The sequence below is a fragment of the Schistosoma mansoni genome, chromosome W (genome assembly GCF_000237925.1).
Source record: "Schistosoma mansoni strain Puerto Rico chromosome W, complete genome".
Lineage (NCBI taxonomy): Eukaryota > Metazoa > Platyhelminthes > Trematoda > Strigeidida > Schistosomatidae > Schistosoma > Schistosoma mansoni.
Window position 1 is genome coordinate 23,718,275 of NC_031502.1, and position 52,700 is coordinate 23,770,974.

The 52,700-nt window shown below is 36.3% G+C and overlaps 1 protein-coding gene and 1 pseudogene across 1 annotated transcript, besides 1 other annotated feature; both read left to right on the forward strand.

Moving 5' to 3' along the window:
• Positions 1-3,514, forward strand: part of Smp_128430 — a 38,198-nt pseudogene extending 34,684 nt beyond the window's left edge.
• Positions 1-3,514: part of a sequence feature that runs on past the window's edge.
• Positions 3,515-17,044: 13,530 nt separating this feature from the next.
• Smp_128440 (putative run and fyve domain containing protein) lies at positions 17,045-44,910 on the forward strand (the record flags this gene model as incomplete). Its single annotated transcript, XM_018789039.1, is given in 12 exon segments — positions 17,045-17,536; positions 24,783-25,046; positions 26,643-26,716; positions 29,592-29,666; positions 31,377-31,545; positions 33,267-33,413; positions 33,446-33,592; positions 38,875-38,972; positions 40,851-40,857; positions 40,862-41,067; positions 43,250-43,471; positions 44,886-44,910. Coding segments are annotated over 12 exon segments (1,926 nt in total).
• Positions 44,911-52,700: the final 7,790 nt, after the last annotated feature.

A 52,700-nucleotide genomic window follows, 5' to 3' on the forward strand; every position in this document is an offset into this window, starting at 1 on the left:
GACTGTTTGAAGTAATCTTATTTATACTTGATTGAAATAAACCCAACAAGCCCCTATTTCAGTGTAAAATGCCAATCAAACTAAGAAATAATAATCCATATTATTTTAGCTAAACAAGGTGATGTAACTCAGAAACTTAGTTTATCGTCTCCTAGTATTTGAAATGATGAGTAATGGAATTGAGTATCAATGTGAACATTAATGGGATTCAAGACCATCCAATCCATAGGTTCAAAGAAAACAAAATGGAATATCTTGGACTCTACTGTCAGATTGCAAACACTCATGGAATTGTCGAATCTTTTATGTAAGAAAATATTCAATAATATATTGTTCTAATGTATGATTGATGTCATTCGAGTTCAACTGACGGCCAACTGGTTTCTATCCAGATAGAACCCCTACCAAATATAATATTTTGTTACTTTTTTTAAGTTACTTATAAAATAGCAGTAGTATAGTACAATTTCAAGTAATTATTGCATTCCTATTATCATATTACTTCTTACATATAATCATAACATTAAAATGAATTATTAGGAATTCAAAATAAACTGTATTATTAACCAGCCACTTTATCACTTAGATTAATTTGTTATTTTATTACTTTACTGTTGAAAATTGGTGCACTTTTATTGCATGATAATTTTCTGGCCAGCGTTTTTTAGCTAGTTAGATTTCTAGAGGATGGGGTCGCTAACCCCATACTCAACCCTTCTCCTTTACCCGGGCTTTTGACCGGCAGTAGCCCCTGGAGGAGCTACAGGCGGAGTTACGCCGGGAAATGGAGACAGACATGAGAAAAATAAATAAAAATTGGATAGAACTAGAAAGGAAGGCCCAGGACAGAGTGGTTTGACTCTCTATGTTAAACTGCTAAAAAACCTGTAATATCAATCAGTTTTGTTTATAATAAAAAGTACGGTCAAAAATAAATTGAAAAAACAAAACAAAATAAAATACACAAAGTGAAACTAATGTTTTGCAGTTTCTATTTTCTAAATCGTTCATCGTAAACATTATTACTTTCATATTACAGAAACATGAGAGTAAAGGTGGTTATAAGTTACAATTATAAGTGTGAAATATTTCAAATCTACACATTTTGTAAGCAAAGATGGATAGTGGCTAGCAGTGGAATCCACGACGCGCGTTTCGTTCTATTTGGGACTTGTCAGCTGGATGTACCAGCATCTCAGAGTTGATGTTCACTCTGGGACTCGAATCCAGTACTTTTCGTTTCAAACGCCATCGCATTATTCAATCAGCTGGGTTCGAGTCCCAGAGGTGCAGGTTTTTGCAAGATTTTCAAAAACAACATGGAGAACACCAACTCGGTCACACTTGATGGTGAAACTTTGGAAGATGAGGAATCTTTCACGTAGCTGGGAAGCATCATCGATGAACAAGGAGGATCTGATGCAGATGTAAAGGTGAGGATGAGCAAAGCAAGGACAGCATTTATACAATTGAAGAACATATAGAACTTAAAACAACTCTCAATTAACTTCAAAGTAAGAATCTTCAATACGAACGTCAAGACAATCAGTTCTACTGTACGGAGCTGAAATGTGGAGAACTTCTGCAACCATCATCAAGAAGGTACACGTATTTATAAATAGTTGTCTTCGAAAAATAATCAACATTCGCTGACCGGATATTATCAGCAATAGCGTTTTATGGGAGAAGACAAACCATCTTCCAGCTGAAGAGGAAATTAGGGAAAGACGTTGGAAGTGGATAGGACATACATTAAGAAAATCACCAAACTGCATCACTATGCAAGGGCTAACTTGGAATCCTGAAGGGAAGCGAAAAAAAGGAAGGCCAAATAAAACATTACGCTGTTAAATAGAAGCAGATATGAAAAGGATGAATGTTAACTGGAAAGAACTGGAAAGGATTGCTCAGGACAGGGTTGAATGGACAATGGTTGTGGGTGGCCTATGCTCCTCGACGAGGGGTAACAGGCGTAGGTAAGTATGTAATTGCACATTTTGAATTGATTATAAATTGACGGGTACACCTAACGTATTTTTTAACAGAAAGTACAAGTTTGTTATTAGTATCGTGTAACGAATTTCATTTGATGTGATTGAGTTTATAATGCAAGATATAATAAGCGATCAGTTATTTATGGCTGTGTGAGATGCCACAGTAAACTAAATATATTTTGAAGGTTTGTTTGTATGATAACAAAAAATTCCCGTAACCTTCCATATTGGAATCGTATTAGGCTTCAAAATTAATGACATAAATAGATACAGATTATCCATTAGTATGAGCAAAGTTTGTAGCCAAATTGAACGTTTAACACCGAAATAACTTGATGTGGAATGATAAAAGCTAACAAATAATTTTAGATTATCATTATTATTATTTAAACACAAACATTGGTACAAGGAGCCACCAAATACGTATGTACCACATAAATCATTCGATCTGTTTGATGTGTGGGATACAGACTGGGTGCCTAAAACGAAACAGGTGATTTTCTTAGGAGACCATACCCGAAGCCTTTGACTTCGCAGATATGATCTACAAGGCAGTGAAGTGACGTTAGGAGATGCAATCCCATGGTAAAGGTTGATCAGCAATGGGTTCGTACTCCATTTTTCCTTTTGGATCCTGGAGCCCGTGTGCACCATTGGTCTGGAATCAGGGCTTGCCAACTCCCCTATGTAGACCCTCCGTGTCCACCAACCCAAAAAAACTTGAATACCTACAGCTCAACGGACTAACTATCATTTCATTACAGTGATAGAACTCTATAAACACGGTAAAACAAGAAAATGTCGACAAAAACTGAAATATTAACAGCTGGAGTAAAATTCTTTAGATTATTAAATAATCCAATAGAATATAGGTTATCACTTTATGAAAACAATCAGCTAATCTCTATAAATACAAGATTTTGACCAATATCTAAATTGATTGGAAAAATTTAAAATGAACTTACCGCTGAATAAGTTTTCTTGACTAAACATTATCACTTGTTATTAGCTTACAAATAATGACAAGATCATCAATTCTAGGAAATAATAATTCTATCGGTTGATGTTATCACAGGTCTTTTAACACACACAATAATTTAAAAACTACTAGTCATTGATAAGATTAGGTAGTTTGAAAATGATTATTGTTAAAACAGAACCTAACTCACTTTATTTTTTATTCTATTTGTAGTGTACTGTTTAAATGAATAACAGTGACCTTCAGAAATTTAAACGCCAACCAATAATCTGAATTTATCTCCGCCTTGTAAATAACAAGTTTCATTACAAATAATAAATAACTTTTAGTAGTATGTGCAATAACCAATTTTTCTCTGATTTTCATGCTAATTCTTTAAAAGTATGTATTGCTTACATTTTTAATTTTAATTAACTTTATAAAGTAAAGGATAAATGGGAACCGTTAGAGGCTAAATTAAACATTAAAAAAAAAACATTTAAATAAAGCCACCACAAAAGGTTCCGCATCTGAACTGACGTTTTATGACATGAAATTGTAACTTACTTTAATATTTTGAAAGGATGAGAATTTTGTTGAATAAAGTTTTTGTCATCACATTCAATACATATTTATTATATGAAGAGTATGTTTACTTCTGCTACTGAGATATTCTACGCTGAATAAATAAATTATAAGATTGTGACTGAGTTTGTATTTTCTATAGCACGTAGAGAGGTTGCATGAGTTGGATTAGAAACAAGCCATGTTACAAGAGCATTAATGAATAATCCTAAAAACTTTAATTTTATCGGTTCTTGTAGCTTCATTAACTTTCAAATTCCGTAAATTACTGAGATTATTTGAGTGTAAAATCGGTGCAGATTCGCCACAATTAACTCCTGTTTAAGTTGCATAAACGAATTTTTTGTTATCCTTTATTTATTGATTTGTTCACTGAATATTTGAAACGTGAAAAATATGTAGCTCTTGTATAGTTGATTCTATATTTCAAAGTCTTCAAAGTCGTTTGGACGAATATATTTAAATTACTTTTTTTTCTTTTAAATATTGTGTGGCGACGATTTTCTTAATCTGAATGTGTGTATCGTTTGGATCTTACCAAAATTATTTAACTGCATCTGAAAACCTGAAAGTTGAGGTTGTTTCTTTTTCTGTCAGTAAATATTTTGAATAAAAGTCATTTAGTTTGTTTTGTTATCTGTATTTTCTAATTTCTCTTTTTATTTAATATCAGACTGAGTAGAAAATTCTACAAAACGATATTAGAGTACAACCAGACAGTGAACAGTATTGAGAAACATAAACTCCTTACTTTATACGACAACTATCCTGAGTTATTGGATTATAAAAAATATGTATTTCCAAAATCTGAACAGTCTTTTCACCATTTACCAAATTATTTACAAATAACACCTCAATGTACACGTTAAAAAGCATAAGTTGTTACTAACTATTATGTTACATCACTTTTTGTAGCTTTAATATCAAATGAACTTCCATCAGATACAACATACAAAGTTATGTTTACCAAAATCTGACCAAATTTGCAGACTTCAGTGCTTCAATAAACTAAACCTGAGCACTAATATCAATGGAAACAGTAATAAAGTAGTATCACCAAGCGCCAAGCAACGGTTGCAACATTAGAATTAGGATTGTGAATGTATATCCAAAGACGCGATTGGTAAGTTGTTTTGAAAGAACACTTGTTACAAATACACTGATAGCATGAAATAATTTGTACAAAGAAAATTCGTGATCAGAAGTGAGAGCAGTTTGGAGTCATAGACATTGTAAGCACTGAGTTATCTTTAGGAAGTGGATTAAGCGCGTAAGGGGCCTTGAAAAAAAGTAAACCTGTAACGTCATGAATACTTTAAAATGATTGATTAGGCAAGAGATAAAAAAAAGCTTAAAATCAGTATTCTTAGTAAATGGGACATCATGTTTGCGAATAAATGTGGAAACGAGAAGCAATTCCATTCTCGCTAAATATTACCTATAATTATCTATAAAAAACCCGAAGCAAAACAAAACAATATGCTTTGGTAAGTCTATCGTCATATATCAATTTACATGTGCCGTAACGTACATATTCAACTTAATTTCATATCAGTGAATCAAATTACTCACAAAAGAAAAAAGTGTGAAAAATGGTATTCTCAAGTGAAAGTGCGACAAAAAAGTGAATTTTGAAACGATGAGCGAAAAACGTCGTGATGGAATACATTCTAAAGAGAGACCGTCAAATGACAACTTGAAGAAAGAAGCATTTTGATTAATCAGATATAAAGATTTCTAAACATCAAATGAGGAGTTTATGTTGAGCAAATGTGTCGAACTTCTGAATTTGTTAACAACTTGGTATTCTTATTACTCCAACCATGTAATCCATCACATCTATCTCGAACATAATGATCATAGTGTAGTGAACAAGAACATGAGAGAGGACAGTGGAATGTACTGAGGCGCAAAATACAGAATATCTCAGTAAAATATGAAAATCATACAGTAAATAGTTAATTGGCAAACTATCAATCAATCGCCTTAATCTTGACTGTTCCTTCTGCTAATATCAGTCCATCGTCATCGATTATTATTGTTCATACATTTTCATACCAAATGCGTTTCGTTATCGGTCTTCTACTGAAATATATTCAATGCCCGACCACCGTTATATACTACTTATGTGAATGTAAGTAACCCACATCACAGTAGAGGTATAGAAACAGAGGGAAAAACGGACAAATTTCATATTCAAAGATTTTGATTGCCATCTATAATACTCAACTTTATCAACATGCTCTTTTCTTCTGGTCGTATTTCGACGATTTCCTTTTATTAAATTGCAACGTTCTCATTGTATATTGTTTTTTGTTCACAAGATTTTCTTCCGTTCATGCCGTTCGTTTATTAGAATATGTCTTGTATTTAGCATCTTGTTCACTTTGTGCATGTGAATTCTGCAACAGAAAGCCTGTTTTCTCCGGAGGATTTCCTTTCGAGCTCTCATGTATAGGTTGTATAATTTTTTCATCTAGCATCTATTTCAGCGCTTTACTCTTGTGTCCATGGAAGGCAAATGAATAATTGATATGAAGTCTCCAATGAAAAACCATACTCACGTAATAATGAAACGGATAATTGAAGAGAAGGGATAGATATTTCACTCATATAGAACAGGAAAAAAATTATGTTTTTTTACACCTTCCTTCACTCACTGTTTCATAAACTCACCTGTTTTCCTTGCTCCCTTATTAATGGATTCTTATGTTAAGCGAACTCATCGATAACGTAAAGTAAGGTAGTGTAACGGCATGAGTCTTCAACATGGAAAGTTTAATGAGTTTACCTGTGAACAATATCTATTTAATTAAAACCACTATGATTTCATTAAGGCAATGAGGTATAATCATTGTCAAAAGTATTTTTAAATCAAAGTCAAAGGATTGAAACAATAATGGCAAATATTTTACACAAATAGATTGTTACAGAGTCTTAGATTCTTATAAATCTTCTTGTACAGAAGTTTGTAGAGTGAATTTATAATGAAAATATTTTCTCTCTGATACTGAGTTACAAATATTCTCCCAAGACGACTCAGTAAATTAGGCTGCAATAATAGATCTAAAGAATGAATTATTTTGTATCGTGAGGAAATAGATTATGGTTAGTATAAGCCTTAGCTTTCACAATGCATCAAGTCCTCTCTTAGTTCGTAAAATTTTGCAGTCCAAGTTGAAATCAACCTTTAAGATTATGAAGTGTTGGATCACTTAGGTTAGATTACAATCAAATTTTATTTTTAGTAGGAACGCTAAATAAAATAAATTTTCAGCATTCTAGAAACAAACACAAAATTTGTTAGATAAAATAGGTTGTTTATTGTTAATGAATTTGTCTTATACAGCTCAGAAGTCGGTGTAACATAGATGTCTGGATTGCGCTTTGCTCTGGAACAAGGAGTATCTGAGTCCTGAGTTGATCAGTGAATAAGGCTGACATAGTTTTTTGCTATTTACGATTAAGTTGAAATCGAGATTATAATTCGGTAGCGCCACGTCCTAAATTCCATTTTGAACTACCAAGGTCATATTTATTGTGTTCCTTACTGACACATCTTTGTGTCTGTACACATATACCCAACATTTCGTTTATATATCTAATAACGGGTTAAGAATTTTCCGAAAATTTCTCTAATTAGTTGTGCTTCAACTTCGACTAGCTAATTTGAGCACTTGAAATGACTTCTGTCTTCTAATATTACTAGGTCGTCAATGTCAAGTGGGTTGCAGAATTTATTGATCTGGAATGACATACCTGACTAGTTTGTAGCTGTAAATAATTCCCCAAAATCAATAGCTCATTAAGTGTTCGACATTGGATGCTGACCACTTTTGTTTAAGTGGACTTGTTTAACTGAAGGCTTTCGGTCATGCATCCGTACCAGATCACGTTTCAACTCGGCGTGGGACACAGCTCCTACGTTTCAATAGTCAGCTAAGAACGAACGCCTCTCGATATATTGGTAACGTATCAAATATATCTTTCCTACCTCTTCTCGTCTGACTTCTGATTTCTATTTGGCCAAAAGGGTTTCGATTATAGAAGGTGCTACTGGTAGCTAATTGTAAAGTTAGAATACCAGCCGTATCCTCAGTGGTGAGCCCGACGTGATCTGGTACACCAAGAAAATAAACTGTAAGTTTGTTTCTTTTCGGAATATTATTATTCATTGTTATTCTTTATTTGAACTTTATATATTGTAATATACTTTTTTTCGCGAGTTTTTCCGGACATATTTTAATTAGACATTTTTCGTTATCTATATTACTATGACGGAACACTCACTTAAGGTTTCAGAGTTAAAATATATTCCCCCAACTTCGATTCAGTTAACGCCATTTTGGCCCGACAATATCGAGTCCTGATTCTGCTACGCAGAAGCTGATTTTTGCATGCACGGAATCACGGACTCGCGCACACGATTCCTCGCGGTAGTTAAGGCGTTACTGAGCGAGTTTAATAGGCACGTAACACCTAGTATGTTCACTAGTGATGTTCCGGAACCTTACGAAACTCTCAAACGGTCGATTTTAAAACGCGGAGACCTAACTGATCGACAACGGTTAGACCAACTCCTTAACAATATCGACCTGCAACATGGTTCTGCGACAGACATGTTGCTAAAAATGAGAGAGGTTATCGGCCAACGAACTTTCGATGATGGCCTATTCCGACAACTTTTCTTGTCTAAACTTCCTCAACTCGTGCAAGCAGTTCTCGCCTCATTTCAAAACAACGCCGTAGACGAGCTGGCTGCATCTGCCGACCGCATCTTAGAAATCACAAAGTCTACTAAGGCCGAGGTCTTTTCAGTCAAAGAAAAACCTCAAACGACCCCGAATGACATCTCGGAATTATGTCATACACTGACACGCTATCTTCGATTTCGTCATGATCGTAGTCGGTCAAAGTTCCCACGTAGGAGCGTTTCACGTAAGCGGTCTGTCTCTCGATCACGAGAGACAGACAACCCCGACTGGTGCTAGTATCACAACCAGTATGGTAAATCCTCTAGAAATTGCAGGAAGCCTTGCAATCATCCGAAGTCTAAGGCGACTGACACGAATAAGATTTTGGGAAACTTTCAAGCCGGCACGCGTTAACGGCAACCGTAGCCGGCGAACACAGCCGTCTGTTATACGTCACGGATGTGACTATGAGAGTTCGCTACCTCATCGACACCGGCGCAGAAGTTAGAGTTCTTCCAGCAAATCCCGACGACAGACTTCGCGAGTCTGTTTTAAGTTTACAGGCGGCAAACGGAAAGCCGATCGCTACGTACGGTAAAAGGTAGGTCTACCTTAACGTGGGTTTACGCAAACCCATACACTGGATTTTCATTGTTGCAGACGTCTCTATGCCAATCATTGGTCTAGACCTGTTACAATACCACAACCTACCCATCGACACTCGCTCAAGAAAGTTAATAGACGGAAACACTAAGTTATCTGTTTGCGTAACTCCTTGTTCTGGTTGCAGGTTATCCGCAGTCACGATTAAGCACACCATAGACCCGTTGTATCAATCATTACTGGACAAATACTCAGGGATATACCAACCGCAATCGAAATTGCCTTGTGTAACCAGCGATGTTACACATCACATCTCGACTACAGGATCACCTGTATTCTCGAAAGCCCGCCGACTCGCTCCCGAAAAGCTTAGGTTGGCCAAAAACGAATTCGACCATATGATAGACTTAGGGATAATTCGACCATCAAATAGTCCATGGTCATCCCCATTGCACATGGTCCCTAAAAAGGACAGCAATGATTGGCGGCCAACTGGTGATTATCGGCGTCTGAATGCTAAAACCATTCCCGATCGTTACCCGTTGCCTCATAATCACGATTTGCCAGCTACCTTGAAAGGTACAACTGTCTTTTCGAAAATCGACTTAGTTAGGGCTTATAACCAAATACCGATGGCAACCGACGACATTTCTAAAACCGCCATCATCACTCCTTTCGGTCTCTACGAATTCTTACGAATGCCTTTCGGACCAAGAAATGCCCCTAAAACCTTCCAAAGGTTCATAGACGACGTCTTCCGAGGTCTGAACTTCGTACATGCGTATGTTGATGACTACCTCATAGCAAGTCCGGACAGAGAATCACATCTCAAACATCTGGACATTGTTTTCGATCGACTCCAAAGGCATGGCATTACTGTAAACATTCAGAAATGCCAAATCGGAACAAACTCTTCAGACTTCTTAGGACACACTATTGATGCTCAAGGCATCCGACCCCTTAGAAGCAAAGTGGCGGTCATTCTGGATTACCCAGAACCGTCCACTATCAAGCAGTTGCGAACTTTTAACAGCCTTGTAAGTTTCTACAGACGGTTCATACCTAAATGCCCATCTCTTATGAAACCGTTAACCGACCAACTTCGTGGAAATGCAAAGTCAGTTATTCTAGACGACACTGCTCGTAAAGCATTCTCCACAGTTAAGGAACATATCGCAAAGGCAACCCTGCTTGCGCATCAGGACACTCAAACACCCATTAGTATCGCCGTACACCCATCCGACTCAGCAATCGGAGGAGTCTTATAACAATGGGTTAACAACTCTTGGCAACCTTTAGGATTTTTCTCGAGACGGTTGCTAGACGCGGAATCTAGGTACAGCACGTTCGGTAGGGAACTCCTAGCTATGTATTGTGCTGTACGGCATTTCCAACATTCCATCAAAGGAAAAGAATTCACACTTTTTACCGATCACATACCTCTTCTCTTCTCTTTAATTTCATCTTCAGACAAGTACTCACCGCGAGAGTCTCGACAACTCGACTACATTTCGCAGTTTACTTCAGACATACAACATATTTCTGGAGCAAACAATGTAGTCGCAGACGCCTAGTCTCGAACAAGTTCCTTGAACAGTTTCCAGGGAATCGACTTTCTTAAACTCGCTCAGCTTCAAAAAGAAGACATTGATCCTCAGCACGAGTTATCATCGACAACTCTTAAACTAAGTATTAAGCAGATGGGGACAGGTAAGGAAACCTTACTTTGCGACACATCTACAGGTAGGGATCGTCCAATCGTTCCAAAACATTATCGACGCAACGTCTTCAATACGTTGTACAATCTTTCTCATCCAGGTGCTCGTGCAACAGTCAAACTTATAGCCGAACGGTTTTGCTGGCCTGGTATGAATAAAGACGTGAGGGGGTGGGCACGCTCCTGTGTAAGCTGTCAGAAATCTAAGGTCATAAGGCACAACAAATGTCCCTGAGGCTCTTTCAAAACCCCTGACGCTCGTTTCGACCACGTTCATCTAGATTTGGTAGGACCCTTACCCGATTCGAACGGATACTCATATCTCTTAACATGCGTACACCGTTTCACTCGATGGCCAGAAGCAGTACCTATTAAGGACATTACTGCTGAAACAGTGGCTCGCGCTTTCGTAGAACGATGGGTAGCAAATTTCGGCTGCCCTTCCACAATCACTACAGACCGCGGACTCCAGTTCGAATCTGGACTTTTCCGTTGTCTGACCTCACTATTAGGAATCACGCGCTTCCGAACGACAGCATACCACCCACAAGCAAACGGGTTGGTAGAACGTTTTCATCGGCAACTAAAAGCTTCATTATCAGCTGCAAACGTTTCACAGTGAACAGACGCTCTTCCAATCGTCTTGCTAGGTATCCGCAATGCAGTCAAGGCTGACATTGGATACACTGCATCTCAACTCGTTTATGAAACGACACTCCGACCCCCAGGAGAATTCGTGGATCCTTCAGCTTCTTCATTGAACATGTATCTAAACTCTTACACGAGTAGGCTTACAAACGCAATGCGTTCAGTTAAACCTGCTCACACTCGACCTCAATCAACTGATGTTTTCGTTCAACCTGACTTACGACATAGTACACACGTCTTCGTTCGTCGAGACTCACATCGACGACCTCTCGAATCAGCATACGAAGGACCCTTCAAAGTTCTTCAACGTGAACCTAAGTACTGTGTAGTCGATAAGAACAGCACGAACGATAGCATCAGTATCGATCGCCTAAAAGCAGCGTACTTAGAAGGAAACCCTAGCTACGTCGAACTTCCTTCGGTACAATCGAACGATATGGCTCCTACACTTGCAGTACCCCATAAGACAGCCGACACACACCTGGATACTTCGTCAACATCGGAAAATAAACTTAAAACAACGCATTCTGGAAGGAGAGTAAGATTTCCAGAACATCTAAACGACTATTGCACGTAGGACACAAACTTCATCTGGAATTCCCTTTTCATTGTTTATTATAAAAAATAATTTTTTTAATATGCTATTTTTTTATATATTAAAAAAAGACAAAACATTTTCATACTTATGAGCGTATTTATATTTTTTTTATATATATAAAAAAACCAAAAAAAAACATTTTTTTTTCCGATCGCTTTTACGCTGTTTACAAGTGTATTAGTTTATTTATTTTTTTCCCCGCTCATTTTGTGTCCTTACGCAAATACGTGTATTTTCGACATGCACTCAAACGTTCTATTTTTTCTCTTTTCCAGGACGGCTGGAAAAGAATGGCGAAGTTTTCCCAAGGAACTGAAATTTTCATTGTATTTTATTTCTTTATTGTTATGTTGTACCTCACGGTCCCTTAGTTTAAGGAAAGACGACCAGACGCTGCTAAACGAAGCAAGCTATCAGAAGAGTGTTTACCAACGACAAACTCGTTGGGTTTAAACTTCTGGCTGGTCACGTCTTAGGGTCATCACTACCTCACTAGGGGGGGGGGGTAGTGATCTGTAACTGTAAATAATTCCCCAAAATCAATAGCTCATTAAGTGTTCGACATTGGATGCTGACCACTTTTGTTTAAGTGGACTTGTTTAACTGAAGGCTTTCGGTCATGCATCCGTACCAGATCACGTTTCAACTCGGCGTGGGACACAGCTCCTACGTTTCAATAGTCAGCTAAGAACGAACGCCTCTCGATATATTGGTAACGTATCAAATATATCTTTCCTACCTCTTCTCGTCTGACTTCTGATTTCTATTTGGCCAAAAGGGTTTCGATTATAGAAGGTGCTACTGGTAGCTAATTGTAAAGTTAGAATACCAGCCGTATCCTCAAGTTAAAAACCAGTGTACATTGAAGTCAGATTGATAGTAAAACGACATTATAAAATGGGTGGGTTAGTGAGGAATAAATAAATGGATTGCTCTGTTATAGTTGTGTGAGGAAACGGTCTATCCGTGGTGAAGAGATTGCAGACATCATCTATATAATCCATCAAGAACAAGGTATCTATGGTTCTAAATACTTGCTATTACATAAACCACTGCATAAACTTCATCCCCTTAAAATTTTCACAGAAAACGCTGGTATTCTACTGCCAATATGGTTATTCATACCAACACAGTTTAATCAATTACAAGGACGAACAACTTCTGGTTAAAGATTCATAACAAGCATTAGAACATCAAACGCACCTCTTACACGTCTAAGTTTTGGATTACCAACAGCTGACAACAATTTATTTTCTAATAACAATATGTTACAAGAAGCACGTCATTTTCATGGCATGATCAAATTGTGAGTGGATGCAAGTAAAGTTCGAAGCTATTAATAACAGGAAGTAATACGGCAAAAGTATAATCGGTCAGTTAAAAACGCCATTTTTAATGTGTTATTTTCGAAGCCTCAGAACCCGAAAATCTACAAGTTTTAGGTCTTTTTCGCCAGCATCTAATCTAAGGTGTTGTTCTTTTTCGGATTCCCGTCATTTTACACGGTCCGCAAGCGGTAAGTCCTTACGGAGATAAACTCCTGAACCTTTCAATTAATGTCCATTTTGTGAAATTAGATTGCGTTCATTTGGAGATTTGAATACTGCTTTAAGCAATCCGAAATGATTTGGCTTCAAATTTGTCAGGCTACTTAGTCTATACACCTTTAGCAAGGTGACTTCGGAGATATTTTGAGGCATAACTTGATTGATTAGGTGTTTTATCAACACAATGTCATGCTCAAAACGAGCTTTCTGTTCAGAGCTTTCACTCTCTTTGATTCTATGAAAAATAACTGATCTGTCACTGTGATCAGTCTTCGGTGGGGGGCATGATTCGCTTTTACGTCGTTTTTCTGTGCTTACAACCTGTAGCCAATCGTCGATGTTGGTTGGAGTAGTGACCATAGTCGCGTCAGGCATACTATGTGATTCCGGAGGATTGCCGACGATTTGGGAGGTCGAGTCATGTCTTGCGCTGTGATTGCCCCGCACCAATCTGTGTATCGACAGATCGAGTTCTGTCCGACGTGCCTCGACCGCGTTTGCCAAGACACTTTTTCTCAGAATTGACCATTGAGATGGCCTCGGTTAACAAGCTATTTGCATCCAGACAGCACTGTCGACAGAGCTATACGCAACCATTCTTACTGAACCGTTTCAAAACCGCAGGCTTTAGATTTGTGCAGATTTCGTGGTACCAGCCTTTGCGCTCATCGCACTGCATGCCGCTGTCAACGGGATATCGACAGCCTGGACGCTGGCAATTGCTTTTATTGCATTTTCCAATCATTTGAGGTCCTTTAAAAAAAAGAAATAGACACAATAATACCCCGAGAGTTTCTACCAAAAATGTGGAAAACTGTGAATAGTTAGGACCAAAGTACTAACAGACACAGTAGAAAAACAAAGTACTTTAAAGTACCGACGATAAACTACTTTAGAAACCGAAAATGGTACTCTAATCGAATACTTTAACTGAAAGAAATTTAATCAAAGTATTAACAGTAGTCTTGATACGTTATTAACAATCAAAACAATAGAATTTACTCAGCGAGGAAAAATACCACTGTCCCTTTTAAATAGCGCGCCGAGATGCTACAGATGTTCAGAGATCGACAACGCTTTTGTTCGTAACACCTTTATAATTAAAGGATACTAATTCAGCCATATCATATTTCACAGATGAATAAGTTCAAAGATACATTTGGGAGGCTGCCGATACGCTGGGAAGCGTTTGATCTAAGCTGGGAAGCAGTTACAATAGATACTTAGCACGGAGAGCTCACTCGTGATCTGGTGCGGATACGTTACTGACTTCCTTCAGCTAGGGTGTATCCAGTGTAACTAATTAGATCAGCACCAAATATTGAAGAATTAAAGAACTATTTATTTTGAAAATTTGTTTCCTGTCACATTGGTGTGCAGTGTATATGGTAATTTACTGTAATCGGACATGGATATGCGCCAAAATACCTGCCTAAATTGAACTCCAACACAAAATGTAAAGGCACAACTGAGTAAACTGAAATGTAGACACATTTTCCATTCGCTACAAATAGCCAAATGCTGGAGTTCGCTACCGGCTGAGGTGGTCCAAGCAACTCAAGGGTTTTTCACAAGGAAACTTGACATACTTTTAAGGACTCATGATAGTGTTTTACTCAATCTATCCATATTTCTCTTTTGCTTGTCAAATATATTTAGAGCTTTTCCATCCGTATCGATAGTCCATTACTGTTAGACATGAAAGCTCGACAATGAAAAGCCAGTTCTAATACTTCCACAACCGTTGGAACCATTTGAAAGGTCATTTATTAAGTTTTTCAGAGGTAATTCGAAACGTCACTTTACTATCAATCATCGAAGGCCGGTGTCTGCGACAATTGATAATTGTATATGATTGTGTAAGTTGTTAGATAACTTCTACGCTACTGAATCTCATTTTCACTCAGCTCTACAGTTACTTAGTTATTACTCATATTCTGGTTGAAGTTATCAACGGGTCAGAATAACCAGTAGCTATACTACATGGCTTCAAATGGGTGGGCTCTCTTGAGACATTTCAGTAAATTAACTCGTGATTATTAATGTGCCTAAATTAAGTGAACGAATGAACTTATAAACCAAGTTTAGAAGGACATATAACTGAGTGAACACTTATTAATGTAAGCTGACACTATTAATTATCAGAAAAACCAATAAAAAGTAAAATCAGTTTTATTAAAACTATTGGTAAGTCATATATTTGCTCTATTAGGGTTGGTAAACGTTGAGTTGATAGAAATCAACCGACGTATTTAAGCAAAAGAATGTCTAGGATGATGCATGCAAGTGAATTATTCATAAGTTTGGTAATCTTTCATGAGAGGAAACTCTAGGATTAGCTTCTGTTTATGTTCAGGGTTCTATTCTGCCTGTACTATTCCTGATTGATAGTTGGCTCTGAGTCAGTGCTTCTTTATTACTGTTTGCTGTCTACCGTTTTAGTAAATCCACTGAATCCTATAAAATGAACGCACGTGCTTTGATTAGATTTACAATCCCATTATTCTCTGTTCTCTTACCACGCTATTGTCTCTCTGGTTGATGCACACAAATTTAACAGCGAAGCAGTTTAATGTCAGCACACCTTCAAGCCAAACCCAAACCTATCAACGACCAAATATTACACGACTTCCTAGCTCTTTGTGGTAAAGTTTCAATCTTCACAAAAAGTAGAAAATATAACAAGTGGTCCAATTTTAGGGGGTGGTTAACTGTATTAAGTGATCTGTACAGTTCAGTTACTCAGTACCCGAAATTTGAAAATTAGTTGGTTTTAGAATAGGGGACGAGGTGCTTACTAGGTCTGTGCATCTGTTAGATTGTGAGAATTACTTATTTTTGTTGGTGCTGCTAGTAACATTTCACCCGCGATTTTCGCTCGTTGAGTCAAAATATTGAGGGAATAACCGTTTCATAAGTAAGCCAGGCTACTGAAAGACTCGTAATGCAATATCCACAGGCTTCTTAAAGCCGGTTACCATTTGTCATTCTACGTTCGTCGCGTTCTAAACACCCCTTTTGTATTTTAAGATTTCCTCAGCACTCTAATTCGTGCACTCCAACTATCGGTTTTAGCTGTTGTAATAACTCAAAAAGGCTGATTCCCTATTGATGTTGAACAATATTAAATTTCATAAACCAGCCCGTTGAGAGTTTTGCAATTTTGTTTTAACTTTTAACATCTTTAAGACTTAAAATTACGCTAAAAGTTGTTTATCATCCATTCAAACTCGCTCTGAAACTTGATGGTTGACAAATTTGTCTGATTCACGAAAAAAAAAACTCAAGATTTTTTGAAGATTTTTGTTTGATGTTTTACTGACTACTTACTTTTGGTATAGGTAAATTATCCTATATACTTTGCAGAGTGAGCCATTTGGAACAAACTAAATAATAAAATGGTAATGTATTACGAAATAGATGTTTAAAAATAAATAACTGGTACGATTATGGAGCTTTTGAACTTAGTGATTATGATGACGCTCGGTGATCCGATTTTTTTTCCATCGTTTCACAAGAATCGATGATCTCATTTAAGCATAATATCGATAAATAATAAATACGTTTAGTAAATTTTTGCATCATAATGCAAATGAAGCCCTTCAAAATTCATGTTTTATATTTATTCATGAACGTTTTTGGTTATCATGATTAGATTTCAAGTGAACATTTACTTTTAGCTGTTTCAAAGTTTTAGAAAATGGAGACTGAGCGTTCAAACCTCTTGTCTATCGTCAAACTTGTTGTACGCGATCTAATTCGGCTTACATTCGATCAACAGCAGGTTTTTCTTGATGAAAACATCTGGGGTGAATCTAGAACTGTTCATGGTGAAGATGTTTCAAATATTGTCTGGCGGTTGCTTTCTGTTGTTGAACACTGTCTCTGTCATGGTTTACGTCGAGAATCCACAACGCCTGATTCTTTTAATGACTTCAATCAAAGAACTTCATCAAAAGAATTAATGAAGAGTGCGACAACTGTCATCCGAAGAGCATGTGACCATGCCGTTTCCACTGCAAATATTTTTATGAAAAACTCGTCACATCCAAATCCTTGGCCCGTTTTATTAGAAGCAGAAAAATTGTCAAAGACCACAGATTCTATAAGTAAAACTGTCGACACAATGACTGAAATACGGACTGGACTAGGTCGCTCTCGCGTTTGGTTAAGGCAGGCTTTAATGAGGAAGGTAGTTCCTGCGTTTTTTGGTGTTTTAAATGTAATAAGTTGTCAAATCGGATTTGCTTTATCCGAATTTATTTTATACAATAATCTTATTCTAAAAGAGTAAACAGCCAATCAGTCAGCTACAACGTAGGACCAGGCACACACGCATCGGTCCAAGTTGCCATACCTCGTTCGCACAAGATGAACACCGAATTCATAGCAGTAGTTAATTTAGTGGTGGTAATATATAAAAGATAGGTTGTATATAAGGATATAGTACAGGAAGAAAAAAAGATATGAAGCAATTTTAATCTCAAGGTTTAAGGGAAGATAAAGATTGTATACACCTACGTAATTGTGATCGATTCTGAGCCATGTCATCTAGAGTCTCCAACCATTGGTTACGATGGTTGCGCGGACCCCAACCAAGTGGTCTGCATCTACCAACATGGCTCAGACTAGAAGTTAATGACTTCAAGCTCTGATGCCACGTTTTGGTTTGGCCGCCCCTAACTTTCTTCCAACCATCCCCAATACTAGTCAGCATAGCGCGTCGTGGTAATCAGTGTTCAGACATACGTAACACGTGTCCCAACCATCTCAGTCGATGAAGATTCGTGACCTCATCAACTGATTTACCATCATTTCCTAATACCCTGTGTCTAACCTCACTATTACTTACCCGGTTATCCCAGCAGATGCGAGCAATATTTATAAGGCATTTGTTGGCAAAAACTAGTAACTTACGAGTATCTTCTACTCTCAATGGCCATGTTTCACAGCCGTAAAGTAAAACAAAACGGACTGCTGCGCAGTATCCTCGTTCCGTAGTTGATAGACGGATATCTCGTCTTCGTCATAGGTGACGTAAGTTGGCAAAAGCCGAACGAGCTTTTTGAATTTGTGCAGAGGTTTCGTCAGACACCAACCCATTAGGGCTGATCAGACTTCCAAGATAAGTGAAGTTGTCGACGCGTTCGACTACTTCGCTAGTGGTGATAAAAGACAAAGTAAGGAGAACTATATTAATATATCAAGTAGGAAGCATAAAAGAAGTGGAAAACGTATATACTTTAAACCAGATTTCATGACCAATCGAACTTTGTAAAATTACCTAACAGAAGCGCTAAGAATGGAGGATTTCACAAGTCTTCATAAGCGGTAAGCAAACTTATTGGCTGATATGCCGTAACTATTATTTTACAGTAATAAACGATGAATATAAAAAAAAGATCAGCTGCAGGTGAAACATAACGTAATGTCTAAAGTTTTCTACACATGAGAACTCGAATATGAGAAAAAAATAACCCGTGCGGCTTTTTTGCCAACCATTGCTGCTACCTTGACGTGGTGGTCGGGTTTGCCTATCGCGATGAACCAATCGAGCTATACTGGCTGGAACAACCGTTCCTCATGGCCCCCCGACCCTACCTGAAGTTCAAAAGGCTATAACTAATCTGAAACGAGGAAGAGCAACTGGTTCAGATGGATTAGCTCCAGATGTCTTTAAATATGGTGGTCCAATTTTAGCAATTAGGTTGACTAATATTTTGGCTAAAATCTGGGAGTTAGAAGTAATCCCATCTGACTGTTCATAATCACTTATTGTCCCAATATATAAGAAGGGGCCAAAATCATCCTGTGATAACCATAGAGGGATTATTTTGACTAACATAGCATCAGAAATACTAACCTCCATAATTATGGGGCGCCTAACTAAGACTCGTGAACTGCGAACACGAAGAAATCAGGCTGGCTTCAGACGTGGTCGTGGCTGCATCGACCACATATTCACCATTCGTCAAACTGTAGAACACAGGCATGCTTATTGGCGTCCGACAATGATAGTTTTTCTTGACTTAAAAGCAGCATTTGACTCTGTAGACCGAGAGGTTCTGTGGCAGTGTCTGTCATTGAAAGGTGTACCTCATAAGTACATAAACCTTGTGAGGGCTCTTTACTCGAACACTACCAGTCGAGTGAGTGCTTATGGTGAACTGTCATCTGCTTTTACAACCTCAAATGGTGTCCGACAAGGCTGTCCACTATCACCATTCTTATTTAACTTCATTATAGACCTATTGCTGGAAATTACATTCTCGACTGAATTTTCAGGAATTGACCTCGTACCAGGAGGTCCGCTAATCGACTTAGAATACTCAGATGACATAGTCCTGTTTGGTAAAGACGCTGACAAAATGTAGAGTCTTCTGTTAGAACTGAGTAATAATGCCGGGATGTTTGGGATGCGCTTCTCCTCATCTAAATGTAAATTGTTACTCCAGGACTGGCCTGCGTCAATATGTATGCGTATGTTTACTGATATTTATTCCTTTAAAACAAAATGGCAAAAATGAACTCGATGATAAATACATATCACATAAATAAGGAACTGATATTTTCTTAAAGTAAAGGAAGGTGTAGTATCGGTTGTTATGTTAAGCCCATATACTTTATTCTAGTTGCTGGCCAAGCCAATTCACCTGTACATTGAGTCATCTTTTGATCTTGTTAATCATTTGCTTATTAACCTTGAGTACTTTTTATATGAGCGTATATGTGTACACACTTCGTATCTTATTCATCATATGTCTGTCACTCATTTTTGCCTGACTATAAATGTTGACTAACGCTTGCTTAAATCGAGTTGGCTTCACAGCCAATCTCCAATACGCATTGTTTTCGCTTCGCTCTCGAGTTGGCTTCCCAGCCATCTCCAATACGCATCATCTTTCGCCTCGCTCTCTCGCTTGCCGCTCACTCGCTCGTTCATATTCGCTCAGGTGTTGTTAGCTTTCGAACCTGAGTTATTCGACAATAAACTGTAGTTGCTGCTATCCTTTGTCTTCTGATTTTACGCGCCGTTAAGATTAGAATTATATCGGTTATCGAAACGAACGATTAACGAATCGCGGCACTACAGAATTGGAGGCCTCGCCGAACGAGCACGACGCAATATAATTGGTTGCCTCGCCGTACGAGCACGACGCTACAGAATTGGATACCTCGCCGTACGAGCACGACGCTACAGAATTGGATACCTCGCCGAACGAGCACGACGCAACAGAATTGGATGCCTCGACGAACGAACACGGACCAGAATCGACAACCTCTGTGTACGAACTCACTACATAATTGGCGACCGCAACGAGCGAACACAAATCAAAAATGGAACCGCCAACGACATATTTCGTTATGATCCGAATAATCATCATATGCTCATTATTACAATAATGTCATATCTTCATCTAACGTGGGATTATTATTTTTGTTCGTATTAACGTTAAACTATGGCACTTACGCTGTCGAATCACTGATCAAACAAATTATAATGATATGGACATTACACGTTATGATATTCGAAACTCACTGGATTATTTTTATTATCCAATGACGTACAATTTTCCTGATTCAAGTGAGTTCGTTCCAATTTTTTTCATGTCATTTTCGGCCTAATATTACACTCTTTCATAGACATAAGTTTGGAGTCACACTCCCGATAGTAGGAACTTATGTTCTCGATGCAACTAATGTTCATTCATTTCATTGGTACGCAGCAACCGTCGTCCCCTACATTCTCAGCGACAACCTGAACCGAACTTCCGCAATTTTTATTTCACGATAATCCCTACTTTAATGTCTATACACAAATCAAATATTCAACGCCGCATTAACAGCCGATTATTAATGATTATGTTCATATTATCTATTCTGAATGCTGCATCATCCGTTACCCATAAACACTATTCGATTACTGCAATTAGTATTCTATTTCTATTGCATGGTATACAAGAACATAGAGTTTAGAGCTGGTCTCTCAAAGATACACTCTTGTTCGTCTCATTCAAGTCAGTCTCACTCACTGTCATCGATAATCATATGTATTGGTATTTTTATTACGCCTTAAAACGGTTTCGTAACAAACGAGGTTGAGCACATATCCCTCTAACTACACAAACCACGCTAGGCTTCATGACCAAAAAGGAATACGACTCCGCATATCTCGTTTCATCAGTCACTATCCTGTTCCTCTGGTCATTCTACTAATACATATTTAGCGATAACTCAACGCAAACGACAACGTACACTGACTTCGCATTTTATTATCATTATCAATAGCAGTACAGCAACGAATATCAACCGTTGATTCAGTCATCATCCTACGGCTGGATTATTTTTTATCCCACATGAAATCCAGGCATGTAAATTCGAATCTACTAATCGCTGATCGACGCTATTTACTTTACTGCGGCTTATCGGGACATATTTCGCTGTTCTTTATCCTCATATTCAGTCAGCACCACAGACCAATTACTGTTATACTCTATTTTCACGATATTTCGATTCGCGCATATGAACATGTTATTTTATCATTCGGACAGTCACTACATAAATGCATGTTAAAATTTTTTGTACGCTTACTAATTTACTCATAATCACATGCTAGCATTTCAATTTTTGTCCGCATCTTGACAATATTCATGTACATTTTTACATAAGTATGACACTTTCGTTTAATACGCTCACCCCACTTGACACTGTAATTTATCAGGTATTGCACCATTTTTTTCCCACATTTTGACGTTATCCACATACCGCTTCAGTGTTATTTTTCGAAAATAGACATTTTTTTTATAAATGTGCTATTTTCTACAAGGGGGCTATGTAGTATCGGTTGTTATGTTAAGCCCATATACTTTATTCTAGTTGCTGGCCAAGCCAATTCACCTGTACATTGAGTCATCTTTTGATCTTGTTAATCATTTGCTTATTAACCTTGAGTACTTTTTATATGAGCGTATATGTGTACACACTTCGTATCTTATTCATCATATGTCTGTCACTCATTTTTGCCTGACTATAAATGTTGACTAACGCTTGCTTAAATCGAGTTGGCTTCACAGCCAATCTCCAATACGCATTGTTTTCGCTTCGCTCTCGAGTTGGCTTCCCAGCCATCTCCAATACGCATCATCTTTCGCCTCGCTCTCTCGCTTGCCGCTCACTCGCTCGTTCATATTCGCTCAGGTGTTGTTAGCTTTCGAACCTGAGTTATTCGACAATAAACTGTAGTTGCTGCTATCCTTTGTCTTCTGATTTTACGCGCCGTTAAGATTAGAATTATATCGGTTATCGAAACGAACGATTAACGAATCGCGGCACTACAAAGGAACGAGAGTAAAGTTATTGACAAATTAAAGAATAATAATAAGTAAAGAATAGTATGTAATGGGAGATGCAGTTCAGTTAGATAACAGCCCAAAAGGATTTTTTCAGTTAAGAGGGTTCCTTTCATTTTTATTGGACAATGTAATAGAAAACGATAGCAGGATCTCCAGTGGCTCCTTTTATGAGCTGTGTCTGATAACGTCAGAAGTTGTTGAGTTGTACTGTCTCTGAGAGCCCAACTAGAGGTAGTCGTGATGGACCATCAGGTGATACTCCCATGAAGCTTTCTTTCGTTTGACAGTTCCATGTCATAAACTGACTACCTTTCCACTTTTTCCAACCAATCCCAACGTCAGAAAACAGATCAGGATGTGGAGGTTGTTGTGATTACGTTTGAGCCACCGTAGTCGGTGTCTCTAAGCAGTGACATCCCTGCTTCAATTCAGGTACGCGGGCAGTATCACAGCTATCACACAAATCAATGATATTTGTGTAGCGCATATGTATTTGGTGCCCTCTTGTACCAATGTTTATGTGTTCAAATAAATAAAAAAGCAGTGACACCAAGTCAGTCGTCGTCACTGTGCCCGAACACACACTGCCGAACTTCCTCACTACTAACATGGTGTTGCCACTAAATGTTAGCTGTCTTTCACAGACAATGAAAGCGATTTATTTTGGCTCATTTAATTGTTTTCTTGGTCTGATTCTCTCTTCACTTCTCTCCAAGAATTCGCTGCTTTGTTCTTATAATATATTATTATTTTGATACCAATTTTTCTCAGTATTTATTTGTTTAGATAAGTAAGCGAGTGTTGTATGGATAGTGTGAGCGAACATGAACATCTTTTTCGTTAGTAATCATCATCATGATTTCTTCTGGTCCGGGATACTACCTAGGTAACCAAGGTTAAGCAGATAGTCTTCTTAGGGTGACACTCGTCTAAATTTTAAGTTATAATTTACAAGTCAATAAGGGAATATAGTGGGGTGCAGTCCAATGGTAGCCATTTCAATGCAAATTTCCTCTTTTAGAATCCTAGACCAATATATGCCATTGGTTTAGAATTAGGGTTTTCCGGCTGACGTAGGTGTATCCTACGTATTTGCCAACCCGATTTAAGCGCTGAACATAGCAGTGTTGTGTTTAAAATGTGAATGTCTATGTTATTTTAGAGATCCCATTTATTCAGTTGAATATTTAATCATAATAGGATCATTTTACCAGTTTGGTTCATGAGAAATTACGTTCTTATTAAACAGTTGGATTTATTTAAAATGTGTTTACGATCCAAGTTATATTGCTCAAAATAAAAAAAACAGTAATTTTGTTTGCCCGGTTTTTTATTGATGCTCTGTTCTGTCAAGCTTCAGAGATACAAGCCTATTAGCAGTGATATATTCCCATGACTTCATTCGTTCCTTTCGAAGTATATTTCGTATATATTTATTTTACCATTACCATTGATACTATTATTTCCCGTTTCTAGCCTGAAACGGTAGCAGCTTGAATCAATTTACATTCATACCATATACTACTCTGGTTATGACTCATTGCCGAAAAAAAGATACTATTTTCACTAGTTAGTTTGTAAGATAAACCCTAGATTTCTAAATACGGTTGTCAATACGAAATGGCATCTAGTGCTTTTGTAGTTTCATCGTTCAGCTTGTTTTTGTATCCGATACTCAAGACCTCAGTATTGCCTTTGAAAAATCGTTTTTTCGGTGTATTCAGAGAATAGTTTAACCAGATGTGTTGCAGGGTTCCTGACTAATTTCGCAAAAGTTTATTTAGTTTTCCTTATTGGCAATCAATTTATATTGCCACAGGCTAGTATGTATGGTGAGGTAAGTGAAATATTAGACTCTTAAGTCCTCGATATCCTAATATTTTGACAGTGAAAAAGACCTCATAACTACAGACACAAATCCGAGTCCTCATTGACTACTCTTCACATCGTCGTTGTCAATCTGTAGATATTGCGGTAGTGAATTTTCCAGCTGGTAACTCCTCGATTTATCCTTTACAAAACCTAGGTTGCTTTTTATGTGGTTATTTAGTAATTTTATTGGGATTTCATTTTTATTTCTTGCAGCAACTAGGAGAGTTTTTCCAAGTTATAATAGATTCTATCAATTCTTCCAATTCAAATGGGAGTTTGGAAGGTTCTCCAAAAATCTGTGAAACCGACACAATAATTCCTGAAACAAAAAATCCCAGTACATTTACCACATTTTACCACTCCGGTGCTTTGCTTCTAAACAACGAAGGAGTTGTTGTAACCGGTTTATTAGCAACTTTGAATTCTATAGACTTCTGCTTCATACTGAAAGATAATCTGTCTTACATGGATAAACCGGTTTGTCTTTTAATGTTTAAAAAGTTTTTTTAATATCCATTCTATATATAAATTTAGAAGTAATAGCGGATATAGGAAAATTATGATTTTAGTCCTCATTATTCATGTGATTTTTCACTTTTCTAAAGGGTTCGTGTCCAGTTACTTGAGTCATCGGTATAAATGTGTTGAACTACACATTGTCAACATGTGTTGAACTACCTGTTGAATGGTTTTGAGTTTTTCTTGGTGTTCAGACTATCTTGTGCTTCGATTGTTCTGTTCAACAGTCTCTCACTTCTTTCCAGAAGGTTTTTATAAGTTTGAACTGTTCTGCACTAGCTAGTTGTCTGTACTTAATTGGTTTGTTGGATTAAGAATTTTATTTGATTTACTTCTACAAAGCCACGAGCAAAGGAGCGTGCAACTCCATTTGATAGTTTAATGGGATCATCGCTCTACTTAGAAAATGAAAAATAAGTTAATTTGTTAACGAATCATTTTGAAAACATCTGAGTCGGAAGACGGCAAAAGAAGAAGGCCGCAGCAATCCATTTTTCCGAACTGCTCTGTAGATCTCGCCAAAATGGACAATACAGTTGAAGAGTGCCACAGGAACTGTGGATAAATTACCGATGCCTCTCATCCTAGCATATGGAAATCCATCGATGTTACAAAAAACTAATAGCCTAACGTATTGGAAAAAAAAGCCCGTAGAAAATAAAGTACAAGTGAGTAGGATCATGCATTAAACTGTCTGTAGGGGATTATGAAAACAGACCGATACCGGACTGTTTACAGGGAGTAGCATACAATTTGAATTTGTACATCCACAACTTACTTACTTACTTAAACCTAATACTCCCGATGGAGCATAGGCCGCCGACCAGCATTCTCCGATCCCCTCTATCCTGGGCCTTCTCCTCTAGTTCTATCCAACTTTTGTTCATTCTTCTCATGTCTGTCCTCATTTCTCGGCGTAATGTGTTCTTTTATCTTCCTCTTTTCCTTTGGCCTTCAGGATTCCATGTGAGGGCTTGCCTTGTGACGCAGTTGGGTGCTTCCCTTAATGTATGTCCTATTCACTTCCAGTGCTTCTTCCTGATTTCTTCCTCCACTAAAATCTGGTTTGTTCTCTCTCACAGTAGGTTGTTGCTGATAATGTCTGGCCAACGGATCCGAAGTATTTTGCGTAAACAACTGTTAATAAATACTTGTATCTTCTGGATGATGGCTTTCGTAGTTCTCAAGGTAGAGTAGAACTGTCTTGACATTTGCATTGAAAATTCTGATCTTGATGTTGGTTGACAATTGGTTTGAGTTCCAAATGTTCTTAAATTGTGGATATGCTGTTCTTGTTTTATCGATCCGCGTCTTCACATCTGCATCAGATCCACCGTGTTCATAAATGATGCTGCCCATATATATAGAGGTTTTCACATCCACAATACATTAATAAATCGCTATTTTAATACTCGCTCGCGTGTGAACCACCCTTATTAATCCTGTCCTCTATTGATGCGAGCTTTCTCTGACAGTGCCATTTTGTGGGTGTCTTTATTGAACGATGCCCTTTTTCTTGAAAGTCAGTAAATATCCATTGATTTTTATTTTCAGTTACACGTAATACCGTACCACGTATATTTACAGGCTAACTTGAATAGACTTGAAAAGTTATATTCAGTGGTAAAGTAAGTTTCTGGATGAAGTTTGGCTGTAAGTGTTTGTTTTGACATGTTCAGGGGTATTTTATGTATGTATAATTAGTTATCAGTAAGGCGTCGTTCTTGTTGTTTGTTAAGACAGTCAACTTTGACATGCATGAGGATAGTGTGACATGTCTGTGAAACAAATGTCAGATGGAGAGTAGCAGTAGGATTTGCTGTTTAGGGAAGATATATCTGTTCTACGAATCCATTGGATTAATACACGTAATACTTGAGGTGTTAATATTTTACTAAAAGATATTCTCTTATCGTCTGAATTGCTCACCCTTCAAGGTGAATTAGGCGTCATTCACAAGACTCATGGCCAACTTGGGGCATTTCGGGGTCAATTTTTTAATTGCGATACAGATATAGTAGTCTTGATATTTAAGAAAGTGTGAATGCATGGTTCCTCTGAAAAGTTATTGTTCTTATATTGAACATACGGAAATTTTATTGGTCGGATTGTGATTACAAATCACAACTTTTAAGTTAAGTAGATGAGATGTGGCTAGCAGTGGAATGCAGGACCCACTTTTCTTATTTATGACTCATCAGCTGGATGTATTTGTCAAATTTGATCTATTCTATATTAACTTGTGTCATAATGACTGTATCGAGGCAAGTCACACGGGATACACGTACGCCAAAAAGAGACTGAACTAATTCCAGTTAAAACACGAACAACATGGTAATCCAAACCATTTTAAGTTCAGTTATAACTTTCAAGTTGTTTTTTAGTGAAACAGATAAAACATCTTTGCCAGTAAAAAGATGGTTAGTAACAGGATGTTTTAGGTACGATTTCTAAGTGTATTAATTTCGTATACCTACATAATTTGTAAGTTTTCAGCTGGTAAAAGCACTGACCATATTTACAAATAAGTATTTTGATCAAAATTGTGTAGCGCAGTTTTGTTTATCTAGTTAGTGGACTACGTAATTATGCTTCGGAATTTAATTTTAGACTGTCTGAAATCATAAACTGAGTTTTGTATACAGAGGTAACCATCAAAGTTGAAAAAATATCTGGATCGCAGCAGGAATTAGATAAGCGACATCTAGGTAATTCACCCACCATTATATCAATCGAGTTACAAGATTTACTTACTAATCATGTCTCAGTTCCACAGAATATTTTGGTAAAACATTTGATATTTTCATTACTATTTTAGTAAGTGTTGTTCTATGTGCATTTAAAACTGTACGCCATGATCTCAAATGTACAGATGAAATCTAAATCATCCAATTATATCCTCAATCATACACAATACATAGATTTTTCGTGCTATCATTCATTAATATGTAAAATCCTGACACTTTCGGTGGAAGTGTGGTGTGGTCTACTTATATCCTTATAAGTAGTATATGGTGATGGTCAGACATAGAATGTATTTTGGCAGAAGACTGATAAGGAAAGGACTGAAATGAAGCGCAATTGGTAGGGAAATGCATAAACAATGAAATTAGAGAAGATGAATTGATATTTACAAAAGGAGCAGTGAAGATTGAGAAAATTGATTGTTATTTTGCAAATTAACTGTTTGCTGTATGGTTATCAGATCTTAGCAAGGTAGTTTATAATTTGTGCTTAAATACATTCGATTGTCCCCACTCATGTTCTTGTTCACTACAGAAGTATTCACTACATTACACAAATATGTGAAAAGCATAAAATAGTTTGGTGGTTAATATTTAGGTAACCAATATTAAATTTGGATTACTTATAGTTAGTTACCCTCCAACCAGTAAATTGAAATGACGATAGAGGGAGTAAGTGTTTCAAAGTGGAATGGATTACTTCATTGTAAACGACTAACTGTAACTATGGTGTTTTGGACAGTTTGTAGAGTCAAACCGTCTAATTATCCCACAGTTCCCATCTAGATTTGTAATTTACCAATAACTACAAGATTAAGAAAACGACCCCCTATTGCACTGAATTGCTTTAAAAACAAAATAATTTGCTTATTTTTATCGATCGTCTTTGATCTGTCTGTTTCCAGAATATTTTAACTATAATCACACAAAATATACATATTTAATTTGTTTTGAAGAAGTAAACTCTAATTTTATTATTCTCTCTGTAATGACCAGTCAATGGTGAGAACGTTAGTTGTCACCTTAATTTTCAAACTACCTCAGAAAGTGTTCATAAGATGGTAAAATTAAATTGTGAATCCTTTTACAATCTAGAAGTAGACTGTATCAGTGAGGTTTCTAATTTGTATTTGCTAAAGTATATATACATGTGGAAATGTGTTGGAAAACTCATGTGTATCAGAAATATACATATATCATTATAAGTAAATAGACAAACAAATCATGTATTGAAGCTAAAAAATGCCACTGATTAGTCTTGTTAAGTCTCCTTATTCGGCCTAGTGTATTGGGACAATTGACTTTATTCGACTGGTTTCCAAATCAAAACACAGCTTGGATAGAGCACAAATATATTTCAAACAAAACAGCAAGATAGGTTTCAAAATGTCAGTGTACATATAAACAAAAATATTCTAGGGTTGAAAATAGACCAATCAGTCTGCTCCAACATAACGTTGTTTGAAACAAGCTCCGAATAGGTTACTGTCTTACTAACAAGTCTTTTACATTGAGCATTCTCTAACTCAGCCCTTAATATTTATTACCATTATCCTTAATATCCTCAATTGACTTCTGCACCGATTACGTAATTACTTCATCGAATCAGATACGTAACTATTCCATTGATTTTTAATGGACTATAACACCAAGTAAGAATTAGGTGTTGACTATTTGTAAAACCGTTGTGATACATTCCTGTAGATGTATTATTTATTACTCGAGCGATAAATACTGAGAAAGAATTTTTTTATTTTAGTTTATGTCGTCCAACAGATTTATCATCTTCAATCGACCAGAAGGATTTTTTAGAAGATTTATGCAACGTACTGAAGTAAGTGTATTTTATTTCGTAATAACATTTAATGCTTTCATTGTTTGTGAATTTACAAACGTGATTCATTGATCCAGGCACCTAAGTGTTCATCACTGGTTGATTGTCAATATAAACCTTTACAGTTTGTGTATATCACTTTGAGGGTCCTTACAAATTGGTCCATTCAAAGAACTGAATTTATTCATAAAGGCCTTCTTCATTCGTATGTTTGGTTTTACAAACTAACTTTTACCGGTCTCTGCTGATTTCAATGTGTGGTGTGAATTCCTTTGGAAATTTGGAATAATTGCAATTGTAATGAATTTTTAATCAGTTCTGAAAGGGTTTCATTCTGATTGTTATCTAAGACTGTACTAAAAATTTCTTTTTCAAACATGGTCCTTTATATTGTTTATTTTGCTTATATTCCTTGTTTGAGATATTTCCTGTCACGTATGAAAACGTATGCTGAATTTTTATTAGTTGATCTTGCGCAACCATTCATCGATTGTCTAAGGTATATACCTGTCTCATGTGCTCACTAGTGACTGGCTTCAAGATGGATTTCCTGGATTTCTAGTGAGAAGCAGTGATCAGAGGAGTCCAGTCCGTGTCGAGTAGAAACAGGCATCTACCCGAGACAATGGATGAATGGTCGCGCAAGATCATGGATCTATTGAAGGTAAAAATAATACTGTTGGATTCCCGCTCAATGGTCTAGAGGTTAGGCGTTCGCACGCGAGACCGAAGGTCGTGAGCTCGAGTCCTGCATGCGGGATCGTGGGTGCGTACTGCTGAGGAGTCCCAGATTAGGATGAAGTGGCCGTCCAGTGCCTTCAAGTTTTCAATGGTAGTTTAGCTTACATCAACTCTTGAATTCAGTTAATAAAAATCACTACGATCTCCACAAACCCCCATTCTAACAATAGTATGTTGAATTGTTTTACGGGTCATATGAATCTCTCATCAGTCACACACCATTATAATATTTATTTCTTGCTATCGTTTTGTAACATTCAAGAGAAATTTGATTACAGTGAATCCAGTTTAGTCAATGTAAGGAATATTTTCAAACGATAAATCCCTCTAAGACAGACAAATAAAAATATATTTCATTATAGAAATTTAGTTATATAAAGTTATGTACCTTTTTGTTAGCATATGTGTCTAGCCGAATGATTATTAACAAAATTAATAACAAATGAAGTGATCATATCATCGAGCTATTTGGGATGAATGTATTATGTATGATGAATTTTCCACTGTGTCTAATAAAATTACAACTCATTATTTGTGTAGCGATACATCCAAGTACTCGGAAAAAAATGATCACTATTTTTTTTAAATGGTTAGTATTTGCTTAATGACCGTACAATAATTATATATATAATATGCAATAAATTATGTTGTATTTTCATCCTCATGATGTTTAAAACAGCTAGTTACCACTTTTTAAATTAGCCTCGCCAAAAGTGCTTTCTCATTTATTAATGCAGTTTTGTCCAGTTGCGGCGATATTCTTCGGCTGAAACTGTACATAAGCTTGTCCCTCAAACTGTGCCAGAAAAAGTTTATTCACATTTTTGAAATAAACATTTGGAGCAGATGAATAATTGGGCATACTTTTGAATAATATTTTGTCGAAATGATCATTTCCAAATGAATAATTTTATTTGGTTAGTTTTTTGTTTTACCGAACAAATTTTATCTTTCAAAATACTTTTTAAGGAAACGAATTGATCGACAAAATGCAGTAAATCAAAGATTAAATAATGAAATTACAAATCTTTCCAAGCAGATGGAATCCATGAAACTTGAAAATCGGAGTTTGTATATCACTGTAGCACAACTGAAAAAGGACCAAGTTGGTTTAAATACTATGCATTCAGAAAGTATGGTAAATGTGAATGCTTTATTTGTATAAATTGTATTGAAGAACACTGAAATCATGAACCGATCAATGTTAGACCACCATAAAAAGCTTACAATTACCAGGTGGTCTAACATTAATCGTTTTATGATTTCAATGGAACTCAACAATCTCCACAACCCCATACCTATATTAAAGGATGCTTAACAGTAAAGCACTGTTAAATTAACTTCTTACTATACCTTAACTATAATGTTGCCAGTTTAAAGCAAACGGAAGTTTAGCACCAATACTGGGGTACAATGTAACCGGTACCTAATGCCAAATTTAATCTTAATAGCTCACGATTACTCAGTGCATATCATACATCTCCACCAGTTAATTCTGAATTGACATATTATAGACTGATTATACTTCACTTCTGTACACCTCGATCTGTTTGAAAACTTTGATCACTGTTTGTTTCAAGTCTCCAAAAATGTTATTTACTAGTTTTGTTTAATGGAACAATTTTTATTAGTCCTACTAAGCTTCTGTTTTAAATTTTTTCGTCAGTGATGAAAAAAATGTGTGGGTTGTAAAAATATGTTTTAAAATTCCATGACATATATATATATATATATATTCTAGCTGTACAGAATATTCAAATGGGTACTAGAAGATTTACTACTAATATAACGATTCAGTAGTGGTCGGATTAAAAAAATCTAATTCCATCTTGTAAACAGCTTTCTATAACATTTGGATTGTTTGTTACACACCTTCGGTAACTAGAGTAAAATATCTCTTTAACTTCCTATTTGATGAATTGACTCTTTCGATGACGAAATGTTTGTAATTTTAGTTTACCACTTTATATCCGACAAATGTTTCGGGAATGATACTGATGATTTTTATTAATAAACCATTCTACTAAGCTATAGAAAATGATTTGGTCAAGTTTTCTGCTAGCTGAACAATTTGCGTTATCATTTCATTATTTGGGTACTTCACACCTATCATTTGACTTAAGCAGACAACTTTCATTGGCCAGTGATTGTGCCCGGCGTTAAGCCACTAAGTCAAATTTTCGAACCTTGCTCCATTTCAATATGTACGACTGGATATTTTCATAAGCTCTCGTACTAAATGTGACTCCAGGTCAAGTACACAAATGTGTACTCGGTAAATGAGTTAAATACTCTGAAATATCTGTATTTCTGATATAGTGAGGTTTTTTCGACCAAGAGAGATGTTTTTAGTGACGTTGTGTCTTGTAATTTAGACCATTTAGCTGTAAAGCTTTCATTACCGTTTTAGACAGGATATTACTGCCAGTAATTGGGAACAAGAGTTGTTGTCAAACTGTGTATTTAGTTATCACTAATAGTCTCTTGTAGTTTGAACATTTCATTTGCCTGACCTTCCAACTTCAACTCTGAAATTGTGGGGATTTATCACTTTTCTCATTAATTAGTAGATTGATTGAATATCTTAGCTAACATAGAGGACAAGCCTTCAAAAATTGCCTTGTCTCCTATTTATTTCTTCGGTTCGAAATTCCTCTCTTTTCTTGGCCGGATTTATACCCACATCTATTCAGATCCTGTATCACTCTTCCTGCTGTTCTGTTAGTAGATGGGTACTTGTCTTGTGTTTCTTTATCATCCTGTCCTATATTCCAGCAGTTGAAAGTACTTTATTTCTGTAATAATAAATTCTCTGTTATTTAATTCCCCATTCTTTTATTGTGTATTTCAATTATCTAGGAAACAGTTAGTCGCATAAATCAATTGGAGTCTGAATTAAAACATTGCCAAAAGACAAACGAAGAAAATTCTGAACTTGTTGAATCAATTCGAAGTCATTTAAATGAATCAAATAAACGATGTAATCAATTAACCCGATATTTATCCGTAAGTGGTCTGCTTTATTTTCTTTACAGCAGAGTCTAACTTTTTCTCTGTATGATATCATGAAAAAATCGTTAAAAGGGAGTCATGGATTTGTTCACAGATCTTACTATTTGGTGAATACCATATGGATTATATTTGTTGACTTCGAAATTGAACAATCAAATGCTGTAGTAATACAGGTAATACGATGTTCCTTGGATATGTATATACTCTGGCGATAAATATCGTCTGTGAGATTTTGTACCCTAGTAGAATCGTAGAATACACGACTTTGGGGAATCAAGTCACTACTCAATAAGTAATTTGTCTAGATTCTTGTTTTTTATGAAGTAGTATAACGATTATAATTGAACTGTGAATTTCTCAGAACACCATCTTTACTACATCCTCGTGATTTTGACGGTAATGTCAATTATTTCTTGACTTGTTCGGTTATTTTGAGTCGCGTATTGCTTTATCAGTTTGTTTGCTGTAGTCTTACTAGAAATTATTTAGTACATGTGATGCTTTTTTACAATTCTAAAATCACGTCATTACTTATTTTATTGATTGAAACACTCATCTGAAAACATAAATACTGCGAAAAAAGGCATCAAAATAATTGTTCACTATACAAACAAATGAATAAATTCTTGAATAGATAAATGAAGAACAGTGAATCTAGTCCAAAAAATAATTAAACAAGTCAAAATAAATTAACAAAACTAGTACATAGCGGGAGAAACAGTTCAGTTGGATAACAGCCCGAAATGACTTTCTCAGTTAAGAGAGTTCCTTTCATTTTTATTGGACAATGTAATAGAAAACGATAGCAGGATCTCCAGTGGCTCCTATTATGAGCTGTGTCTGATAACGTCAGAAGTTGTTGAGTTGTACTGTCTCTGAGAGCCCAACTAGAGGTAGTCGTGATGGACCATCAGGTGATACTCCCATGAAGCTTTCTTTCGTTTGACAGTTCCATGTCATAAACTGACTACCTTTCCACTTTTTCCAACCAATCCCAACGTCAGAAAACAGATCAGGATGTGGAGGTTGTTGTGATTACGTTTGAGCCACCGTAGTCGGTGTCTCTAAGCAGTGACATCCCTGCTTCAATTCAGGTACGCGGGCAGTATCACAGCTATCACACAAATCAATGATATTTGTGTAGCGCATATGTATTTGGTGCCCTCTTGTACCAATGTTTATGTGTTCAAATAAATAAAAAAGCAGTGACACCAAGTCAGTCGTCGTCACTGTGCCCGAACACACACTGCCGAACTTCCTCACTACTAACATGGTGTTGCCACTGAATGTTAGTTATCTTTCAGAAACAACGCTGATCGACCGATCGGTGGCAAAGCTGAGAAGGAATACTGAAATTGGGAAAGCTTGCCTAACCCCGCTACCGGAATGGAAAAATGCTGAGAGGTGTTTGTATGCCTCCACTCTGTCTTAGGTTTTTGTATACAGAGCCTTCAAACTGTTAACAAACTTGTCATCCACATCCTATTTCGAAAGACAATCCCAGAGTACATTTTTGTTCAGTGAGTCTAAATTGACCATGATATCACCTCTATTGCTTCGCTAGAGTTCCGAACACCGGCTTCAAAGATGCAGCAGATGTCGATATCACGACTTTCTGAACAAATAACCAAACGTACGTGTTATCTGATCTGCATTCAAGTGGGAACGTTAGAGGTCAGTTTAAGTGGTACACGTAGTTTCAGAAATACTGATCCAGATTCCGTATTTGGTGGTAACATTCAAAATTTCTACCAGTTAACAACTTGAGATAGTTTAAACAGTACAGATTTTTAACCGAAGACCACTGTTTGAAGGTTAGTAAAACTATTAGATTATGGAAGCCAATTTTTATGGACTGTAGTAATTCGGACGCATTCTTCGACATTTATTTTGTACAGGAATATGATGTTTCAAACTGCTGTCGTGGTATATAAATGTCACCAGCTGTACGTTTTGTTATCTAAATACTCATATTTTGTGAAAGATAGGCAAACAAGTCATTTAGAATATTAAACCGAAAAAACTCATAAGCGTAATATTATATAATAATAGTTTTCTGTAGATCCATGTGTTGTGTAACTCCGCCTGTAGCTCATTTAGAGTTACTGCCGGTCCCAAACTCGGGTTAGTAAGGAAGGTTGGGCATGGGGTCGACAACCCCATCCCATAGAAAAACGTCTTGCTGAAAGAACGCCAACCGGATTAAATAAATTAAATCCTTTAAACCCTGTCCTGCGAGTTAAGGGAAGAATTATGACGCCTCTTGGTGAAAGCCGAGATTCTCTGGAAGTCACGAGGCCGATGCTCCTTCTAACAACCCCTGCAACAATCAATATAAGTTCATGGAACGTCTGGACAATGTGGGAGGACCAGTGAAATAACTACGCAAATAAGGAGTTACAAATTGGCAGTACTCGAAATCAGAGAAACCCAAATGGCTCAAGCTGAACAACAAAGGCCTCTGTACTCCAGTCACGAAAAGCAGAATGCTCCACACACTCAGGGAGTTGCTCTGATGCTGTCCTAAAAAGGACGTAGTGCACTTATGAGATGGGAATCTCATGGACCCAGGATCATGAAAGCATCCTTCAAAACAAAGAAGAAGGGGATCACAATGAGTGTTATCTAATGTTATGCACCCACCAATGATAGCAACAACGACAATAAAGACCAGTTTTATGAGAGGCTGCAATCAATCTTAGCTAAGTGTCCAAGAAAGGATCTCACTATCCCGATGGGAGACCTAAGAGCCAAAGTCGGAATGGACAACACTGGATATGAAGATATCATAGGACAACATGGACCAGGAGAAGAAAACGAGAATGTTGACAGATTTACAAACCTATTTGCGTTCAACAAATTGGTTATAGGTGGCACAATAATCCCACACAAACGCATACACAAAGCTACATGGGTCTTACTGGAGAACCAGATACATCATATTCGTATCAATAAGAAGTTCCAAAGGACAATAGAAGACGTGAGGAGCTGACATAGCTTCAGATCACCACCTGGTTGTGGCCAAGATGAAACTGAAGCTAAAGAAACAGTGGACAACTAGGAAAACAGCATTACAATGGTTCAATATAGCCTTCCTTCGAAATACTGACAAACTCAACCAATTCAAGTTAGCTTTCAGCACCAAGTTCTAAGCCTTACACGATCCACTGAAAAAAGAAACTATTATGTAGGACAACTGTAAAGGGATCAAAGGAGCACTAACTTCAAGGTGTTAGGAGGTTCTGGGCCGCAAGAAGCATCACCATAAGGAATGGATGTCTATGGAAACCCTGGACAAGACTCAGAAAAGGAAGAAAAGAAGACGGCAATTAACAACAGCCGAACAAGAACAGAGAAAGTCAATGCACAAGCTGAATACACTGAGGCAAACAAACAAGTGAAGAAGAGCATTAGAAAGGACAGGCAGAAATACGTGAGAGCTAATAACAGCGAATAAAGCTGCAAGAGGAGGGAATGTGAAACAACTATATGACACAACAAAGAAGCTAGCAGGAAAATATGGTAGACCAGAGAGGCCGGTCAAGGGTAAAGAGGGCAAACCAATCACTGAGATTCAAGAACATATGGGTAGAACAATTCGAGTAACTCTTGAATAGACCTGCTCTATTTAATCCACCGGGTATCGAAGCAGCACCTACCGTCCTTCCAATAGATGTCACTCTACCAGCGACCGAAGACTTCAGGATGACCATCAGACAAATCAAGAGCGGGAAAGCAGTAGAATTTGACAATATACCAGGTGAAGCACTGAAGTCATACATAGAAGTAACTACAAAGGTGCTTCATGTTGTATTCGGGAAGATTTGGGAGGAAGAACAAGTGCCGACGGACTGGAATGTAGGACACTTCATTAAGATACCGCAGACAGGAGATCTGAGTAAATGTTAGAATTACAAAGGCATCACACTGTTGTCAGTACCAGGAAAAGTTTTCAACAGAGTATGCTGAACCAGATGGAAGAGTCAGTAGACGCCCAACTTCGATATCAACAGGCTGGATTCCGTAAGGATCAGTCGTGCACAGACCATATTGCGACATAACCGATCATCATCGAACAATCAGTTGAGTGGAACTTGTCACTGTACATCATCTTCATTGACTATGAGAAGGCGTTTGACAGTGTGGACAGTAGAACATTATGGAAACTTCTTCGACACCATAAAGTTTCTGAGATTGCCAACATTATCCGGAACTCATACGACGGACTACAGTGCTAAGTCGTGCATGGAAGACAGCTGAAAAATACATTTCCCAGTAAGGACCGGAGTCAAAAAAATCTGCCTACTCGCCCCCTTCCTCTTTCTTCTGGTAGTTGACTGGATAATAAAGACCCTGAAATCTGAGGGGAAGCACGGAGTACAATAGACATCTCAGAATCAATTAGACTATCTGGACTTCGCAGATAACCTAGCCCTCCTATCCCATACACACCAACATATGCAGACAAAGACAACTAATGTAGCAGTAGCCTCTGCATCAATAGGCATCAACATACACAAACAAAAAGGCAAGAATCTCAAATACAACACGAAGAATGCCAAGCCAATCACACTTGATGCCGAAACTCTGAAAGAGTTGGAAACATTCACGTACCTGGGAAGCATCATTGATGAACAAGGAGGATCTGCTGCAGATGTAAAGGCGAGGATTGGCAAAGCAACGACTGCATTCCTACAGTTGAAGAACATATGGAACTTGAAACAACTGTCAACCAATATCAAAGTGAGAATCTTCAATACGAGCGTCAAGACAGTTAGTTCTACTGTATGGAGCTGGAACTTGAAGAACTACCACAACCATCATCGAAAAGGTACAAGTACTTATAAAGCATTGTTTACGCAAGATACTCAATGTCCGTTGGCCGAATACCATCGACAACAGCTTTTTATTGGAGAGGACAAACCAGCTTCCAGCTGAAGAGGAAATTAGGAAAAGGTGTTGGAAGTGGATCAGACATACATTGAGGAAATCACCAAACTGCATCACGAGGTTAGCCCTAACTTGGAATCCGGAAGGGAAGCGGAAAAGAGGAAGGCCGAAGAACACATTACGCCGGGAAATAGAAGCAGATATGAAAAGGATGAATAACAACTGGAAAGGATTGCCCAAGACAGGTTTGGATGGAGAACACTGGTGTGCTACCTATGCTCCTCTACGAGTGGTAACGGGTGTAAGTAAGTAAGTAATGTGTTGTGTAACTATACTTAGTCCAATGTTTAACTATTTGACCATTGGAATGGTTTTTATTACTTAATTTGCTAAAACCTACACGTGTTATAAACGTGTAGTATATTCAGTAAGATGTGTTCACTTCATCTTATAATGTTCGTGAGTTTATATATAATTATTACCATTATTTTTAACACGTTTAGTTTAACGAACTTGCAGTCTAAACGTACCCTTTTTCTTTTTTGCTGTCACTAATTTTCTTCAGGATTCCCAGTCGTCACTTGAACATAAACAAACTATAATTAAACAATTAGAAGCCAAATGTAAAGGAATGACAAATGTCATTGAACAGATGAATGAGAGGTAAATATAGAAAACAAATCTATTTTATTGAACATTTGTCCGTGAATTACTAGACTCAGAACAAGGTATTGTTTTGCTAACAAAATTATATTAAGTGTTAGGTTTTTATTGTTAAGTTACTTGGTTTGTCATTATCATCATTTGTCATTCATCATCAGTGAATTTCGATGGATGAGAAACACAACTGGTTCTTTAAAGCCAGAGTTTCATGAAGATAATTACCTTTAAGAAATATGTATGTATAAGCTTGATTAATCGTCTGTTTGATTTTTATCAAAACTCTATGGTGCACTTTTGTAAACAACTTATTTCTGTTTGTGAGTGTATAAAATCTTTTTCTCTAATTCCACGCATTCTTGTTGTCACTTTTTCCTTTATATTTTCGAGATTCAGTTCACTCAGTTGTTGATCAACATTTGCTTTGTACATATATTGTCTTTTTATACCGGATTTATGTATGGATTTAGGATTCAATAGATTAAGAATTGAACAAGTATGTTACATGTTTGAATCACAATTCATTTGCGTACTTTTTGGGCAATCGGATAGTATGTATTAGCCTCTTGCAATATGTGGTTTAAATGTAAACAAATTATCGCCTACTTAGTGAGCAAGTGTTTTAGTTTCCCAAACTATATTTTACTGTAATTTGAACTTCAATACCTTGGATAACTGAAACACCACTAAGATATAAGTAATTGGACATCTTCGTGATTTAGTAGTTACAGCTAATAAATTTTAACCACTAATTCTCATATTCAACTTTGGTTTGAGACAATTGTATAATATCACAAACTCACGCAAACGGTGTGCCTCAAAGCTGACTGTTATATACTAGGGAAAAAGTAAGTACTGATAACTTACGGGACCTCTTATTAGACTATTATTCTATTTATATTCCTATGGTATAACTATTCAGTAACTGGATTATCTATGTCTATATTCATCTTATTACTAGCTTCATTTTGACTTACTGATTATTATTATATGGTTTATTGTTCCTAAATTATACTCGGTTTATTGAGTACTGTCTCCCACGCTTCCAGCCTCATTTGGCTTGATTTTGTACAAATATTATTTTCTATTTTATGGTGTGGTCTGCCTGTTTGGTATATAGACAAAGTATGTTTGAAATAAACGATTCGCATTACAGCAGCTGCTATTGGTGTTTTGGACTCAAGTGGACGGGTTAGGCGGATAAGGACCAATAAGGGCGCTATGTTACTCATACTAATCGAACGTCATTGTCACAGTGTGAAGGTCGCAGAAGTCGTATTCTATTGGTGGATAATTTACGCGACTTACGCCCTTGTTTACTTCGTAAGGTCATAACGAATCAGCGACGACCTTGATCAAGTCATAACAATTGGCTACAGCCTAGGTCAAAAACATAACACTGACCGCCTAATCCTTTAATTGATATGTAAGTTGCGTTAGTTTAAGGACCAACGTAATGCAAAATCGGTTACAGTAGTGCAGATTCGTTTATAATTTTTATCATAACTTGTGAGTTCTAGTATTGACTTATGTTTCTTAGTTATCGTTTTTATTGTTTTTTTTCGAAATATATTTCTTGTCTTAGTTCACTACCTTCATCGAGATCATAATTTCGACTCCGCCATAAATCTTAATTTCCTGATGATGCGAAATGTTACTACTTAAACCAATGCAAGTTTGTGCCGATTTCTGCGTTCTCTATGACTGACAGACGAAACATTAGTAGTGTATTTATGAAGGCTTAACTAATAAATATTATGTAATCCGAATAACATTATATATATATATATATATATATATATATATATATATATATATATATATATATTTCGTCGTTCCATTTTTTATTTAATAGATTTTTCACTTTTTTGTTTACACTCAGAATAGCTAAGCTTGCCAATGAAAAGGTTTCACAGGAACGAGATTTATATAAACTACGTGAAGAGTTGTCAAACTCAGACACAAGATCTGTTGAGCAGTTAAAAGTGATTGAAAATCAATCTAGTCAGATTGAAAGATTAAAAACTGAATTGAATCAGCAAACAATCGAGCTGGATAATTCGAAAATGGCTTCTGATCAACTAATTTTGTGTAAATTAGTAAGATTAATTAATTGTATAAATTTTAGTGTTATAGTCATTATTTCTATTCAATAAATGCTATTTCAGTGATGATTTCTGGTCATCATTCAGTGTGTAAGTTATGCTTATGTCAGAAGAAAACTTCACTAAGAACACGCGACTTGTTTATTTTTTTCTGCTTTTGTGTTCTGAACATGTGTATTACTTTCTTCTTAAATTAATGTGCTTGAAGTTCATGCCATAAAGTCACCCATAATTGCCTTGGGGTCTGGCTCCAATATGCGTTTGCTTAAGTTGCTACACCACTTTAGCACAAGGAGATGAATTTAACACGATAAATAGCCACGGGATGGAAGTGACCGATTTTAAGTCATTCAAAGTCTCCAGTCACTAATTCCAGTTACCGGGCATTTTGTATCTACCAACAGGGCCTAGGTGAATGATTAATGATTTCATGGGTGGTGTCATGTTTTAGTTCAGCTACCCTTACATTTCTCCTAGCCCACTCCTACACCAGCTAACATTACAAATCAAAGTAAGTGGTGCTTAGCAATGGGCAGTATACGAAGATTTACAACCTCATCAACCTGTTCGCTACCTTTACGTAGTACTTTTGTGTAACCTCAAAATTACTCTTTCAGTTCTTCAATGAAAGGCCAGTAGTTCTTTGAAGACATTTTTGATCACGTATCCTTGTTTTAATTAAGAGAACCTTCGGAAAAACTTGGGTTATTTTCCAATATTAATAAATTGAGAATTTGTTTGATTTATCTTTAATCAAAGAACACTAGTGATTGTTATCATTATTCACTGTAATTTTTTTTCCTTCTGCACACTAGTTGTTGCTTTCTCTTCTACTTACAGTTTCTGATGGCTTCTGATCTGTCAATGTTTTTCAAATGAGAGATCTTCATGTGACGTTAATAAATTATCAATACCATTCTCAAAAATTCATCCTCTACCAGTGGTGTTCTTAAAAGCTTTATGGTAATTTAGTAATCTATGCAGTCGGCTTATTAAGTCAACTCATCGGGCTTTCTTTTCAAATTTAATCTTAGCTGCAAAGTTTTTTTACTGACAGTGTCTTGTTGAGTGAAGACATTCACAATTTTGAGAACTATCATAATATTTATGTCTCAGAGTTTTCATTTTTTTCGAATTTATTTATCGTACATCCCTTTGCATAAGTAATATTTGTGTTTTTACCAAGACGTTTAGATATATTCCAATTTACTTGAAAGAATGTTAAAGTTTGAAGACAGATGTACTGTGTGATCTCAGTAGTTTGACACATAACCTCTCAGTGTATAGATAATTTGGTAGGTTGATTTATTCTAAATTTTCATCTAGTTTCACCTAAATCGATTAAAAATCTATTTTAATTTGTTTTCATACACCATCCCCCTATGGTATTATAAGCTGTCACCTAAATCATGGCCCAAGTCAATTTTCACTTCCAAACCACAATATTCCTTACTTTGCTGATACGGAAAGTTTATATTTTAAAGACCAAATGAAAAGATGTTCATTCGATGTAAAATTTTTGTAAGATGCGTTACTATTTCAATCCTATTACTTATAGGCGGGTTCATTTTGTTTTTACGATCACTCCTATTGATAATTGCAACATGGATATTTGAGTTTTGTGTCGGTTTTCGAAATATTACTTTTTTCATTTTAATTTTTACTGTGTTCATTATTTCTCACTGATAACTGTAGTCAGTCAAAGTTATTTTACAGCATTTTTTATCCCAAGGTTTTTAAAGGTTGGCAAACGTATTTTTAGCATCTGATTTACCTGCTTACATTCACAACGAAAGTAGACCCTGGAAACAGAAGAGTCGGTCTTGTCCTTACCATCGTCTTTTAGTTTCGATTTTTAAATCATAGTCACTGGGAATGATTTTTCCATCATTTATTATTCCTTGTTTTCATTGCTGTAATTGTTTCTTCAGACTCACGTCTAATGTTTAAAACATGCTTGCCAGGTTTCCCTTTTCGCATTTTATCTGTAGGTTTCTTAGCTTATGTGCTTTTTGATATTATCCTTATCATTTGTGGTGATAAAATGAGTTAATAATATAAGTCCTATTTTTTTCGTGCCCACATAATTAAAAGTGTGCCAAATCATTCTAAATTAATTATTCTGATGAATTTTATGTTTTCACCATATCATCGTTCATTAATTTTTGCTTTCTAGGAAGTTGAGGAGTTGGATAAACAACTTAAAGTCTGGCGCAAACGGTGTGAAGAACAGGAGTGTAGTTTATCCGAAATGGCTGCTGTTGTGAATTCGAGTAAGCTTGAAGCTGAAAGTTTGCGTGAGTCACATAGTGCATTCAGTGATGCTCAATGGGCAAATGATTCTGAAATCCAAACTGTTTTCTTTGTCAGAGTCCGTTCAATGTTAGTCGTCGTCGGGTATGTTGTTTCTGTATGTATAATAATTAGACTTCTCATTTATTCATTTTGAAAGCCTATCATAAGAAACAGTTATTTCTAATATCTCTTCTTGTTATTGGACAAGTTATAGAATAGTTACATACTGGTTTACGGTACAAATTATAAGAATTTTTAAGGTAAATTAAACCAGGTTTAAGTTTATAATTTTGTGTGTTCAACTTAAACAGTAAACCTGTTGAATTTACACTTTGTATTAATTTCTTGTTGATGTTGACAATTCTGCTTTCGCTGTATTGTCTAGTTGGCGTAGACATGATACTTAATAAAACACTGGTGACCTATAATTCCCAACAACAGATCATATATCATAAGTTGTATTAATTAGATTTAACCATTTGATTAGATACAGTTCTAAATTTCAGTAAAGGGTTGTGGAGATTGTTGAATTTTGATTGAAATCATGAATGACTCAATGTTAGGCCACCATTGAAAACCTGGAAACGCTTGACGACCGTTTCGTCCTAGTATGGGACTCCCCAGCAGTGCGCGTTCATGGTTTCGCATATGGTACTGTGGATGCGCACTGCTGAGGAGTTCCATACTTCCAAGTATCTTTATAGGTTCCTTCGTAAATGGTTTGAACGATTTAGAAAATTTGACCTTTTTGTCGTATATTTAAGGAATAAAGTGCTTTTCTAATCCTCACCTAATATTTTCCAGTTTCTGACTACCTGTTATTGTCAAAATAAACAGTTTAATTATCCGCTGTACATATTGTTAGAAAAGAACATAATGTAATGTGCAATCAGATCTAGCCCCGATAGTATTTGGTACCAATTATCATGAAACAGCTTTATCGTTTTTCTATTATATGAATTACAAGGTGTTAATTTACCATTTGTATGTTATCAATATCTTCTAAACATTGTAACCCGCCTATAGGACAATAAACTTCAAAGGGACTTCAATAAAGTTTCAACATGGTGATAAGTTTATTGTTTTAACGTAGATTTACAAATGAATAACATTAAAATGTCTACTACCAAATCGCTAAAGATGAATGGTTCATGCACCTTGTTTTTTGATTAAAGATTCTAGCCAATGTTTACGAATAACCGAAAAATCATGACTAATAAGATGGAATGTTATATCTATTAGAACACGTAATTTATACTCCCAGCGTATAAGAGACTGAGAATTCGCGTTGTTAACAAAAAGCGATCTATTCAGTTAACTGACTACCACGTGAAAAGTCACAATTTGTTCTTCTCATTGGTTTAGTTTCGGTTATCTGATTTCTACCATAATTTTTTGCATCGTGCTCTAATTATAGCTTAGTGATGTCAAATGATTCTTTCTCTCCTTTGTACATAACAGTTTGTTATCCCCTTTAAAATTGGATTTCGGGATTTAATTATTTCTATTTTTCTAGCACCACTGCCGAAATTGCGGCCTGATATTTTGTCACGAATGTTCATCCAGAAAAATGACTCTACCAAGTTCTGCCAAACCTGTACGAGTATGTGATACATGCCATGGATTACTTTTACATCGCTATAATGCTAAATAAACCATAATAAATAACTTTCATTTGTAACAGATTGCCATTTCATACAGTCGTTTTAACAATACACTTTTCAAGTAAATAACTAAAAAACATACTTTTTTAGGTCTGAGCATAATAAGCCAGTGTGATATATTAGACTAATGACTTTTATGTTCATTATGTTCTGTCATTTTCGTTTCCAGTTTCATCATCAGTTTTTCTTTTCACACATTTCTTGATTTTTTGGTGTAATTTGACTATTGTGTGTATTTTGCCGTATAGTTTATTCTATTTTGTTTATTAATTTTTAATTCTTTTAAATAGATGAAATCGTAAACTTAGATTTTTTACTACTCCTATGCTTCATTAGTTTTTTTTTAACCCATCTTAGTCATTTCACCTTTCATACTATTTTGATGTGAAATAATTTTCGAGTATAATTTTCCCTCCATCACCCTATTTAGAACAAGTTAATGGTGGTCGGTTCTGTTTTCTTTTGTAGTATGAGAACTTAAGTTTTGATTCCTAGACGCTCCCTCACACACTTCTAAAACTGAAGTGTTTTTCACCAAATTATTCTCACTTCAATTGTTCTTTTTATAGGTTAACAGTGTACTCGGTGTATTCACATGTCTATCAGATCTTAAGCACCAATTATTCACATTTTATTCATACAATTACCTGCAATTTAGAATTTGAATCACAAGAATTGAAACTAAGTCTGTCTTTTTAAGCTGGAAGAATTCAGTCGAGAATTTTTACAACTTGAGCCCTCACTTTTGAAGGTATAATCCCTGTATATAGTCGGTAGTCATTCATTCAGTAACACTGAAATTATGTTCTCTGAATGAGTCTAACGGTTTCCAGACTTGGAGATTTTACCCGGGTCTTTATCAGTACATGGAAATCTCATTTACTCACTTAACTATGCTATACGAATGCTCTAATATTCTTTGACGACCGTTTGACTGTGGATCGCGTGAAGACGTAAACTGATAGTAACCTGCGAATTTAAATCAGTTATCAGAATCTATATAAGATGCGTCAGTTGCTAGTACCTATGTTTTATCCTCTAAGTGGTCGATAGCATAATTAAAAACAATGAGTGGACTGCTAATTACAGGGCACTACGAACGATGATAAAGTGACCAAGTGCACAAGAACATGGAAAGGATCGATAGAATTTGATCGGAAGTACTTTTAAGGGAAATATTAGAGACAAACCAGGTTAATCGGAGAATCACTGTGATACTCAATACATGGAGAAAGTAAGGAACCAAAAAATTCTGTTGTATGCACAGCGTTGTTTATTTAATGTAAATACACATCGTTGTTTTGCGTAGTGATATGCAAAAAACAGCCATATAGTTCCGTATGGGAAAAAAGTGTCCACTAATGTCAGAGTATGTGACACTAGTCAGTAAAAATGAACATCCAGTGTTTTTTTTAAATGTATGTGAAGGTGTTCAATATGATGTTTGTTAAAAAAGAAAAATACATATCATTTCGTGTTTGAAAAGAATGTTTGATTTTGAGTGTAAAACAAAATAATTTGCGGTGTTAAGTCGATAAGATTTACAAAGTACTTATTAAGTGCTCTGCATTATCGTGTACGGTTTGTAGTTAAAAGAGAGTTGACTGTAGCCGTGAGTGGAGTTACTCTAATGACTCATCATGCTTAGGTAGACCGAATTTTGCTCGTTCAAAGTTATTATTTGTATCATGGTTGAATAAGCTGACGTTAAGGAAGAAGTAAGAAGTCTATTTTCGGATTGTCATTTTAACTAAAATATTGTTTCCGGTTTTTTTGAATACATTGGTGTTAGTCTTGAATGTTTAGTGAATTCCCGTGGACGTTTGGTATTATTGTCAAAGAATAAAGCTTTTCAACCAGCGAGTTATTTCTGTCCCAATGGCACAGCAGAATTTCCTGTGGTGTCTCGCTTCATATATTGATCAATGATCTCATTCTAACTGCAGGTGCATCGGAAAAAATGCAATAGTTTTATGCATTTGAAGACGTCGTTCTTTCGCTCATTGTCTAGAAACATTCCCTTTGGGAGATCTACAGTAGTTGCTAAGGCGAATGATTCTTTATAACGCGATTTCAACTGGTTTTGGATATCATCAATCAAAAGTCCAACGAATTTTTGAGGAGACAGGTGTTAACTAACTTGTTCAGGGCAAATACTTAGATAGGGAGGAACAGGTTTTGGCTGTTGCATGTTTTGTAATGCGGGACTGACAATCGACGTCAAACTTTTCACATCTAAATTAAATAATTATCCGAGTAAGTTCATTTTTGAACCATACATTTAGTGGGCTTCAGTAAATTGGTGTCTCCTTTTAAGATATTACATATAATGGTAGAATTCTGAAATGAGTTAGTTTTGTCTAAATATTAAAAATATTGTTACGATTAGTCATAATACAATCATAATACAGCCATAATACAATCATACTCGTTTCGCGCCCATTCACTGAGGACAATGCCAAAGGGATACGAGTAAGAAGCACGTATCTGTGATAGACTAACAACAAAGATTTTTAATTGACATTGTGTTTCATTTTGAAATTCACCAATGGTTCGTTTTTTATAGTTTTCCGTCTTGTTGGACGATTAAATTCGGTAATAATTTGAAATGGTTATTGTGTCTCAACAGTTTATAAGGTACCAGTCAGTTTTCTGATTCGGCAAATTTGTCATGCAGTACCAGTGTTGATGAAATAAATTATGATTTTCTATGCGAGCACTTATTTCTTGGTCAACTAGCTGAAATTTAGTCATTGTTTTATGATCGTGAAGATGCCACAAGTATTTGGAGTTTGACAACGCCTTATCCAGTGACACCTAAAATTGAAACAAACTCACCCAATAAAATCAGGTGTCAGAAGCGAATGAGTTCATAAACTATCAATATATCGAAAAGTGACTGATGTAAACTAGCTGAAGGTAGTAGGAGAAGTCGAGCACGGCGGTCCCACTCCTGATCTGGTGCGGATGCTTGTACGAACAAATTCAGCTGTGTGAGTCCATTAAACCTAATGTGGTCAGCATCAAATGTTGGAGACTTACAGGACTATTGATTTTGGGAATTTATTTACCGCTACAATCAGTACCTAGACAGGATGGCTTCATTTGTTGACGGTCCGTCTTATACTACATTTTCAGTACTTTCGATGGAACTTATGCATATGGTAAACGAGTGTTCCAACTCCAAGTTTCAAGGACTTTGTGGCATGTACGTACCAGATGAGCAAAGCAGTTCATGATCCGTGAGCATGGTTGACTTGCGACTGTAGCGGTAAATAACTCCCCGAAATCAATTGCTCTGTAATGAATAAATGTTAAATACGTGACCAGTCTCCTACGACCAAATGTATTATATCTCATCTATATATAAACCAATCATCTTCAGAATAAAGTAAGTGATCATTTGACAGTAGTTCTAAAAGTGCTCTGACCTTGACACACAATAAACCGATTGAGGTTCATTTAGTGATAAAGAATCAGACACGAATACGTAGTGACATTTAACAGTGTCCAATTATTGATTTTAAAGTCAGCTCGTGCTTCTTGAAAAAATTTAAACGTTTTGTATGTCTTTTAGATTAGTACTTGATGTACAATAAGATGCAAGGTTCTGTGCTGTTTTTAATGTAGGCGTGTGGTTATTTGCATGAATTTTCCTTGATATTCCTTCACTATAAAAATGACACTTTGTCTTACCTTTAATGAGAAGCTATGCTTTTTAATGCATTCGTTTGGATATTCTGTTAGCTTCAAAGGTTCAGGTAAGATCGTTTTTATTAATCAAATTTTGTGGTAGTGTAAGATGTGATCAGTAAACGAACTCACCAATGATAGCATCGAACGCCTACCACCACATTAACTCTGTTTGACCTTATATGATTATGCCTAGTCCATTCAGTAATCATAATTTTTACATGTTCCATAAACGATATAGGGTTTGCCGATTCATTTTTCTATTATCTAGTTACTGTTCTGTATTTTATTTATGTACACATTTTTCCGTGTCTAATAGACTGTATTAATTGTTTTTTGTGTACTAACAGTGTTCATTTATGTTTTCGAAACAGAGGGAGTTTATCAAGCCAAATAGAATATTTGTTCTGACTTTGACTAAGCTAAGACACTATACTCAACATTATGGAGAATAATTTTGAATTACATCTGTGGGAAATTGCCTTATGTCTTCCATTTAGATGAAGAGATATAGTTTTTGTATATGTAGATCTCTAACGTACATGATCTGCGTTGGATGATTGGGGGGGGGGCTTCTCGAGCTAGACCAACTTGCTAACGTCAAAGTCACACCTTGCTGTTGGTATTTAACATGTATCACCCTTCTGCTGTATCCAGGCACTATGGCTGCTTTGATGACCGTACAACACGACATTATTACACAAAATATAGGTATGAGTAGGTATAAGGAACAGCGTGCGCCCGTCGCCGTATGAGCCAGTCCGTTTCATGCGGCCAACTGATGCGCATTGGTTGTCCTTGACCTTAACGATGACCAGTGATCTATTTGACACTCAGTGACCCAACTGCCGGATGATTTGGCTTGGGCTTAGTGACGTTTGACCGGCCCTACAATCACATCCTTCAGCCTCTTAGCTTGAGATGGTGTCATTAATACTGATTTATTTTGAGACTGCTGTTTTCTTACTTTTCATGTCCAAAAGCCGCCATACTGTTTTTTTATGTCTGAATTCGGTATAATTGAACTTAGGGATTTGAGCTAGTATGTGTTACAGGATTCGTTAAATGTATTTAACGGAATAATTGATCATTGTTTTTCTTATTATGTGTTGAACAGACTCGTTTCCACTCGAGCTTCGACATTGTTTGTTCTCCACTTTGACCTTGAACATCGGTTCCACACAGTCGCGGTTTGTCATTTCTGCAGTTTCAGTCTGAAAATGTTCGTTTGGAAAAGCCACCAAGGATTTCAAAAATAAAAATAGGTCAATGAGGTTAAGAAAGAGATGTACATTGTCGTTAGTAACGTTGGTTTACCCAGAATCGACATCACGTATTTTGGTGAACATCCTGGTAAACACCTACCACCTTTTAGTTGACCGGTTTACTAGCACTATCAACAGCAAACTGTCGCATAAAAGTCAAATATGAACTAACTATGTAGTTTGTCAACTCTAAGCTTGTTGTGTGTTCAGCTGATGACGTTACCAACTTTAAGATTCAGCTATGTAATATGTGTATAACACCTAAACAAACGAGAATTATGTAATTCAAATAATATCGTGAGTAATCTCAACACTGAGGATAAAGAGAAAATTCTATTTCCTTGAGGATAGCCCTAGACCCTGTCTTAGTGAAATGATAGTGCAGAAGTTGGAAAAGTTTCCGCTAATAAAGGAATGAGTTGTTAAATGTCTGATGCGGAACTACACGTTCATGTTTACGTTATTTTTTATAAGCTTCTATCGATTACAAAGTATTTTGTAGAATGGTTGGTAATACAGTTGTTGATGTTTGAGACTCTGACTTCAAAATTAAGTAACCAATACTTCATCGTGGAGGATATTGAGATATACAAGGAGATGAATGATTAATCTTTACAAATAAGATGATTAAGTTTAACGAGCCAAGCTTGACTCGATTCTCTGAAACCATGATGTTTGAGAAAGAGATTAAAATGCTGTTCCCGCCGGAGACAAACGAATTACTCAATACGAATGTTAAATCCTTCAATCATGGATGGATTGTCGGCTGTTAGTGGTCCTCTTCTTGACATTTCTAGACCTGAGTACAGGTAGCATCCTATGATCTTGTTACAGGAGAACACAAATACGTATTTGGTTTCGGAGTATCATCATTAATCAGTACATGTCGGTGCTACACAGGTGATAATAACGGTCCGAGAAAGGTTATAGGTTGTTAAGAGGTAGAGCAGCCATGAGAAGAGTGGAGAAAACTGCGTTTGTTGGAAAAGAGGGAACGGTCCAAATGATATTGAGGATTGTGGTGGACCTCAGCGAAAGAGCTTAGTTAAAATATAACAATACGCAAAGTTACCAACAATATACGAAAAGAATTAACACTACAAACCTAAGCGTGTGTCTATGATTAACGCAAAAGGTAACAAATTACAGTTAAATTATAAAAAGGTATATTGAGCAACGAAATGGTAACAGTGTTATGAAATGAATGTTACTTGTAAGCTGCTTTCTGAGATAACAACCACAAATAAGTTCACTTGGTTAACAAAGGTTCCTCTGCATGTGATGGCACCAACATCAAAATGAAGAAGATTAGATCCAGTAGTATTATTCAGTAATGATCCGGACCAAATCTCCAACGTAGTGTGGAATGGCCTAAAAGGATGTTATAATACTATTATAATCTTCAATCAAAGGCCGTGGCCGTTAAAGCAGAAGAATAGACGGCGGATACAACGTTTATATTTTAAGAATCGCGGTAGTGAAGGAGTGTTATGTATAACCAAACACAAGTATTCGTTTCTCAACCATTGATACAGAAAAACAATAGATATCTAATATAAGTGTGGTTACATAAAAAAGGTGACAACTAGGGAAAATATGTGATCTTAGATTTGTTGTTACAAAAAATAACTAGATATAAATGTCACTATAGGATATAACACCGGTCAAGCTGTTTCTGCTGATCAAGGATGTAACAGAGTTTAGTGTTAATTCATCAAGTACCAGGTATTGTAGAGGATGGGAACAAGTAAACTATTTGACACAAGTATTCTGAAGGGAATCTTAGTAAGAAACATCAAAAGACTGTTTTTTTGTGGCTGTAAATAGTAAGTCGTTACTTGGATCCTTAAGTGTACTGCTGCGAAACCTGAAGCTTGTTTGTTTCAACCGTTGTTGAGTGTTCGTCATGCCTATTCCTCCGTAAACTGATGCTACCAATTGATCCATACGTGAAAAGAACTGATGTTATTTAGGTCGGGAGTCTTACGGGAAAAAGTGAAAAATATTTGTCTGATTAATAATCATTGTACTGAAGATTAATAATTCTACTGTGTTTTGAATACGTTTTGTTAAACTCCGAATTAGAACTTCTTTGTACATAACTGTAATAACCAAACTTCTGGTATTTAGCCTAAATGTAAAACTAATAGACAGGAGTTTCTCTGATTGGGCCAAACTGCACTTTACCATAAGTTTGCGTGCTAAAGAACTAAGGAAATAGTTAGTAAATTAGAGTTCGATACCTGAGAATCAATAACCAAGAAGACCGGACGAGATATCTGCAAAGATTTCAGTAACCTTTCTAAGTAGACAGTCAAATGTTATTATTCAAATCACTGAATCACGTCGTTACCTTGTCTATCACAAAAAGTCATCTTTTTGCATAATTCACTGTTACGGGAGAACTAAAGACATTTGGCTGATTAAAACCTTTTTACTGTACATCAAATTTACTGTGTTTTTGGATGTGTTTGTTTTACTTAACCTTTGGACTTGTTTGTTTATATCATTCCTTTCGGATATTTTAGTTTCTTTTGTCATTGGTTTGGTATTTGGGAGTTTTTTGCTCCGGGAACCTACAAAATTGAAGGTTTGTTTTGTAATTGTTATAATTATTGTTGTTAGAACGACTTTGGTCGATTATTTGTGAATTGCGAATAAACTTGGTATCTTATTTGGAGTTTTGGTTCTCTTGCCTACTTGGGTTCG